Source organism: Eucalyptus grandis, chromosome 6 (assembly GCF_016545825.1).
Source record: "Eucalyptus grandis isolate ANBG69807.140 chromosome 6, ASM1654582v1, whole genome shotgun sequence".
NCBI lineage: Eukaryota > Viridiplantae > Streptophyta > Magnoliopsida > Myrtales > Myrtaceae > Eucalyptus > Eucalyptus grandis.
The window spans coordinates 6,285,596-6,355,265 of record NC_052617.1 but is presented as its reverse complement, the minus strand read 5'-3'; the positions used below and the strand labels follow the sequence as shown (position 1 = coordinate 6,355,265).

General features: G+C 42.4%; 8 protein-coding genes across 9 annotated transcripts in view; 3 read left to right on the top strand and 5 right to left on the bottom strand.

The window, feature by feature from the left end:
- Nucleotides 1–2,304, bottom strand: part of LOC104456658 (endoplasmin homolog) — a 5,911-nt gene extending 3,607 nt beyond the window's left edge. The window contains exons 1-7 of the mRNA XM_010071510.3: nt 2,140–2,304; nt 1,698–1,818; nt 1,430–1,583; nt 1,255–1,335; nt 987–1,098; nt 776–902; nt 554–692 (exon numbers count right to left, since the gene is read on the bottom strand). Coding sequence (XP_010069812.2) covers nt 554–692; nt 776–902; nt 987–1,098; nt 1,255–1,335; nt 1,430–1,583; nt 1,698–1,818; nt 2,140–2,206 — 801 coding nt within the window. The 5' untranslated portion in view covers nt 2,207–2,304. The remainder of the gene's footprint in view (nt 1–553; nt 693–775; nt 903–986; nt 1,099–1,254; nt 1,336–1,429; nt 1,584–1,697; nt 1,819–2,139) is intronic.
- A 5,839-nt stretch (nt 2,305–8,143) lies between these two features.
- LOC104456657 lies at nt 8,144–9,140 on the top strand. The gene has a single exon (XM_010071509.3). The coding sequence runs from the start codon at nt 8,485–8,487 to the stop codon at nt 8,833–8,835; it is 351 nt and encodes a 116-aa protein (XP_010069811.1). The 5' UTR covers nt 8,144–8,484; the 3' UTR covers nt 8,836–9,140.
- Nucleotides 9,141–11,917: 2,777 nt separating this feature from the next.
- On the top strand, nt 11,918–13,317 carry LOC104456656 (E3 ubiquitin-protein ligase CIP8). The gene has a single exon (XM_010071508.3). It carries the CDS (start codon nt 12,073–12,075, stop codon nt 13,171–13,173), a length of 1,101 nt encoding a protein of 366 aa, XP_010069810.2. The 5' UTR covers nt 11,918–12,072; the 3' UTR covers nt 13,174–13,317.
- Nucleotides 13,318–16,487: 3,170 nt separating this feature from the next.
- LOC104456655 lies at nt 16,488–22,885 on the bottom strand. Its single transcript, XM_010071507.3, is given in 4 exon segments — nt 16,488–18,313; nt 18,315–19,676; nt 21,904–21,989; nt 22,502–22,885. Coding segments are annotated over 2 exon segments (3,075 nt in total). The 5' UTR covers nt 19,564–19,676; nt 21,904–21,989; nt 22,502–22,885.
- A 3,001-nt stretch (nt 22,886–25,886) lies between these two features.
- LOC104416374 (kinesin-like protein KIN-6) lies at nt 25,887–36,521 on the bottom strand. 2 transcript variants are annotated; one of them, XM_039314764.1, is made up of 20 exons: nt 35,904–36,521; nt 35,412–35,611; nt 35,168–35,288; nt 34,961–35,055; nt 34,338–34,467; nt 34,122–34,187; nt 33,915–33,977; nt 33,679–33,729; nt 33,406–33,488; nt 33,205–33,319; nt 31,652–31,700; nt 30,835–30,983; nt 30,186–30,521; nt 29,767–29,841; nt 29,606–29,680; nt 29,423–29,519; nt 27,982–28,073; nt 26,950–27,083; nt 26,757–26,835; nt 25,887–26,415 (listed from the first exon to the last, which is right to left on the bottom strand). In XM_039314764.1, exons 1-20 carry the CDS (start codon nt 36,465–36,467, stop codon nt 26,329–26,331), a joined length of 2,661 nt encoding a protein of 886 aa, XP_039170698.1. In that variant the 5' UTR covers nt 36,468–36,521; the 3' UTR covers nt 25,887–26,328. The 2 variants fall into 2 exon arrangements, with proteins under 2 accessions (XP_039170698.1, XP_039170699.1); XM_039314765.1 differs by having other exon boundaries at nt 30,291–30,521.
- Nucleotides 36,522–38,719: 2,198 nt separating this feature from the next.
- LOC104416371 (receptor protein kinase CLAVATA1) lies at nt 38,720–42,337 on the top strand. Its single transcript, XM_010027772.3, has 2 exons — nt 38,720–41,545; nt 41,686–42,337. The coding sequence occupies exons 1-2, from the start codon at nt 38,965–38,967 to the stop codon at nt 42,072–42,074; spliced, it is 2,970 nt and encodes a 989-aa protein (XP_010026074.2). The 5' UTR covers nt 38,720–38,964; the 3' UTR covers nt 42,075–42,337.
- A 1,566-nt stretch (nt 42,338–43,903) lies between these two features.
- LOC104456653 (receptor protein kinase CLAVATA1) lies at nt 43,904–47,365 on the bottom strand. The gene is made up of 2 exons (XM_010071505.3): nt 44,616–47,365; nt 43,904–44,504 (listed from the first exon to the last, which is right to left on the bottom strand). The coding sequence occupies exons 1-2, from the start codon at nt 47,158–47,160 to the stop codon at nt 44,125–44,127; spliced, it is 2,925 nt and encodes a 974-aa protein (XP_010069807.2). The 5' UTR covers nt 47,161–47,365; the 3' UTR covers nt 43,904–44,124.
- Nucleotides 47,366–58,235: 10,870 nt separating this feature from the next.
- LOC104456652 (synaptotagmin-2) lies at nt 58,236–63,705 on the bottom strand. The gene is made up of 12 exons (XM_010071504.3): nt 63,041–63,705; nt 62,455–62,553; nt 62,231–62,281; nt 62,000–62,123; nt 61,174–61,292; nt 60,984–61,085; nt 60,785–60,859; nt 60,535–60,611; nt 60,168–60,414; nt 59,553–59,903; nt 59,012–59,143; nt 58,236–58,726 (listed from the first exon to the last, which is right to left on the bottom strand). Exons 1-12 carry the CDS (start codon nt 63,149–63,151, stop codon nt 58,595–58,597), a joined length of 1,620 nt encoding a protein of 539 aa, XP_010069806.1. The 5' UTR covers nt 63,152–63,705; the 3' UTR covers nt 58,236–58,594.
- Between the last annotated feature and the right edge of the window lie 5,965 nt (nt 63,706–69,670).

The following is a 69,670-nucleotide window of genomic DNA, read 5'->3' as shown; positions in this document are numbered from 1 at the left end:
CATTAGTGATAAATCCCAAACGCAACATTGAACACTCCTATTGGCAAGCTTAAGATACTCCATAACTTCAATGAGAAATATGAGCTAAGAACACTGTAAGAACTACAGGGGCAAGATAAGAACTGCATAGTGTATGATAACATGATAACCCACGAGGTTCTTTGGTTCTGCACTGACTTTATAATTCTGAAGAACAGAACTGTGCTTAAGGGTAGACAGTAATAACAAATCCACACAGACTGCCTATGCTGACAATAGAACCTCAGTGAAGGAACATTTACAACAAAAGAATAAGACAAAGGCATCACGGGCATTAAAAGAAAGACAATGGGCAAACCAAATAAAAAAAAAAAATAGTATAACCGACAAACACATCCTAGAATGCATCTTGTTCAAAAGAAAAGATGCATATCTCGTTACAATCCTATAAGTTATCAGTGCCGATTATTTAGAGAAGAATATATGAGGCAAGGGTTGCAGAATATCCCACAGTCCACAGTCCCTAAGAACAAATGGAACCTAGCTATGACCGTGGTTCGAATTAGAAATGCACCTTTAATTTGCTCTCTTCCAAGTACTCCCCAGCTTCCTCCCTTAGATGCAATCTAATCTCAGTTCCCCGTCCTAGCGGCTCATTCCATGTGTCTTCGGAAATTGCAAATGCCCCATCAGCCTTTGATTCCCACACGTACCTGAAACCCAGACAATAAGATAGCTACAGTCAACACAGCTGAAAGCAGAATATTTGATAATCCCAATAATGCAATCATCTTACTGTTTGTCGTCATTATTTTTGCTGATGACTTCGACATAGTCAGCAACGAGGTATACGGAGTAAAAACCAACACCAAATTGACCAATAAGGTTGAGATCTCCACTCGTCTGCATTTTCTCCACAAATGCTGCACGAAACATTAAAATTGGATGAACAGGAGTTCATTCAAGTAACTGGAGGAACCATCATGAGCTTGGAAATATCAAGGCACCTGAAGTTCCAGACTTTGCAATCGTTCCCAAATTCTTGATCAGATCCTCTTTTGTCATCCCGATACCTCTGTCGCGGAGGGTGACAATCCTCTTTTCTTTGTCTACTTTAATCTACAGAGACAAACAAACCCATCAGGCCAGTCACCAGTCAACCACCGTGCTATATACATTTTGAAATTACGAATTGACTAGAACGGCTAAGCAGCGAGCTCGACCAATCAATATGGGAACACAAAAATCCAGTTGGGAAAAGGGTTTCAAACCAACCTGGATCTCGAGCTTAGTATCATCGCCCTCTCCCAAAATGTCCTTGTCCGTCAGGGCAAGGAATCGTATCTTGTCCAGTGCCTGAATCAACAGAACCAAACCATGCTTCAGCCTCTTCCAAAGAGAGAGAAAGGCAGGAAATATTTAAAAACTGCTAAAAAAAAGATAAGCTTACATCAGAAGCATTGGAGATCAATTCCCTGAGGAAAATGTCCTTGTTGCTGTAGAGCGAGTTGACAAGGATGTCCATGAGCCGCGAAACCTCGGCTTGGAACTCAAACTTCTCCGCACTGTTGCGGAGCGATCTCTTCGAGATCGATTCCGACTCCCTGGACGCACATCGAAATTTCCAAAACTCTTAATACACACGCCCAAGGAGGACCGCAAAATCCTCACAGCGAAGCTAAGCACAAAGAAGGGAGCAAGTTTATCGGGTAAACGACCTCTTGACGACGTCGGAATCGGTGGACAGACCATTCGGAACGGCGCCGAGCTTCTCCTCGACCTTCGGGGGATCGACCAGCTCCTCCGAATCGCCCTCCGCATTCGCGCGCAGCTTCCTTCCTGCACCACGACAGATCCACCCACCATCAATACTTCTTCACTTCTCCAACACCGACGACTACATTCCTCGCCTCACTCCCAACGACGATTCGAAAAGAAGAAAAGAAGAAAAAAAGAAAAACCAAATCTCCCCGGACTAAATCGATCTCTTCCTCCTCGCGACTGCGCGAGAGTTCACCCCGAGACGAAACACGAGGACCTAGAAACCCTAGAAATCACGCCGGAAACCCTCGCCGGCGAGGCGCCGATCCAAACCGCCGTTGCCGCTCGCGCGGAGTACGGCGAGCTGGGACCTCGAAGCCTTAGGGTTTTTGTGTTTACCTTGATCCGGAAGCGCGCAGAGGAGGCACAGGACCAGCAGCACGGACGGGATCGTCCACTTCCCCATCGCGATTCCCCCTTCGCAAGATCTGCTCCTCCCTGCTTCCGACTTCCGAGCTCACTCCCGAGGCCGATGACGGTGATGATTGGAGCTTTCGCTTGACGTCGCTGCGAATATTTAGAGCCCTCGCGGTGGGGCCCCGCCCCGCTCACGCGAATTTCTCGTGCCTACGCAGGCGGGTCGCTCCGATTGGCTGGATTCGTCCAGCGTGGACGATCCGACGGACCGCAGCGGTTGCGCCGAAACGTGGCGGGTGGCTATTGGCTGCTCGGTTCGTCCTCGACGTGGAGAAACCGAGGAGGGCCCCACGCGGGGAGACCTGGGAGGTCAAAGTCGCCGATCGCGTATTGACCGATCTAATTGGCTGGTCGATGCCAGGGTGGCGGGATGAACGGCCCCGATGCGATGGCGGAACGTGGATGAAGGCGGGGTCGAGGTTCTGGATAGTTCTTCCGGGGCGTTTGTCTGCGGGGCGGAGCGTATCCGACACGGGGGTAAGAAGTCCGCGCACTTCGCCGTGCACAATAATTTTCTAGTTTGCGGGAATTTATTGGTCATTATCTTTAAGATAAATACTCGTGTAGTGATGATAGTGTAATATATAATAATATAATTCCACTTGACTGACGTGATGGAGTGGGTCCCAAGATAGAAAATATATGTATTAAAAATAAACCGAGACGCTCATTAATTGTTTCTATCTATTTGGTTAAAATTAATTGTTTCCATTCGTTAGCTGGAAAAATCTTTTTGTGTATCGGAATAACTATATTGTGAAGTATGAAAAGAGCTGCACATAAATCAGTATGATAATCCCCTTACAGGATCTCATGTATTTAGCGAGAATTCATTATTTTACTTAAATCAATTTCGACATAATTAAGATGATTTTATTCAGCTTTCCTCATAGAGAAGTCAATATGGCTCATCGTATTTATTAGATTTTCATAAATGATATAGATATTAAAAAAAAGGAACAAAAGGAAAATAAATTTTAAGTGATGATGAAAGTAATTAATAGATGTGAAATGCATGATGATTGGATGCTTGTGGAATCATGTTTTTACAAGTTAGAAGTTACTTACGTATTTAAAATTTTAAATTTCAATAGAAATACGAACATTAGAGAAAACGACAGTGATGAAAAAAATGAAAAATGAAGAAAAAGTTAAAAATCAGATAGATCTAGTACTACTAGAAAAATTTGTATCATTAGGGAATTAAAAAAATTAAAAAATGGGGAGTGGGTAGAACAATTTTAAGACCCGCTTTGCCCGTCTTCCACGGTCTCAACCCCTCTCCTTTCTCGTGACTGGGAAAAAAAAAACTCTTGACTTTTCGTCTTGCTTTATGGAAATCGGAGCAACGTGACCTTAATCATGGCCCACGACTTTACCTTGACTTGGAAGCGATAATCTCATCATAGATGTTGCTGAAAATGTTAAGATCGAGATTCCGCGCATAATCATGAATTTTGGCTATTAATCGTCTTTAATGATTCACACAACATCTCATATCATATTTGATTTATTTTTGTGCGTGTCATGAATTTGAATTTATCTACATTTAAAGCGTCTAAATGTTTAATTGGAGAAGTAAATATTTTATTTAGAATCATTAATAGCAGTTCCACAAAAGTATATGTTTGTGTACTTAAACCATGCAAAACTAAGGGAAATTTTCAAATAAGGATTTACGGTCGCCATCATTTTCTCAAAAGAGATGCAGTGAAGTTTGTCTTAAATAAAGATTAAAATGCCTTCATTTTCTCAAAAGATGGCGCTGGTGGAGTGCATGCAAATAAGAACCAAAGTGATCATTTAGTCTCAAAGAATGATCTCATTTGCCGCTAGTGAATAAATGCATCTTCGATACATATTCCAAAGCTTTGATTAATGATATTTTTGTTAATTTTTTTAAAAATTTTAGTTGTCTTGTTCTTTATTATTATTATTATTATTATTATTATTATTATTATGGGTCAATGGTGGCACTGTTCATCATATTTTTCGTCCTCTATTTGTCTTATTTTCAAAAACATCGGACTTGGGAAAGGTCAACGAGTGCTGGCCATTGGTGAGGGTTGGCAAGGGTTGGACACCCATCGGTCCTAAGAGTTTGAATCGGTCCAACCTAGACCAACCCCGTATATTATATTATATTATTTATAATTCTTTTATATATTCAAACCTAAATAAAATGTCTGTTATATTATGTTATATTGAGATGTTCTATCAATAGCACTAATAGTAATTTCAATTTAAAACTTTTGTTGAGTATTAATTATGTGTCGTTTGTTTTATTTTCCATGGTTTATATTAAGTATTTTGAATTTTTTATGGTTTAATTGTATTTTACTAATGAATTTCAGCTGCACTTTGCTTTTCAATTTGTGTCAAATGGTAGAAGTTTTGAAGAGTAGAGTAGGAGGGCTTTACGGTGATTTGCTAGTGGTGCAAGATCTTTTTTGGTTGAGTCGACCTACATGATCAAATGCGGAAAACTAACGAGGAATATTAAAGATGGCCTTTCCATCTTGCCCCCATATCTCGGAGCGGTTAGGGCCATCAAGCCCTCATTGGATGTGTAATTTGAATTTGCTTTTTCGGGGAGTGAGGGCTTACAAGCCCTGGGTCGGTCCGGTCCTTGGTCCCATTATCAATGGCCGATGAGGTGGACGGTTGGATGCCCATTGCGGCGGTGGGGCCCTCGGTGAGGGGCTTGAGGTCGACCCTCGCCATCTAATGGGGTGGCGGTTGCGGTGAGGGGCGAGCCTCTCATTGGTCCCACCTCCAGTGGCCGATGAGGTGGACTCCATCAACAACCTTGTCTTCTGCTAGGACTACGATTGGGATGCTCCGCGTCGCTTTCTTCATCCCTTCCTCCCACCATGCTCCTAGATCGACGACTTCTTCGGCTACCGTTTTGCCCTCGAGGACCTTATTGTAGGACCTCGATTTGGACGGCCCCCCTTCCCCATGGCCAGCGAGGGCTTGACGGCCCTTGCTCGCTGTCAATGATGGGTGTGGAGCCCTCGCTTGCTACCGGCGATGGGTGTTGAGCCCTCGCCAGCCCTTACCAAAGGCTGGTGTTCGCTGGCCTTTCCCTAAGTCTGGTGTTCTTGATCTAAGCAAGAAGAAATGAACAGGAGACAAAGAAGACGATGAATAGGGCAACCAAAAATGGAAAAAAAAAAGGATGAAAATAATGTAATCAAGCCACCGAAATATACATTGAAAATGCATCTATTCACCGGCCGGCGAGTGAGGTCCCTTTGAGATTAAATGACTACTTTAGGTCATTCTTTGAGACAAATTTCACTTCAGATCCTCTTTTAAGAAAAATAATGGCACTTTGGGTCCTTATTTGAAATAAACTTTACTTTAGGTCATCTTTTGAGAAAATGATGGCACTTTAGGTTCTCATTTGAAATTTTCCCCAAAACTAATTCTCCCTTATTCTCTTCAAACTTCTATCCAAAATTAAAGATTTTTGAATGGTAAGATAGAACCTCATCCTAATTATATGCTATGCACTCACCTTCATAAGGATTTTGTGTATAAGAAATTGAGGCTAGAAAGTCTTATGTTCGAAGTTTGAATGAAAGTTTAACTGGATGCTAAAAGTCAGCCTTGATAGAATAGAGCCTAAAAGAGGCACCGCAAGCAAACCGAATACTTGCATTTACAAAATTTTTATTATGAACATGGTGTGCCTCTTAGAATGCCTGCGCGCTAATATGTTTAAAACCTTAATTGTTTTGCCTCAACCTTTTCTAATTTTGTCGTTTTACTCCATTTATCATTTATTTGCTCTCTAGTATCGTAACCGTGGTGCCTAAAAAATCCACCGAGTTTTAACTGTGCCCTCTAATTCCACGGCCTCGTTGTCCTAAAATTGCTACTTGTTCCGACTCCACCATGATTATTTTAAAGAAGAATTATATATCTAAGCCTAATACCAATTTAATTCGCCTTTCGAAATGAAGGTCCGTATGACTTAGCCCACTTGCCAATTCAAGTCCAATTTCAACTCAAATCCATTCATCTAAATTGTGTTGTTTCGAATGAAAACAAATGATTTAGAAAACTATTGTCTAAAAAAATAATCACTTGAATCGCTTGCAAAATGAACAAATAAAAATGATTTTCATCGTCCATGAAATTGTTTCGATTCCTTTTCCATATCATTCACTTTTCGTGAAAAAAATGGAATTCTAGTCTCAATTCAAACGAGATATTATATACGGATTCCAAAGTACGTTAACATTATATACAAAAGATGGCAAAATTCCACCTCAAGGGAAGAAAGTAGAAACAAATTCAAGGCATGACACTTCGGGGAAACTTTCTTCATGTTAGTTATTTCCATGCCATGGTGCAAACGATTTCAACGGAAACAGACCATAGGATGCCATGCCTCTCGTAAGGACACGACGATGCACTCAAAGCATTTGTCCACTACCAAGTACGAACTTGAACCCAAAAATTAATATATAGAAAAGGCTCGCGTTATTTCCATTTATATATTTGGTTTCAGCCGAACTTATTTCTACAAAAAGGCAAACCTACCCTTTCGATGTCAATTGTTGTCGAAGCCAACCTAGTAATTAAATTGTGGGGTCTCTTTTTTCCTATTATAGAATCGGTTGTTCCCCAATACTACCATTTTAGCTCGACAAGAAATAAATAGATGTTAGGAAACTGGTTTTCTCAACTAAATCCTTCATAGGGAAAGATTGATGGAGACTTGAGACTCACCCTCATTTCATTAATTCCATTAGCTACAAATTATTTGCAAACTCATTTGTAGATTTTTTAACCCAAAATTCACATTTTTTCCCTTTCATCCAACGAGAAAAAGCCCATGAAAAATGCCGAAACATTTATATGGCATCCCATTCAGTGTCGCGACTTTTAGGTCCCTCGTTTAAGTCCATAACATGGGAATCCCATCACTTGAGGTAACATTAACCACTTAAATTTTCGAAACAACTGATTTATCATAACATTAAGTAGTCCTACATGACTTGTCGCAATAATCATCATTTAATAGGCAAATCAAACAAAAAGTCGGCTCATGTTAGGTCAATAAATGACTATTATGTGAGATCTTCAATAAGTACATTTCGTTACTATTGGCCAAATATCTATCCTATCATTTCTAATTACATCTAGACAACACCAACGTGCTACTAATAACTTTCACAAGAATTCGGTAAGCTTCTCCAGACTGTTTCCATCGAGTACTTCCTAGTCATGCTTTGTGGCATCATGGATTATTTAAATACTATGTATTCAATTTGATCCTCCAAAACTTCTTTTATTCCATTCTCACATCATTTCGGTTGCGCTCCTTCCCAAAACCGCATCCAAAACGGCAATTCTCGGTATCCAAATCCAAACCTACCAATTTTTCAAACCTCTCTACCTTTCTTTCACCCAATCATCTGTTTCCAAACAAAGGCACCTGCTGCCGTGGTAAAAATTTGCCGGTGATGGAGAATGTTGACATCCTTAGCAAGATCAAGAAAACGCACGCACCCCGATGTATGTCTGACATTCTAATTTAATTTCCAAAATCGTTTAATAGCCACTTTAAAAAAAAAGAAAAAGTAAAAAAGAAAAAGAGGACCGATTTGCTGTTTCCTAGGACTCCACCGACGGGAACTACCACTGCCGTGCTAAAGGCTGACACTTTTTTGACTCAGCCGAGCTGATACGGCGTCGTCTGGCCTGCGCTTCACGAGGAAAATGGGATTCGAGCACGCCGATCCGACAACGTAGAAAGAAAGGAAAGTCCTCCTGCGGCCACGTCAGCAGCGCTGCCGGCACCCCGAAGCATATCCGACACGTGGCGGCGTCCCGTTGGGCTGTCAAAAAAATTCGCCCCCCTAGCGGGTAGCGGGTGGCGGACAGCGAGCGAGTGGGGGCGTCCCTCTCCTCGTAAAGAAAAAACAAGAGAGAGAGAAGGGGCGAAGAAGATAAGCTCGAACTCCAGAGCCTCGCCCTCCCAAATTCACCTTCACCGCCTCCTCTCCGTCCCTCGCCAAACGCCGCCGTTTCGCGCCGAGCATCGGACTCCTCTCCCCTTCGCACGAAGCTCCCTAAAATCCCCGACTTTCCAAATCAAGAACCCGCAGCATTGAAAACCCTCTCGCCTCTTCTTGCTTCTTCTCCTCCGTCGTCTCCTTCAGTCGTCGATTCCCGAGGTCGCCGCCGCCGCCGCCCCGGAAGAGCCCCGGGAAGAGGAAGGGGGACGCGTGTTGGGAGCTGGAGGTTGACATGGCGGTGTCCGACGCGGTGGTGGGGAACCTGACGACGATCTACGTGGCGGTGATCGCGGCGATCAAGGCGTACGGGCTGGTGTCCGGCCGCAGCTTCGGCGGGGGGCTCGTGCTGGTGCTCTCCACGGCGGTGGTGGGGCTCATCCTCGTCGCCACGCTCACGTGGGACGTGTCCCAGAAGGCCGCCCACGCCATCGCCCGGGACGACGACCGCGCCCACGAGGTGTCCTGCAAGGGCGGCATCTGCTGGCACGGCGTCGCCGTCAAGTCCCCGGCCTCCCAGGTCCGGTTCCACCTCCCCCCGCAGCAGCCGCCGCAGCCGCCGCACCACGGCGCCGCCGCCCTGTGAATACGACATCGATTTCCACTTTTTCGAGCCCATTTTCTTCCTTATTTTTTTTTTTTTGTGTTTAGTTTACTGACTTTTGGCGAGAGATGTGAGGTTACGGTGTCCTCTGTAAGATGCGCGGTCTCTGTCTACTGTTGCTTGGTCTTCGTCGTGGTTCGTCGTTCGTCGAGTTTTGGTTTTTTCTCCTTGTCGAAAAATCAATATGGGTGTTCTCCTTTTTTTCCTTTGTAAAAACATCGAGGGAAAGCGCATTGTATACTTCTGTACGATAAATAAAGAAGGCAATACGAGTGGAATTTTACGTGGGTCTGATGTCTGAACGCCACCTACCGTTCGCCATCGATAGATATTTCGTTGGTGCCCTGTTCCTTTCGAGAAGGAAGAGAAGATCCGACGATTCCTTCTCCTCCTCCTCCTCCGAAACTCATTTTATATTATCATATCAAACCGCGCATGATGAGGAGCATCATCCCGAATTCCGAATCGGGGTCCCACCCGGAGCGAGCGCTCCACTGAGCATCCGGCAGCGAATTTCACCAGCCTCGGCTTCGCGCGGAGCCTTGATTGGAAGGTGGAAGTCGCATCAATCCCCCTCCTCCATCGATGCCGAAAGTCGGGGCGCTCCTCCATGACGCGTTCGGGCCGTCTTTTGGCGGCATTTAATTGGTTCCCCTGCGTTTAAGTTTGCTTTGATTTTCTGGGGGCGTGGGTGGGGTCTTGACGTTCGCGGTGGGGGAGCCACACCTTTCCTTCATTAATTGGACCGGCCCTGATTCGGACCGACCGTCTCATTAGTGTCCATTGACTACAAAGCTTGCGGTGAGTTTGGGTCTCGTGCTTGATGCAAACCCTTTCGGGTGTTCTAAGAGAGGAGAGGAAAACGACAGGTCTCGCCGTTTGAAAGGTTGCGCTCCGGTGGCTAGCTAAAGCTGTTGTGGCGGATTCTTAGCTCTTTTAGCAGATTAGGAAACGATTAGGTCATGCACATGTGATGTTGATTTGACATGTACTCGTCCATGAATCGTCCGATGATTAATGTAATGCCAAATTGAAAGACGTGTAAGTGATGATAAGATGATAAAAATATGAATTTTATGACGTCGTGTCGTCATATCAGAATTATACGTCTCTCTCAAGACATTTTAGAGGTCTTCTCTTTATTTCTTTTTTGGTATAATTGAGGCTAAAATCATCATTGGTTTGCTTTCTTTGTGGTAAGGATGAGCACAAAACACAATCTTGATTCAACAAAGGTCGTGATAAAATGGCTAGATGACTCTCCAAATCTGCCGCACATGCTGAATTTGAGTTATTTCCAACATTAGGGTTTGGTGTTGCAATACTTACTTCAATCACTGTCTTCATGTCTTGTCGAGATGTGAGGGAAAACACATTAAACCCTCCTCCAATTTCGCCACATCACCACTCTGCAATCCTCTATTCTAAGATATGTATCTTTGAATCTTTCGAGCAAAATCTCATTTTGAGAAAGACCAAATGACTCGCAAAACTAATCTCTTCAAAACCTTCCCAAAACTGTTTTAACTCCCAATTCACCTAACAAAACCTTTTAACCTCCTCCACCACCCACGGCCACCATCACCACCACACGCCGTGACCTACACAATCTTGTCATTGTCTCCTCGCCTTTGACCATTGTACCCCTCTCATCTCTCCTGTATCATCTCGTGCGCCACGCGTAACGTGATGTTGAACAACGGTGGCGAGGTCGTCGAGGTAGGGACCTCGATCCAAGGTCACAACAGCCATGAACATTTGCGAAGCCAAGGTCTTGATGGCCCCCCTAAGCCAATCGATGGCCCCTAGAAGCCTTGACAAGTTAGGGAGAGACACAAAAATCATTAAAAATAAGTCCAAAACCTATACTACATACACCAATGTAATCATAAGTGTTTTATTTTGCTAATTCAATTATAAATCTTCAATTTACTAATGTAGTTTTCTCAACTAATTTTGATCAAAATTGGTAGCGTGATATTGCCGCCTTATATAGCAAGGTCAAATAAAAATTTATATTTTTTTATTCTTTTTTTTTTCCATCGGCCCGCTACTACCCTTAACCTATTACCGGCCATTTGAGAAAATTAAGAAAGAAATGAAAAGAAAAATAAAAGTACATATAAATTTTAATTTTTAAAAATATTAAAAATCATACATGTCAATGTCATCTTTTTGTCAATTGTGTCATGTAAGATAATGGACGTTTGCATCTATATTAGTGATTTACAATTATTTGACATTTTCACCGGTTATGCTCTCGTTTATCTAGTTAGAAATTCATGTATTTATAGATATTAAACTATGTATTTTGTTTTACTTTTAATGCTAAGTACGACACCTTTCTATACTAAACGCTTCTAGTTTATTAAGAATACGTGATTAATTATACATTCAGAAGCTACATTTTTAGTCTTTGTAAAGTACTATTCTTTTTTATTTGTATATGGAATTCAAATGGCACTTGCCTGTTGGCTTGTCAAAATCAGCACACCGACAAGCACCTATGCTTTTCAAACGCCCGTTGATTGATTAAACGATTAAAAATTAGAATTAAAATTAATGCGTTTGCCAATACAATGCTTTTGTTCTGCTATTTAATAAATATTTATAGGTAATTATTAATAAAAACCCTTGTGTGCAGGCCCAAGCACATTTTTGACCGTGTTTAATAAGGAAAGAAATCGCTTTTTATTCCGTCGTGACTTGATTACCCTTGTTAAAAATAAAATTAGTGCTTTAAACAATTGAAATTTCTTTAACCGGACCCAAAATTCCAAGTAAATATATAAAAAAAAATTAATATGTTTGACGTAGGCCGTTCGCGTGGTTAATCAGACGATAATGATAAATCCCTAAAATTCATCCTCCGGCATTCGCTTTTGAGGGCGGCGGGTCCCACCATATCGGCTCTCAATCACTCCTGGCCAGAAAAACGAATCGTCGATCTCGGCCGTCCAATGGCCCGGAGATCGCGCCTTAGCTCCATCCGACGGAGGATGGCGCCGCGTAAACCATCGCCGCAGTACCACCCGATAAACTCTCGCCTTTTTTTTTTTTCCCTGATGAGCTCGACCTCATTATTCAAACTCTTCAGCAATCTCTCTCTCTCTCTCATCTCTTTCTCTCTCATCGCTACTCGTTTCCTCTGTGAGTCGCCGCCGCGCACGGCGTTCCTCTTCGGCGGTTCCGTCGCACGTCGATCGTCGCCGCGAAGACATGTCGGAGTCTCCATCTCAGGCGCAGGCACCGCCGCCGCCGCAGCCGGTGCTCTCCGCCGCCGCCGCCTCCGCCGCCGCCGCCTCCGCCACGGAGTACTGGTGCTTCCAATGCGAGAAGCGCGTCTCCGTCGAAACCCTAGCGGACCTCCCCGAAGTCGTCTGCGTCGAGTGCAAGGGCGGCTTCGTCGTCGACTCGATACCGGCCGCGCCGTCGGCGCAGCCCTCGCCGCCCGATCAGCTCGACGATCCCGCCCTCGGCTCCCAGTTCCTCCAGGTCCTGCGGCTGATCGCGCAGGCGGCGCGTGACGAGGACGTCCCCCCGCCGCCGCCCTCGAATCCGCCGTCGGACGACGATTTCCTCCGAATCGAGCTCGATGGGTGGGACAACGATGAGGAGGAGGATGAGGACGACGACGATGAGGAAGAGAACGAGGAGAACGGTAACCGCGAGGGGATCGAACGGGGCGAAGGGGAGAGGGAGGGGGATGATCAATCGGATGACGAGAACGGAGGAGAGAACAGAGATGAATATGATGAGGATGATGCGCGGAGGAGGCGGCGTGACGTGCTCAGGCTCCGGATCCGAGACTTTGCAACGCGAGCACGGAGCGGGCGCAACCGGATTCTCGATTGGGCAGAAATCTTGATGGGATTGGATGATAGTTCCATCGAACTGAGGCTCGAAGTGCCTGATTCAGACCGCTACATAGGCAATCCGGAGGATTACGTGGATGACGCTGGGTACCAGGCTTTGCTGCAGAATTTGGCGGAGAGCGACGGTGGAAGAAGAGGAGCCCCACCGGCTGCAAAATCAGCAGTTCTGGAGCTTCCGACTGTGGAGATCAGATCAAAGGACGAAACCGTGGTGTGTGCGATCTGTAAGGACATGGCGAGTGTGGGCGAGATGGTGAAGAAATTGCCCTGTGGTCATGGTTACCATGGGGATTGCATCGTGCCATGGTTGGGTGCGAGGAATACGTGTCCAGTCTGTCGGTTTGAGTTGCCGACTGATGATCCTGAGTATGAAGAGGAGAAGAAGAAAATGAATGTGAATGCAGGCGGGAGCTCGGGTTCTGTCGGAGACAATTCGGTGGAATAAGTTTCCCTTGATTTATTGTTGAATTTGCTTGTTTGGTGGATTAGAACAACAAATTTGAATGCTTTTTTTTTTCCTGCCCTGATAATGTAAATGATGTTTTACCTAGTTGTCTTGTTTGTGTTTATCTGCAATTTGCTTTTGTTATATGATTTAGGATGTGATTAGTCCAGCTGAGATAGGATCATAGGATGGTCTCTCTGACTTTGGGAGGATGAAGGACTGAACTAATTCTTGGCTGTATAGGGACTCTATTGTAGATAGAAATTAGAAGCAGCCGAGGCAGAGATGCCAGAGAAGAAACTGAACTTTGATAATGTGTTTTGGTCTAGACCATCGCTTTTGAAAAATATTGCGCGGAGAATGGGATTGGGTTTGAGGACTGCCTTGTCATTAAATGACTCGTGGGCTCTCCATCAGCTCTCAGGTGATGTGAATGTTAGTCAGTCTTCTTTTCGTGATAGTAGGATGTAGGAAGGTTAGTCAGTAGTCACTCTTCATTGTTCCATTGCTTTCCAATCTACTTGTGAAGGGTTGAATTTGGTTGTTCTTGATGGTTTGCTTCACATCATGGTGTTGGAATTCGCTTTTGTAGCAGTTTAGGAGCTTCTACTGTGCAGTAGTCTTCCTCGTATTTGCTGGAATGTCTCATTGGTTATGTTCATTCTGGAAACTGTCATGCGATGATGATTAGGTACTTCTAGATGCTTTACTTGTCATTCATACTCAAAGAAGCAGGTTTTTAGCTAGGTTAGTTGATTGTCAACCTTCTTTTAGATGAGCAGAATAGCCTTCTAGCCTAATATTCCTACTTATTTGTGCATCTCATATAGCATACTGTGATTGCCATTGATTTCTCGACAATTTGTGATTTTTGATATTGCTGAATCTTTCTGTGAGGCAAATATATTAAAGTGGGGTTGTTTTGTTTGTGAGATCTAATAAATCTTTCTATGAGGCAAATATATTAAAGTTGGGTTGATTTGTTTGGGAGATCTAATACGAATCACTTCTGCACCCACCCATTTCCAGAAGAATTACTTATAGTGAGTCCACCATCTTGATTTTTACTGTGATGATAGATCTCACTTTGTGTCAATTAATGCAATTGATGATTAGTCGAGCAGAATATGTCTGCCATTTCTCATAAGCATTTTTAAGAGGAGCATGATGGCATAACCAAAGCGGCTTTTTTTCACCTTTTTATAGGTGAGGTGCCTTCGCTACCTCTACTCTCATTTTTCATCTCTCTCATTGCTTTGCGTATAGGCATTCCTGAGTACTCATTGTTTCTTGATAGTTTTCTATCAATTCACATTTTCTGAAGCTTCTTTTTCTTTCCAGCGAATGTCAATTTGAGTTGCCTTTTCAATTCCAAACAGAAGTTGTTCAGTTTTCTACTCTCTACCTTTTACCTACTATTGGCATGAAGGATCTTCTATTATTCATGATGGGTACGGCGTCTTGGTCGGAGCTTGTGAAATATCATGCCGTATACCTTGTAATCTGGTAATGCACCAGGAATCTTATGGCTGACAGAAACGTATTTTGCAATTAATTTAGTCCAGAAGAGTAATTTTATATGGGTGGTGAGTTAGTTCGTTGGTCAGTGATCTGGTACCGAATTTGACTATTGACCTAGCAAATTCTGGATCACCAGAAGACCCAAGTTACCCCTCGAATGTTTGTTCTTAGGCGCTTACCAGCGGCAAAGAAGATTGAATTTGGAAAAGACGCGATACGAATATGTTATTGTCCCAAAGATTTTGGGGAGAACATGGTGGCTTTCTCGGACAAGTAATTCCGACAGTCTTTCCGCCATTTGAGTTAGCTGTCCATGGCTAATTTGTTTATTCGAGACCCTTCCCATCAAGGATTGTTGCAATTCCTTCCACGTAACTGAATGGAGATGCTTTTGATAGAAGAAAGATTGATGTAACTATCGATGCTTCCGTGGTTTGAAATGCCATTGAATAGATAAATTCGGACGGCTACATGGATTAGATCCATACGACAAAACTACATTCTTATAATTTTTTATTTGATGAGAAATATATGCGTATTGTAGTCAAAGCCCCGGCGGGTCCATAACCTAGTCAAGTGCTATCTATACCTAGAGTGATGTTCATGGCAGAAGTGATATTTCGTCACTAGTTGAATAAGAAGATTGCTATGATTATAATCTTGGGTTGAATATGAGCGTTCGCAATTGATGCAAGAAAGTACGGTAATCATACATCGATTCTTTGCGGGTTATCACACAATTTTTTTATCTCAAAGGTATTCTTGATGTACATATTATCCACCCTGGGGCAAATAGCCAGTTAGAGCCCTGATTCGACGATGTACATAGATCGGAAAGGTGGTATAGGATGACGTTGTGATTGGATCAGCCGAAGTGGCTTAACTAAATTTTAGTCATGCAAGATCGCTCACGCGGAATGCTTTTTCTACTAACTCGGATGTCTTTGCTTATTACGGTTTTGTTGGTTTGCAAGACTAGTGACGCGTGCCCTTATAACCTTTACGTTAAAGAGTAATTTTTCGCTTTTTTAAGAGGTCAAAGTAACAGAGCTTCAGCCCAGGTCTATTATGCAGTTGAAGCAGCTTGTCCGTAAATACAGGGTCTGAAAGTGGCGATGGCGTTTGATTCTGGAATCATGATACCGTGGATGAGAAGCGAATCGGGGTTACGAGCTGATTCTAGAGTTTTAAGTTTTTGGTTACTGTTCTATACTTTCTGAAAGACTAACACGCAAAGGAAGAAGTGCCAAACCTTCGCAACCGAGCATACGTCAGGGTTCACAGCCCTCCATCCCATTCAACAGCAAACGAGAAGCGAGAAATAACGGAGTTGATTACCTTCCCATCACAACCAATTTTAGCATTACACCTCGTGAACTCCAAAGCAAGTTAGCTCCCCACATTTTTTGCCCCAAGGAAACACAAAGGTGACAAGAAAAATTTGCTCAATATTTTCTTTTTGACAGACATGGGACCTGGGAGAGATACAACATCTATCTAACCAACACCTCCAGCGGCTGCCGAGGCCTTCTATAAGACACTAATAAAGTGAGAATATAAAGAAAACCCCAAAATTTAGGCTATTAAACTAAAATTCCCCCCCACCTAATAAAAATTAATCTCTCAAGAATCAGATTTCCTTCGCTATCTCCAGATTTTATTCAGTTTCAAACCCACTTCCCATGAGAGCCAAATTTGTTCCCCTATACTCATGATCCTCAGAAAGGAAGCACTCCCCTGTCCGTTTGGTTGGACATTCGGACCTGACCCGAAAAGCTCGGTTGGACTGACATTTATTTCCATGGAGGTTGCTGCTGCCGAAAACCAATCGGGTAAGATTCCCATCCACCCTCCGGTTCCTTCCTCTTGCCGCCCAGCCCGGAACTTGAAGACGGTTGCAAGCTAACCCTCAGATGTTCTTCCATTGATCTACCCTGATCTGGCACTAAAAACTGTCTTAAAACAGCTGGCTGCTCACGGTTAACTCCATCAATTGTGAATCCAGAATTCAGATCAAATTGTGCCCGAGAAGGGTCAAATTGTGCCCGAGAAGGGCCAGGACCATTGAGACCGAGGGGCGCAGAGGTCATCATGAACGGGGGCTGAGGGAAAGAGGAGAGAACAGGTGAAACAGATCCAATGGCTTGAGGCACAAATGGGTTCACACGTGGGTCCACCATGTACCCAGGCCGATACATGGTAGAAGAGAGAGAAACAGCAGGGCCTGTGTTTAGCCCGTTGTATGCCCATGGAGGTGGATAAGAGATTGTGGGACCCATCTCCCAAAAGCCTGCTCCTCTTGGCACGCCGGCATCTGCTGCAGACTCGAGACCCTTGCCATTTAGTAGGGACAAACTCTGAGGTACATGATCTTTCTTGTCGACCTCCACTTTTGCACCAAATAAAGAAATAACAGGTTCTGACTTGGGCTTCCCATAACTCGTCACATTCTGGGAAGATCTGCCACCGTAGGGACCTTGGTCAGAAAAATCATTGTGAAACAGTGGCCTGTCATTCAAATCAAAGTTCCTCATGGTTGATGAAGATGATGCAGGAGACGGGCTGCGTTGGCCATTTCTAAGGTTAAGTAGCTGACGCTCCCCCCTAAAATCCGATATTGATGGTTCACCATCATCACCAATGCGATTCAAATCTAGTTTGAACCTCTCTGATCTCTTGGAACTAACCTCCACTGAGGATTCTCCAGATCGAAGGCTTGACGAGACCGGGATTTGTATCCCCGGCATGAGATCAGCAGCTTTGTCATCTCCACCTTCTGCCACATTAAGATCAATATCTAAACATGTATGCCTCTGCTTGGAATCATGGGATTCCTCGCCGGGAACAGTTTTCTCGGCAACAGTACTTCTGCGAGGTGATGCTGGACGAAATGCACTCCTAGGAGAGTTTTTCCAACCAAGACTTCCTTCAAATTGCAAAGGAGCTGGAGGTAATCCAGCTGCGCTTGCTGCTGGTTTCGAAGCAGAAACAACAGAGACTGGCGTAGACACTGCATTTGCAGTGCAATCCACATCATCTGAGGAAACTTCTTGGTTCAGATCAAAGGCACACATGCCTTTCTCCATCTTATCTTCCGGTTCTTGCGTTGCTTCTGTTACTTGAGAGGACTCCATTTCATGCATAGAACCATCCTGTTCAGTATTCATGTTCTCTGGATTTATTAAACTTCCTTCTCCCTCAGAAGATGCATCAGAAGTGTCATTCTGTTCTCTTGCCCTCTCAACTGACGGGACAATGGCCAATACATCTTGTTTCGCATTGATAGGCTCAGGGCTGCCACGCTGCCGGATTCCAACTTCTGAATCTCTCTCTAAGTTCATTTCTCTCTCCACTTCCTGAGCAACTTGTCGAGCTACTTCTATCGCATCAACAATGCCATATTCAAGCTCAATTCTTGACCTCTTCCGTTCAGCCACGCTAGGACCCCTGACTTCCATTCCCAGCCTGTAAGAATTAGAAGCAGCTGCTACATTTTCACCATCATCGCTTGAATGTTCCTCATCTTCCTTAGCAGCTCCTCTGTCTTCCCTCCTCAAAAATGCAATGTCCAACACATCTGGTTTACCTGTGCTGCATTCAACAACAGATGACTTCTGCACATTAGCAGAGCTGCAAGCCACTATCTTCAACTGTCTTAAGCACCGTGTTGCATTGGCCTAAAATCCCCTTGTCATCCTTTTCATTCTTCACTTCAGACACAGTTCTCCTTGGACCTAGAGCGGCCTTTCCAACGCGGAAACTGTTGCTATTGATATCATCTCCTGCTGAAACTTTGGACCCAGCAACTTGAGCATTTGCAGTTGCAGTATCAAGATCTAAAGGAACAGCAGTAAGTTCAAATGCATTGAAAGGAGATTTTTCTGCCATTACCAATTTTTCATGAGAAAAATTAAGCTTGTCTTCCTGCTTTGCGATTTCATACAACCTGCCCGTATCAGGTTTTCTGATTCGCCCACCACTCTCTTCTTGTGGAACCGAATGACCAGAAATTTCAAGTGAGGGTGTCCCTTCAACTGGGCATGTAGAGGACTCTTTTACAACCTCATTTGTCTCAGGTATAGGGCCTGATGTGGGAGAAGATGCCAAAGGACCCACAGATCTATCCTTCACATCTGCATCTTTAGATATCTTCTGTGGAGATAGCTGACTGACATGAGTCTGAATCTGGTCATCCTCGACCTTTTGCCGTTGGAGACAGTTAGGACTTCTTGATGGAAAGTTTTCATGTCCAGCAGGTTCTGTAGCCAAATCTTCTGCATCACCTCTTTCATTGGAAAGTGCAACATTTACATCAGAGCATGCAGACTGACCACTCTCTCTCACAGGATTCCCAACTTCCTCAGTCCCATTGTCACATGACATAGCACTTCCAATATCCTGGCAACGATTATCACCATCCTCACTGTGCTTCCAGCTCTCAAAAAGCGCTCTTGCGCTGTCCTGAACCTTTTCACTACGGTGGCCAAGAAGATTCTTGATGGTAATCCAAATTCCAGAAGAAATTGACCTCCCAGTGTCTAGATCTAGCTTCTTAATTGCATGTAGCAGCACGGTCATTGACTCCTCCACAAGACTATCGCTAGAGTCATTTTCAAACTTTTCAGCATCCTTTAGCCATCTATCAATGAACGATACTCCATCTAACTGCACAAAGAGATCAAGACATTCTTTACTCTCCGTGGCAGCAATGGTACTTGCAACAGCAGCCCACTGCCTAATTGCATCACCAGCATTCTTCAGAACGTAATCCTTTTCTTTCTGCATAACACTGACCAGCTCCTCAACACGAGAGGGAACAGTCAATCCATCCCTCATCTCAGTCAGAGTGAAAAAATCTTCAAGTGTCATGGTGCCTTAAATACTGTACTTCATCCTACATAGATCCTTGTGCCATGTTGATACTTTGTCAAGTAGAAAAAGTTGCATTACTCTTTGGATGGCAAGAATGTTTCAAAGTTCCCCTACAGAATGTAACATTAAAATGCAGGTAAATACTAGAACTCACCATTTAAATAAAAAGGAGAAGACGCCAAAAGAACTTAAACTCAGAAATAACCATAGTTTGCAGCAAAGACAATGTTCAGTAGCAAGCAACATTTCCCACCCATTTAACGACAGACCAATCAAGTCAAGCCAAGTACAAAAGGCTTTCAAATAGATACCTAGAAGAAGAAGTAACTGACAAGCAAACTAGTTCTTTGGGAATCTTTCTTCAGAGTGAAAGAATGCCTCCCAAGTCATCATGACATGCAAGAATGTAATCACAGAACAATATTCAAAACTCAAGGAACCCTAAGGAATAACAAATGATCTGCACACAAGAATGTTGCATAGGTAAGTCTATCCAGTTGCAGCATCTCAGTCAAGCTGCCGTTGCTTCATACAAGATGCACTTCTACAACATAAAGTGCCCTTTGCTGTCACAGTCAAATTCGAAAAAACACCAAACCGCAAAACTAAATGGTGGAAAGGGGATTCCAAGAAAATAACTCCCTATTCTAACTTTAGGTTTCTTACAGAAATACCAGATCAAATCTGGTGACACTCATTTGAGTTACAGTTAAAATTGGCTTGGAGCAAGCCAAAAAAAAATTAGGCAAACTGTCATCCCCAAAAGTACAAGCATCAAACAGGTCATTGCAAAAGAAAAATGAGAAGAGGCAAAGAACATATCCTAAAACATTTAATAAGGCAAAGAGAAAGCACTTAGTTGGATGGTGAACTTCTAGCCACTTGATTCCCAGTTTGTTGCTAGATAAGTATGCAAAATGGCCATATGGTGAACTTCCATCAGTTTGACTAAATTGTGTGGACAGAGAATACAAACTAAAGCAAAGAAAAAATCCAGGTAATCACACCAAATCACGACGATAAATAAACAAGAACATTCAGCGACTCATCATGTAACATCTGATATTGGTGCTTAAGGAGTCCCACTTAATGCCTTGGCTTGTCAATTTGTCTTAATCTTCCCCACGGAGGACATTTATCAAGTAATTTAATTCCATTAGCAGCAGTAGCAAAGTAAAAAAGAAAAAACCCAGTAAAAGTAAAGCACGCAGCAACATCTACATTGTTTCTCCCAATTATATTTGTAATCCTAACAGGATAAGCACAGGAGCCATCGCTTAAGGCCTAAGAAAGCAATACCACAGAAATATGGGGCACGTAGATTGAAAAAGCTTAATACATCGTTGCAAAACAAGTTTCTATGAGGAAATCTTCACCAGCCCCCTTCTTTAACTGACTGTGCATAGTATAAGAACTACAACAAAATGACCTTGTGTCATTTTCTCTAAATAAAAAGCTATAGTTCTCTCATGGAATCACATGATCTAATTTGCTTATTCAGCATTTGAGCTATTAGCACGCCAATATAATAGAGAATGAAACTTGATCAAGTCACACCCATTTACAGCAGAAACGGAAAGCCATAACTCGTGGGAGTCAAATACTAACAGTGTGATAACTCCAGTAACAAATCCAACATTAAGAATTGTAACTTGAGAACCAATGTTAACACAGATATTCACTGGGCTTGTCATAGAATTTGACAAATTCTTCTAACTGCTTTAAGCACCGGACCTGCTTCACTATGGCAATCCTGTCCTATTGTTAGGCACAAAATAAGGCCAGACACTTGCTAGTGGCAATTTATAACCATCTCTAGTTTACTGTGCATCTATTCCATCTTTTTATAGAGAGAAAAACAGCAGAAGGAACTATAATATTCTTCACAGGGAACACCTACAGGCACATAAACTTAAGAAAACAATAGGAGACAAAAATGTTAACAGGTCTCGAGGAAGGGGGAAAAAATATCGATGAAGAAAAAGTATTGGAAAAAAAACTCCCATAATCGGCAGTTTGACAGGCCATCAGCAGCACAGTTTGCAGCTTTGATATCTCATATATGTAACCACACATGAAAAATGATGAAACATACCCATTAAATTCATCGACATACAGATGGCATGTACTACGTAAAATTCAAAAAACAGAAGGCCTATTCAGGACAAATACTGTGATCTGAAAGGACAAAAAAGCAAAGGGTACCCTCTACAAGAAACACATTGAACAGGCAACAAGTCTTATGAGGCCTAAAACGAGGCGGAAGACCCAAAAAAACTGTGTAATGATGGGGGAAAATACCAATACCGGAAGAACTACAGCAAGGATCAAACTTACCGGACACTGTGATCCAGCTGCTCAGCGCAAATGACTCCGAAAGCCGGCGGTTTCCAATCAAATTCCCCACTAATTACACTTCACACCTAAAAATTCAAGTAAAGGCACAAAATTCAATCCCCATAACGACAGTAAGAGCAAAAGATCGAGCAGTTCCCGTCCAAAATCCTAACCAATTCGGCACCGGCGGAAGCCCTCAAACCTCACGAAAATACGACAGACGAACACCCAACAGCTCATTCGACTCCGGCCCTAGACCGCGACGGCCGGACAGACCACAATCAAGAGCAACCCAATTACCCCCTAAAGCAGGAGATCAAACCCTAGCGCTCAAAACCACGAATGGCGAAGGCAACAAGGAATCCCCCCTATTCCGCGGGCCCAACCCATTAAAAAAAAAAAAAAAAATCAAACTTTACAGGGGAAATCACGACCAATTCCAATCCAGAATCAACCCCGCGATCGAATGCCGCGAGAAGCCGGACCGAAATTCACCGCCCGATTCCCGGAACCACCGCCGAAACCACCAAGAAAAAGAACCCCCCAAGCAGAAGAAGGAGAAGAAGAAGGCCCGATTTCGCGGTCGCGAGAACTTTACCTTCACAAGCATGGCGAAACCCTAGCTCAGCGCGCCAACCAACCCCCCCTCTTCTTTCTCTCTCTAGAATTTTCCGCTCCCAGTCGCGAAGCTCAAGAGACTCTCCTCTCCCCTCTTTCTCTCTCCTCTCCTTCTCCTCAGCTCCGTGGGGGCTGCAACACGCTTCAACGCCGCGTTCCCTCTCTCTCTCTCTCTCTATCTCTCTTTCTCTCTCTAGGCTGCTTCGCAAAAACCCACGGGGCGGTCGGGGGTCGGGGTCAGTCTTCCCTTCTTTGCTGCTGCAGCTGCTGCAGCTGCTGTCAAAAAAAGCCTCCTCCTTTTTTTTTTTTTTTTTTTTTGGGCCCGAACCAGGGAGGGGGGATGCGAGAGCTTTTCCGTTTCCTCTTCCCCCTTTCCCCCTTTTGCTTTGCTTTCCCCCTTTTTATTCCCCCATTTTGTTTTTCCTTTTTCACTTTTTAATTATAAAATTTACCCCCATTTTTCCTCCTCCTCTCCTTCTTCTCTCTCTTTCTTTTCGGGGGTGGGCTGGTTTGACGTTCCAGAACCGGGTCAATTGAACCCCCACCCCCCTTTAATTACCCTATTTATTTTAATTCTTTTCCCCGGTCCAATAGCAATTAGCGGCCGGGCCCGCCAGCCGCGCTGGCCGGGCGAGCTGGCGGCTCGGCTCGAGGCGCCAGCGGCTGCTCCCGTCAAACCGGTATCGTCAGTTGGAATATTATATTCCTCCCACTTTTACGTTATTCATTTTTATTTACTCATCTGTCCTTTTTTTTTTTTTTTGGGGTTTTGATTTTCGGTTTTTTTTTTTTTTTTAAATTTTCTTGTGGGCGGATTGGAAAGGGAGAGGAGAGGGGGGAAGGAAAAAAGGACGCATCGGAGATGGGGGTGGCAGGAGTTCGCCAAAGCCTCCAAAACTGTCAATTTCTATGAAAGTTGAGGAGGGCAAGGGCGCTTATCATTGTCGCTGTCATGTTGTGGCCCAACACCGTCACGTGGAATATCGCACGTGCGAGCCCCCCTCCCCCGACCTTTTCATTTCTCTTTCTTGCATGTGAAGGATAGGGATGCGTGAACCCACGGCCCCCGGTTCGGCCCTGATCTTCGCCGGTCCGGGTTGCGATGTTCTCGGTTTTGGGGTGGGTTTTGTTTGACCGGAAGGAGAAAATTTTGTGCATCGTTAGTGTTGGATCTTGCTTGGGGTCCGGGAGGCTCCGGTCTGTCGAAGTGGAAAGTAAAATTAGGTGGATCGACCCATCGATTGAGGGCATCGACAAGGTCGCCTAGCTTATATCCGTACCATTCGGTTCAACAGCGAGAGCGAATGGATGATTGAAACCTTTGTACATAGAAGAACAAATTATATAGATATGCAAGTTTCAATATGAGTATGGTATCCGTTTTTTGGTGGAGCCGCTTTTGAAATTAAGACCATGGTTTATAAGTTTGTGACCTTTTGATTATATTACACATATCATATGCTCTCTTTTTTTCTAGATATTTCATTAAGGAAAAAGATGTTGTATTTGTATAATATATATGTAGCAAATCTTACATAAAACGAAAATACAAAAAAAAAGTGCAGTTACGTAGTGGGTGAACTTGCATTTTGCCTTTGGCCCAAAAAAAAAAAAAAATTTGCATTTTGCCTCTCGAGTTTTGTGGATGTTGTAATTTGCTCCCCGAAGGTTCCATGTTACATTTTCAACGTGCCTTCTTCTTGTTGACTTAAGCCAAATCTGAATAACTCAAATTCATGGAACTTACCAAGTTACTCACCGAATTTCTAACTTTTGAAACATGAATCTGCAAAATGTTGACTTATACCAGGTTCCCTTGTACATCCCTTTACAAATTCTCGAGCATTTCCGCAAGAACAAAATAATTTTTTCACTTGATCTATATGCGTCTTCAACTTCTATTTGACAGTGATTTATGTGATGATGACATTATAAATTTAAAAAAAAAACACGTGGAAATAGTACCATTAATATTGACTAAAGGCAACCGTATTAATAATTGGACTATAAAAATGTAATTACTACACGCAATAAGTGGATTATATGAAAATCATACTTGTCCCCTATCAATTCAAGAACGATTTATCGTATCGATTAATCGATATCAAGAGTCGCTTTCTCACATCAGCATTCGTATCAAAGACCAAAATTTAGTCGCCACCACCCAACAACAAAGTTCAAGGTATCTTCTCCGATCCAATAAAGAAGTGCTTTCTGGGGCTCTCGAAAAGACAGCAAAAGTCTGATGTTGTTGGAATTACCTCAGCAAGGGTAAGCCGTGCATTCATCTACGGCCAAGCGTCCATAATATTCGATACCGATTGATCTCGATGTTCTTTTCTCTAATGGGTTTTTGCGAATCATCATCATTCGACTTTTCACTCGGCCTGGTGGGGGAGCAGCGAAATCCGGGAGGCGGGACCTCATCCCGCCTTTTTGATTATGTAGTAATAAAAAGATAAAAGACAGCATCTGGAAGAGCATTTCTATCGACACATGAACGAGCCCCCACCGAAAAAGACATGTCGAGTTTTTTAAATTTATCGTCGATTGGGTTGTCCGTGTCCCGAATGATGTACCTCATCAGCATCATCCTCATCTTGCGGACAATCTCGTCTCTGTTTCTATCTGCGTCACTTCCCTGGGCCGATTCCGCCAATGAGGCTCCACTCGAAACGTTCCCTGCCGGTCCGTCCTTTCTTGGTAGAAGGGGGGCACGCGGCATTGAATCAAATGAGAAATTCACAAAGTATGCCGGCATACCGGACAGATCGTTCGGTCACAATCGCTCTACACTTGACTATGATGGCACATCGAAATATCATTAATTTATGGATCGTGATATTTTTGTACTTAATTACTATGACGTGTCATAAGGTTGTACAATATACATAATTATTCCGTAAAAATGTTGGGTGGCTCACGACCTCAAGGCAAAGACGTGGTTAATGCTCTTTTCATTTTCTTTTCGGCCTTTTCATGAAATAAGATCCTAAAATGTCTCTAATGGTACTAGGAATAATGTCAAAAAGGAAACTCCTTTCATTTCTTTCCGGTCTAGTTGTTTGGGCCTGTGACAAGAAAGAACTTTACAGAGGAGTAACTTCAAATCCAAGAAAACTTTATCCTTTTATCAGGAGGCTGAAAACGGGGAGATGGTGGCAGTACTAGAAAAAGGAGCAAAGGACATCTCCACGCCTGCACACGAGCTCTCGCTACAAAGTTCATCCAGAACCCTAATTCCTCGCGCTCGAACAATGGCAGATGATGCCGAGGAGACAGCACAAAAGCTCCCACCTTGCTCAAAAGTCCAGCACCATGATCAGAACTTTTGTTTGGTCCCCTATATCAAATCTATTAGGGGATAATAATTGGAGTTTTCTACTCCAGAGTCCGTAAAATTTAGTGTTCAAGGGCTTTTTAGCCAATTTTTTTTACCAAAAAGATCCTCACTGAGTCAAACAAAAAGAAAACAAGAATTTGTCAAAACTCATCGTAGGTGTATATTATCATAACACTGAGTCGGTCAAGGTGTAGGCTGCATGTTTAAGTACATCTCCGACTTCGTATGTACGTCTATGACACTGCTCGTTCACGTCCCAATATGAGGCCAAATCTTCAGCCTATAATTGGGCATGTTCAAAAACACCGTCGATCTTGTCAAGAACAAAGGAGCATGATCTTGACAAATCATCCACAGTGAGATGACTTCACTTTCAAGCAAACATGGGTAAAATAAAGAAACGCCTCAACTGTACACATTGACGCAACCAGTTGCTAAGTGACTCCACTGCTTTATGCATGAGGTTACTTTTTCAGCAACCGTAGCAAAGTGGTGCTCCCGTGAGTTCTCTTTATTTCTTCTGCCGGTAGTTTCTTCTGTCCCCTGTTTCCCTGCCCATTAATGACAGAATTGAAGAAGTAAACAATGGGAAGTTCTTTCTCTCCGTTGTTGGTTATGTAATTCTTAAGCATTAATTCATCTTCCAGCAAAGTTAAGAGACATTTTCCATCTAAGGAGATAATGACTTCAATTTAAAAGCTGTCTGCACATATCCCGGCTAGGTGCTGGTCATGAAGTCAATAAATTCAATAAGCAAACAATATACTTCATCATCACTCCAGGTTGACAGACAGAAAACAGTCGGCGGTTGTATAAACTGAAGAAATCAGGGAGCTGGAGAAAATTTGTCAAACCAATTAACGAGCATTCCGAGTGCGCATAATGAACTTACCCTTGGTTTTTCCATCTCATCCTCTACATCTAAAGTGCTCATTTCTCTCAACAATATGGACGAAGCAGGCAATAGTCTCCTGGCAAGGAAAATTTATCAACAAGGGGAACGGGATAAGCAATTCAAAAGAGACTTGTGAAGTGTTGTCCTCAATAACACAATGAGAGATGGAAGATTAAATGTCACTCTTCACCTTTTTGGCTTCTCCAGACTTGGGCATTTGTAGGAAGATTTGAGCCCCGGTTCAGCTTCTACCGAACTGCCAAAGCTACATGCTTGTGTAGATTCTAAATCCTTGTCAACTGATGCCAGTTGATCACATGATTTCTACAGGAAAATATAAAGTTCCTCCTTTAGAATATCAACAAAAAATACTACCTCATGGGTAGTATGTTCTTCACAAATTTACATATAATATCAAAGAAATCTAGATTCATTTAAGAAGATTGCAGAAATATTGAAGATAACCCGAAAGAGCGAATAAGAAGAGGACATTTCACGGTGGAGAATAAAAGAAAAGATTCGATTGAGTTAATGAATGCCCACAACGACTAATAGCTGGAATTCTGAAAAGGTTAGTTTTTGTGCATTTGATTTTCTGATGATGTCTCAATGAATTTATCATATTCTGCTTTCAATGTCTTAAAATTCAAAAAGATAAACTTTCAGTTCGAAAACCAAAAGAATTAAGCATCTGGTTAAAAAGACATTTACTCAAGGGCCATGAATCAGTGACAATACAAATGTGTAAAAGAATGAAACTATCTGTATACAGATGCTTGAAATGTCAGACATAACTTAGAAATCCAATATGTTTAATCCCAAAGTGACATTCTCAGTAAGTCATTATGCATGAGGAAAACCACAATTGCCTATTCCATATTTAGATCCTATTACCTCTCATAATACAGCTAAGCAACATACAGAAAGGAAGAATCAAGCAAGGCACCATCTGAGATCGCCACACGCATTAAAGCAACCTTCACAACCTCCAAATGTTTATCTACGTAACCTAATAAAAACTTTAAGTATTTGTTCTGCATTTCAATTTAACAGATAAAAGCAAGATATTAAAAAGTCCCATAGGATCAACCTTGTATCCATGCTTAAAAAGTAAACCAAAGAACCTCAACAGATAAAGATGGACCATAAAAAAAGAATACTAACGTTACAAGAGCAAGGAAGGGCTAAATGGAATGTCATAGGATAAAAAAGTAATTAAAACCTCATCGTCTTCGCTGAGCAGCTGATCGAGCTCCACTGATGAACAGCTGTTTTTCCTGACCATAACAAGTGGCTGAGAATATAAATCTGCACCTGCAGGTTTAAATTTTATAGGCACATAGAAGCCATGAGATAAAACACTCAAAAAAGAAAGACCTCAGATATACTAGTCAAATTATCAGGGGACAAACACAGGAGTCTTCGCATTGCAGCTGCCAACGTCCAAAGATCAGTTGAACTGAATTCACAAGTGAAAACCCAGAACCGCAACAAAATTCACATCCTGATCTTTCTATAGGTCTTCTATGAGCAATTGGTTTGTACTTAAATATTGTGCATTAGAATTTTCCCATCTACCCGACCATTAATGTCCTGCTAAATTAACGAGCAAACCATAAATGTTGATGTGTTGGATGACTCGAGGATGATTAAAGAGGACATGGCATTGACTAAATAGATTTCATTGGCTGCCACTTTTCTTGCTCTTGTTTTTTCTTTTTTTTTGGAAACTGACATGAGACTTTCTTCCTTAAATGATCATATTTCATGGGTATATTGGTCTCATGATGAAGCCTAGTCAATTGGCAGACCCGTAGCTAACCAATGGTCTGACAGGTTACCAAATGCATGATGATAATGAAACCACCATTAATAACCATAGTAATATTGCAGTCAAAATCATGAACATGTAACCTGACAACAAAAAGAGATTGTAATAATTCTACATAAGTTCTATGTAGCGCAAAGACACCTAACATCATAGCTCCACATCCACATGGTATGGGTTTTTTGCATTGCTGTCCCTTCAGATAGGGTCGGTTTTGCACAAGCTTGTCTTTCCCCCAACAATTGTACAAGCAATAGTTCTTTGGTAAAATCTAAAGCAGACTCCAACTTTTCAATATCTACACTGAACTTTACTCAGTCAAATGGATCTTTCAAAATTGTGCATTTTCATTTAAGTACAGAAGAGGCCCTTGCATTTTCACCAAATTTTGGAGGATGTCCATGCACTTCTAAAAAGAACATTAAGGTGTCCAAGCAACTGTCTCACTATCCTACTTTTTAAAAGTGAATGGCATCCGCTAATTTCAACGTGCAGGGCTGTCCAAACAATTTACCCTTCTTGATTAAGGGATGTTCTAAGTGACTATCTTTGTTCCTAGTAACAAGACAATCCAGATGGTCTAATACCATGTTCCACTTTGGCTGGTCTTCTTTAAATAGGCTAGCTCAATCTTCAAGACATATAACAAGTCTAAATATATGTGGTCCAGACCTAGAAAAACAAAATAATTGTTTGTATGCACGTGTTTGGGTACGTAGCTACTATTCCTTGTCTAGCAACATGGCAACTCCTTGCAAACATATACAAACGCAATCTTTCTTATCAGCAATATAAACAGTGTTTGTAACATAGAATTCAAAAGTTGACATCAAACCTTTCGAATTGGCATCAGAAAGATCATCCACGAGTTTGAGACATTGTAAGTCCATAAAATATTTCCCTGCATTCTCATTCTCACCAAAACTTTCTTCCTGGCAAATCAAATATTGTGCCTCAATAAATATTACTGCCAGTGTAGAACGCCTATGCCTATCACTCACCAAGTTGGATATTTTACCAGAGAAAGCAGCTGACTGGACTTTGGAACAGAAGGTTGTGAAGCACCGACGGCATCAGAAGCAGGTACTGCCACCTGACCAGTCAGCAAAATGCCCAACCTGTCAAAAGTTTCTGAAGCCGAACCTACGAAAACTGAAACTACAAGATAAGCTGCCTTACTTTGACATCAGATTCTTGCAAACTGGCAACATTCTCAACTGCATCAGAAACTGTACCAAAGTTTTCTCCTTTTACCTTGGTCAAGCAAAAACAGAGGTGTGACAAGCTAAACTGGAGGGTAAGGGAGAAACATCATGAAACCATATTGCTTGCTACGCTAGTTTTGGCGAATAATAACGCATGGTCCTTAGAGTGATTCTTAATGAGCTACGAACTGGAATTGGAGTCAACTACACCACAACGCCTGATCTGATGATGTGAAAACTCCCTGAGACAATTCAATTGAGTAAAAGGAAACTATCCATTCATTCTTCTAGAGTCAACATGTTTAACAGTCTTGGGCAGGTGCAACTAAACTATGTTAAATACTACATAAATGTCATAAGCACCACATCAAAAGCAGATTTTCTTTTCCAAACCTTATTGAAATTGCCAGGTTTATGTCTGTCCACTTCCGCTGAGAGTGAATTCGAACATTTTAATGCAGAGTCTGAACTGACATTTAGAACCACTGATTCGCAAACCTCATCTGAGTCGACGGGTTTATGTCTGTCCACTTCTGTTGAGAGTGAATGTGAACCACTTACTGCAGAGGCTAAACCAACATTTAGAATCACTGAAGTGGCCTCTCTGACATTTTCCTTGGTGCATGTACAGTTGGCCCTCAGAGTTATTAGTTCCTTTTCCAGCTCACAGCACCTTGTCTTCTCCTTAACAAGATTTTCTTGGAGATTACAGATTTCACCATCTGCTACCTGATTATGGAAAAAGCAACTTATTGAGACATGGCAGCTCCACCATTATTGAGACCTAAAATGCATTGATAACCATATAAATATTTTGAGAGATTTTGTCAAAGAGTGCCCTCAGGACACTTCTTAAGTGACTAAATAAGGAAAAATCCATTTCAGTACACTAACTTCTCTTCTTATATGTACAATTAACGCATTGAAAATTGAATATTACTTTGTTGAGCATGCTTAACAGGTAAAGGCTCAATGAATGCCCCCTCTGGTTAACATGGTCCTGCTGAACAAGAAACGCTAAAGACAACTCACTATTAAGTACCTTCAGTTTATCATTATACTGCTTCAGAACTTTCCACATAGCTTTTGCAAAACCCTGCATGATACGATTATACCTGTCGCTCCCACTAGTTTGAATGGTATCCAAATTTTGGGATGTGGAGATATCAACGTCTGGTTTTACACTGGCATCTGTTTTAAGAAATGAATCCAGTTACAAATAAAATTTTACAAAATATTCAAAAAGGAAAGAGATAGTGTCACCAATGTCCCTCTACTTTTGTTGAAATCTAAATCCGTAACATTGTTTTTTAACTAAAAAGCATCCTGTACTTTTTAAAAAGTGCCACTGGTCGTTTCTCGGTTGGTCTAGTAATGGATTCTGCTGGCGTGGCATTAACACCATCAAAAAATTTCTGTCCTTGAATTTTTATTTTTATTTTTCCTTTTACCCAAATATTGACTCTCTCTTTGACCTGGACTTATTCTTCAAGTTCTTCAAACGCTACCAATTGCAATTCATAAATACCCACTCACAACCACCATCCATAACCATGGCTGCAGCTAAATCTCGAGCAGCCATGATGGCCTCGAGTTCGAGAAGCCATGGTGGCCACAAACTTTAAAGCTAGATCTGGCCACGGCATCTGCAAGCTTCAAGTTCAAACAGGCAGAGCTGTGAGCTTCGAAGCCCGATTTGGCCATGGCCACCGCAAACTCTGAGCTCAAATGACCATTGGCCACAAGCTTTGAGCTCAAGTGACCGTGGTGGCCACGAGCTTTTGAATTTTGAGCAAAAGTAGAGGGACCACTGATAACATTATCCTTAGAAGAAAAGGAGAACAAGTGTTAAAATCCACCTTCCGCAATTGATAGAGAAACCTTGCCGCTACTTTTTCTGTCTTCTACCTGAAAGTGCGATACATTAATAAAAAGATAATAATTTGGGGGGACTTACATATGTTGTCATCAACAATGTATAAAAATCAGCAAATGTAAAAATAAGATGAAAATTTTCTAGTAGTTTATTTACATAGAAGCATGTCCACATGAAGTTATGACAAAGAGCCCATAAAGAATCAGAAAAAGAAATCTATTTGAATAAATGTAAAAATGAGCTTGATGGACATATGAACTACATGATGATTTGAAAATAAATGTGGTTGCAATTCATGTCACAAACAGAAGACAATTTTCCCTGACATTGTTATAACTATGCTTTCTAGTGCAAAAAACATATAGGATAAATTTTCCCCTTGCAGTATTCACTTCAGCACCCTCAATATAGCAAAATCTTGTCCTTGCAGCTGCAGCAATTAAGTTAACCCCTCATCCTCTACACTGAGTGTTCAAATCACCATAAAAAGAGAGTGCCGAGATGATCACATATCACTGCTACTGTTGACTGAGTTGTTAAAATCTAAAAGTCAATGGGTTGGGAAAATAAATCACATGTTTAGTCACCAAAATTTACCCTATTCAAATCACTTAAGTCAAAATTCTTTGGTCTGACCACTCATCTAGAATGTCAAAATAATAACTCCCTCATGCTCTGTCAGAAAACTACACAGTCAGCAAGCGAGAATGCACTAGTGCTTACATGACTCTGAGTTGATGCTACTCATGTGTTTTATAGGAGCTTTTGTCTCCTCCTTCTCTTCCACTGTTGGTTTTGTTCACTCCATGCCAATAACAGATTAGCCAGTGATTGTCTTGGACCAGATTGACACAAATAAGTTGCTGGTCGTCACATCCTGGCACTACTGTATTCATGTTTTTCTTTTAAAAGGAAAAAAGGATGCCTGCACGCCAAAGACCTAATACGCTCGGCTTGCTGGTCCTCGAACATGTCCAAGGTTTTACTACATAGGTTTCTCTTTGGTGAGTGAGACAAACCACCAACTAAAAATCAATCCACCTAGTTTCAAATTACAATAGAATCTATAAACTCACAAAGGGTCCTAATCAGAAGCAGGGAACTTACTCCACATAAGCAGAAAAAAGAGCATGAAAGCTCCATTCTCTTATGTGAATCTACCATAATCAAAGTAAACAATTAAGCAGCAGTAAAATCATGACTCTGCAAATTCCATCAAACGCCAACACAAGTCTTTAACTTTTGTCAAATGGAGCATTGCCTTATCATGATGAGTTATCACACAAAAATTTCTTCAGGGAGTGTAATATTATGTTTGTTAGGAAACCTATAGGACCTCAAAAACATTTATGGAAGCATAGCAATGGGGTGCAGATGCAACATAAACCAAAAAATTCAGACACCTGAATCATGCATGTCAAACCAATGAAAAGAGAACAGTACCACAGAAACATCATGCCACCAATGTGGGGGAAAAATACTTAAACACTTGAATCATGCATGTCAAACCAAAAAAAAAAAAAAAAAGAACATTACCACAGAAACATCAATTGCACCATATTTCATTCTCTTGGGATCTTCAACTCTAGGCCCTGTCAGATAATGTCTTTTAGTACCAATTGGATTGGAAGATTCCTCCATTTTGTTAAACCTGAATATGCCAGCAGCACAACTATCAGATTATATTACACAAAAGATTCATAATTCAAATGAATAGCATTGTAGATAAAACCATACTTAATCTTTGTATAAGGTGAAGCCTGCCGCAGAAGATATGACGCATCAAGGTAGTCATCTTCTCCTGGTTTAACTGTCAATACCTGCAGTCACAACAAGCAAAAATCTTCATATTAACAATATGGAGATGATAAGATAACAATGCAGATTGCTAACATCTCGTCGATTCTTCAACAACCATGAAGGTTTCTTCTTGAACAAAGAAACAAGTTTGACCCTATGAAATCTAAAAACAATTGAAACCTCATAAGATTGATAGTGAACACTTCCTACCAATGTCATTCGCTTCTTGCCTTCCAGGTAATCTCGCAAGTATCTGGTCAACTGTAATACTAACTTACATTAGTAGTAATCCAAATTTTGCACCAAAAACATAAAGACTACACATGATTCTAAATTGCCTGTTAGATAAAATGTATAGGACCATGAGAAAAGGCATTCATCATGAACTATTGACACGCAAGTCTGTATATAAATTGTTATTGATAACAATATGAAAAGATTATTACCAAAGAATTCTGGTAATGCTTCTGCAACACTTTCTTTGGATTTTTTTGGTGCTCCAACAATGACTTCATAACCAAACAAAAAAAGGTCAATGTCATTACTGTATAAGTAAATGTAAGCACTATTAAAATCATTAATTTGATTATCTTGTAATGACAGCTCTAGGTATTTGTGGGAATATACTGATGAAATGGAGTCAAATAGCATACTCTCAAGCATAGACCAAAAACCATGGATGTGTTATTGATGAAATTACTTTCAAGTAATCTTGTCCCCTGCAAAATAATAAAAATAATTAAAAAAGAAAAAAATATGCAACCATCACATGAAGCTAATACTTCATCCATTATTCACATTCTAAAGATAAGCAGAGACTAGCTAGAGTATTTCTCATGTGTCTTACACACAAAAGGAAAACATAAAACCTGATTTCCAGTTCTCCTCTCTCTTTCAGCTCCAGCCAGGTCAGCAATTGTTATAATGGCGGCATTAGATTGATCTTCTCCATCTTGTTTTGTAGACACATTACGGATGTTAATCAGGCATTGAGATCGGCTACAAACATGAAAGAACTTCTGTGTGTAACAATTTTTGCTAACAAAGACTCAGAATGAAGTAACAAAAGCGCCACAGTTAACAGGTGAAGTATATGTTCAAGTTCACATTAGCAACTGTTTCATCACAAGAGAGGTAACAAAAGTCAATGCCCAAAACGGCTAGACCTAGTTCAATTAAACTAATATTGTTACAATAGTTGACAAATCTTGGACTGGCGGCATAGAAATTGCCAGTCAACTAACCAAATGAGGTTTTAATTTCTTTGAATATGTACAAGGTGCAGTAAAAGCATTTTTACCCTTTTAATAGCAAGTGTATGAGTAACATCATAATTCTTCACAAGCATAGTAAATAAACTGCAATAATAAAGGTTCACCGGTTGTAATGTTGCATAACACTTTGTACCTTATATGCAAAACTAAAAAAGTTAGTATCTTCACAGAAGACCCCAAATAGATCAACTTTGAAAGTGAGAGGTTTTTGCATTCACCTTGATTGACTGTTTGTGTTCGTCATGGCCGTGGCACGCTTCAACATTCCACGGGCTATTAAGGACTCTGCCTGTTCTAAGTCGGTAACCATGACCTGCATCAATTGATAAATCTAAATCATCCTATCTTATCAACAACACATACAAATTAAGCACGAAAGAAAAAATGCCAATTTACTAAAAGCATAAATAACTATCAACAATCACCTCCTGAAGACCTTTCAAAGTCCACTGTTGCATTGAAAGCTCAGAGCCATTAGACAAATCAAAGGCCTTTTCCCCTTTGCCTCGTTCTGAGCATATCTCAAACATTGAAAGTAAGAATGACCTGGAAAGATCCGGTGTTAGCTGGAATCAACAATCATCCTCTAGATGATCAACACCAAACTTTTCAAAAGAGTATTTTCAAAACTGCTGTATCACAACCCATGAGAAGATTTTCAGATTTTACCTCGGGGACTTAATGATTCCTCCCTTAGAATTCTCAAAAATCTGTCTCAGCAAAAGAGGCACCATGCCCGGGTCTCTGGGAGTCCCAAAAACTGTATGAGTCTTGCCAGAGCCACTAGGCCCCATGGCAGCCAACATCCCACTTTTACCCCTTAAAAAATCATCCACAAGAGGCTTCACCATGCTTTCATACACTTCATCCTACAGCAAGTCAAGAGATAATCCACAAAAGAGACTAATAAAACAGCAAAAAAAAAAAAAAAACCCAAATCACTAGTTAAAATTTCCCACATCCCAAATATCATCCAAAATTATTGCAATGCAGAGAGCAATGTAATGATCTGCTCTATCACGTTTGCTTCGACTACCTAGTCCATGAGCCATTGCCGAGAACAGGTTCAGTGTCATGAATTCAACTACCTAGCTCACTGGAGTGAAAGACAAATTCATATTTACTTCATGATTCTAGCAAACAATGAAATGAGAGCAGAACCTGCGTGGAATCGGACGAGAAGACCCGAGAGAAACCTCCGTAGACCTCGGATTTGATCCTCTTAGACTCCTGCAGAGCTACCGGAGGCGTCAAGGTCACCGACGTGCCATCATTCAAAGTGACACAGACCTCACTGCTCAGCTGCTGCTTCTTCCTCACGCTCTTCTCTCTCGCGTCCTTCTTCCTCGCCGGATTCACCGGCCACACGTTCCGAGCCCTAGCAATTGACTCGACCGTGTCGCGGTTCCTTCTGGATCCCTGAGCACTACCGACGCCGAGAGGTCTGATTCGAAGGTACACCTTGAGATTCTCCGACTCGGACTCCGAAGCGTCGCTAGAGAGGATCTCCTCCAGTCGAAACGAAGAGATGTCCGGTAGTTTCGGTTTCGGGGGTCGCGAGCCAGGCGATTTACGAGCGGCGGTCGTCGACGGCGTCGGCCTGGCTCGGCGGTGAGGGTTGCGGCGCACCGTGACCGTGTTCGGGCACGGCGGCGGGCTCTTCTCCGTCTCCTCCGCGGCATCCGCACCGGGCGACGGCGACGGCGGCGGCGGCGGCTCTTCCATTTTGGCCGGCGAGCGAGTGGCGACGGACTTCGATTTCAGGGAGATCGGTGGTGATCGGAGGGGTCGCGACAATTCGCGTTCGCGCTAAAAAGGTCATTTGTAATTTGAGCTGACGATTCGGGTCGAACAGATGAAATGGGCCAGCGATAGAAAAAAAAATGCAACTCGGCCCATTTTGTAGCCCATTATCAGCAGAAACATGATTCAACGAGCATATTGGGCCTGAATATCTTGGCCCATGTACTTTATCTTGAGAATCCTTACCCGCGAGAGCCACCGTGTAGCTTTCGGCCGGTAGATTCGGTCAATTTGGTCCGATGCCACGTCAGCTCGAAATAACGTACGTGCGTTTTCCGGAAAAAAAAAAAAAAAAAAAGTTTGTTGGCAACTCGTTGTCGGAGTCATGTCACTAATGTAAGTTGCGAGAGTTTCAAATGTCTTGACTTGAAAAAAAATCGAAGTGGGCGAGCAGTAAGAATTTTTTGGTTTAAGTAACAAGTAAAAAGTAAATGTCAGTTCATATACTTCTTTTCTCTATTTTACTAATTTTAAGTTGAAATCTGAACAAATGAAAAACTCGTGTAGAAGTTGTATAAAAGATCCCCGGTTGCTCGATGGAGTCAAAACGTCACCTCCTCTCCGGCCAGCTCTCGAACAGAGAATCAGTAGAGTTCGGCTAGGTTTCAAACTTCATTTTCGCATGCAAATCATCCACCCAACTTTCATAATATCTTCATATGAGCACGACCTGTATGAACATCAATTTACAAAATCCGCGTACCAAACAATGTGGCATATCGAAATCGGGCATTGATCATAGACTCGCTCCATGAAGGGAGCTCGAGGCAATGAAGCCAGGCGAAGGCTTGACCGCCGGCCGGGACTCAATCAAACAACTTGGCCCGGTCATTTGACGCATCAAACTTCGTGGAGTAGATCTTGATGTACCGGAGGAGCTCCCAGTTTCCCCATCATAGAAGCTAAAGCCGCTATGATCTTGACCTCTGCACCACCACCAGAGCTGCCATGAAAGAACAGAAGAGAAGCCGTACGAACAGAGCCTTTGAGGAGGAGGAGGAGGAGGAGGCCCACTTGACCTGGGGAATGGCGACGGAGGGTGGAAACAAAAGAAGAGTGGACTTCTGAGATCGCGGCCAAAAGCGGGGGTCAGGCCGGGGGCAGAGGACAAGCGGAGCCTTTGCCCTGGGGTCGACATTTTCATCCGGTCGACGATTGCGATTGGGTCGGTCCCACCCGGCTCGGATTCGGGCGGGCGGTTGTCTTCGTGCTTCTTTAACCTTTAGATTCACGGACCGATCGGTTAATCCTTTCGTATTGTGGAAATTTCGTAAATTCTGACTTATTTTAATGGTCGCGGTTCATCCGGTACATCGCATTATGTTCTGTCCCGCAGACGGAAGAAGCTCTTGTTTGGGAGTCAGAAGTCGTCTCCTGCGCCATCCCGTCTGACATCCTTGTTCGGTTTCTTCCCTTGGGAAAAGGACGAAGGGTCGACGGAGACAGGGGACCCGGTCGTGATTGTGCCAGATCATGCAACGACAACGGGCGTTAAATGTAATGCCAGAGAAACAGTGCTGTGGCTAGAGCCCGTTGAGCGTCCTTCCTCATCCCACAAGCCAAAAGGATAAAAAAAAGAAAAAATAAAGGAGGTGACATCGAGCGTTCAATATTTACTTGCAAATATCTACACGAGATTTTTTTTTCTTTTTTGAAAAAATTATGCAATGGGAGTGACTTAGGCCAAATTGACAATTCTTTCAAAATACTGTCCAAATACAATATGAATGCATTGAGAAAATCTTTAAATCAATATGATACGATTGATTTAAAGATAAAACATCGAGATATATATATTTTATCATGTTTTAATAGAAAATGTTTTGTGATCACGTGAACACACGATAGAAAATTGAGTGTGTTCGAGGTGACAGCAAATTGACCATCTATCCTAATATGAGCAGCGTTCATCATTGGCCCTGTAAAGCTCGTCTTACATCTCAAAACTTTTCGTAAGCTCCGAATCTAGATTGAGTCAGAGACGTAAACATGGTGGGCCTAATTCATCCAGTTTAATCTTGACGTGAAGTTGCGTTAGACCCGAGACTTGGGCAATTGTTTATTTTTTTGGACACCGTGACAAAAAAGTACGAAAGGAAAAGCTGATAATGAAGCATTCAAAGATCACATGAATCTTTGAATGAGGTAGAATCCATGGCCGAGGCCTAAGTTAATCAAAACTTCTCAGGATCTGTACAGGAAATATCTATATTAACTCCCGTAACCATGCAGCAGCATGCACGGGACTTTGCTTTTCCAAAACTCCAAGAGAGCCTTCCATTCTCACCTTTTTACAGGACACTAGCACTATCCATCCTCTGCTCTCTCTGCCATTAAAGCTTTTCTTTCTCTGCTCGTACTTCCAGGCGAAGCTCCATCAGACGTCCATCATCGAGCAACAGCGGAAGAGAAGAAGCTGATGATGACGAAGACGAACCCGCCCTGCAATGGCGTCTTCTTCTTCTTCCTTCTCTTCTTCTCAGCTTCCCTCGCACAGAGCGACCTGGACGTGCTCCTGAAGCTCAAAACCGCCATGGTCGGGCCTTCCTCCGCCGCCCTCGGCGACTGGATCGACTCCTCCTCCTCCTCGTCGCCGCCGCCCTTGCCGCATTGCTCCTTCACCGGAGTCGCGTGCGACGACGGCTCGCGGGTCGTCTCTCTTTACATCACCTCCGTCGGCCTCTCGGGTTACATCCCACCCGAAATCGGCCTTCTCCGTGACCTCGTCAACCTCACGCTCGCCGCCGACAACCTCACCGGGACCCTCCCGCCGGAGGTCGGCAACCTCACGTCACTCCGGTTCCTCAACCTCTCCGTCAACCTCCTCTCCGGGGTCTTCCCCGGCGAAGTCCTGCGGGCGATGACCCAGCTCGAAGAACTCGACTTGGGCAACAACAACTTCAGGGGGCCGCTGCCGCCGGAGGTGGCGGGGCTGAAGAAGCTGAAGCGGCTCGACCTCGGCGGCAATTACTTCACCGGCGAGATACCGGAGGTTTACTCAGAGATGGAGGACCTGGAATACCTGGGCCTGCAGGGCAACCAGCTGACCGGCAGAGTCCCGGCGAGCCTCGCGAAGCTGAAGAACCTCAGGGGGCTCTACCTGGGCTACTTCAACGCGTTCGACGGCGGGATTCCGGCGGAGTTCGGGTCTCTGAAAGAGCTCAGAATCCTCGACATGGCGAGCTGTGGCCTCTCCGGCGAGATTCCGGCGAGCCTGGGCGAGCTGAAGAAGCTGGACTCTCTGTTCCTCCACCTCAACAAGCTCGCGGGCTTTATCCCCCCCGAGCTCTCCAAGATGTCGAGCCTCATGTCCCTCGACCTCTCCAACAATTACCTCACCGGAGAGATTCCGGCGACCTTCGCCGAGCTCAAGAACCTGACTCTGCTCCACCTATTCGCGAACAACCTCTACGGCCAGATCCCCGAGGCCATTGGCGAGCTGCCGAACCTGGAGGTCCTCCAGGTTTGGAGCAACAACTTCACGTGGAAGCTGCCGGAGAGCCTAGGGAAGAACGGGAGGCTGATCTTGGTCGACGTCACGCAGAACCACTTCACCGGCACGATCCCTCGGGACTTGTGCCGGGGAGGGAGGCTCAAGACTCTGATCCTGACGAACAACTCGTTCTTTGGCCCCATCCCCGATGAAATCGGCGAGTGCAAGTCGCTGACCAAAGTCCGATTCGGCAAGAACTGTCTCAGCGGGACGATTCCCCGGGGGATCCTCAACTTGCCGCGAGCAGCTATAGTCGAGCTCAACGACAATCTCTTCTCCGGCGAGCTCCCGGCGGAGATGTCCGGCGAGAGCTTGGGGATCCTGTCGCTCTCGAACAACTGGATTTCCGGTAAGATCCCTCCGGCCATTGGCAACTTTGGCGGCTTGCATACTCTGTCCCTGGACGCGAACAGGTTCTTCGGTGAGATTCCCAGTGAGCTGTTCTTGCCAAAGTCCCTTCTCGCGGTGAACATCAGCGGGAACAACATGAGCGGCGAGATTCCTGGTTTGGTCGCTTGGTGCACTTCTCTGGAAGCCCTTGATTTGAGCAGGAACAATCTTGCCGGCGAGATTCCGGAAGGCTTGTCTCGCCTGAAAGTGTTGAGCGTCCTCAATCTGTCGAGCAACAGATTGACCGGCCCAATTCCTAGGGAAATTCACCTCATGACCAGTCTCAACACGCTCGATTTGTCCTTCAACGATCTCTCCGGCGAAGTCCCCCACGAGGGCCAGTTCCTCGTCTTCAAGAACTCCTCCTTCGCCGGAAACCCGAAACTCTGCTCGCCAGGCCGCTTCTCTTGCCCCTCGCGGTCAAGAGCCTCGCGCACTTCATTGAGGCTCGTGATCGCGGCAATTTCACTCGTGACTGCTTCACTGCTCGTAACTGTCATAGTCTGCGTCCTGAGGCGGAAGTGGCGGGGCTCGAGAGCCTGGAAGCTCACTGCCTTCCAGAAGCCCGGCTTCAAGGCCGAGGACGTGCTCAAGTGCCTGGGGGAGGAGAATGTCATTGGCAAAGGTGGCGCGGGGATTGTCTACCGCGGGTCGATGCCCAACGGGGCAGACATTGCCATCAAGCAGCTGGTGGGGCGGGGCGGCAGCGGGTGCAGCGACCACGGCTTCTCCGCAGAGATTCAGACCCTCGGTCGGATCCGGCACCGGAACATCGTGAGGCTCCTCGGATACCTCTCCAACAAGGACGCCAACCTGCTGCTGTACGAGTACATGCATAATGGGAGCCTAGGGGAATTGTTGCACAGTTCGAAAGGCGGCCACTTGCAGTGGGAGACACGGTACCGGATAGCAGTGGAGGCAGCGAAGGGGCTGTGCTACCTCCACCATGATTGCTCCCCGCTCATAATTCACCGGGACGTGAAGTCGAACAACATTCTGCTGGATTCGGACTTCGAGGCACATGTCGCGGATTTTGGGCTGGCCAAGTTCTTGCAGGATGCCGGCGCGTCGGAGTGCATGTCCGCGGTGGCCGGTTCCTACGGCTACATAGCCCCAGGTTTGGAGTAGTCAAAACTTGTGTTTGATGTATCCGTCTGCAGATTATGTTAATTTTCGGCTATAGACATTTAACAAAACATAGCTAACTCTATTAATTTATAGCTAAATGGAGAACTGCTTGCTATTGCTATGTCACAGAGTATGCCTATACGCTGAAGGTGGACGAGAAGAGTGACGTGTACAGCTTTGGAGTCGTGCTGTTGGAGCTGATAGCTGGGAGGAAGCCGGTGGGGGAGTTTGGTGACGGCATGGACATCGTGAGGTGGGTGAAGAAGACCATGTTGGACCTCCCACAGCCGCCGTTGGATGCATCGGACCTCCCACAGCCAGCGTCGGTGCTCGCTATGATCGACTGCAGGTTGAGCGGGTATCCGATGGCGAGCGTGATCCACCTCTTCAAGATTGCGCTCCAATGCGTCGAGGACGAGAGCTCCCAGAGGCCCACCATGAGAGAAGTCGTCCACATGCTGACGAACCCACCTCCGTCTGCCGCCATCCTCGCCGCTCCGGATCTCATCAAACTGTAGGGACTCCCTCTCTTTTCTCAATAAAATAAAGCTGATATGCTTTGCAAATGAACTTGGCCAGAAGAGGCTGCGTAAGTGGTCTTGAATGTGTGTTTCCTTCTGTGGTTGTTCAAGAAGTCTCTTGAAAAATTGGCTACTAGAAGCTCATCGATCCGATTCGGCGTTCCGCAAATGGTTGGTCCGTGCATTTCGAGTTGCAATAAGGAGGCAAACGTCAGCGGATGCCGGAATCCCTGAATCAGAGTGACTAGCCCCTGGCAAATTGAAACTTAATGTTAGCCTGATCTTAAGAGATTCTCCTGTTATGATTCATTGGATCAAGAATATCACTTACATCAACGCCTCTCGGGAAGAAATAGTGTGCGTGCATCTCTTTGGCGCTTAAACAAAAAGGAGACTCACGAAAAATGCTCTAACTAGTCTCTATTTAGGTGAGGTCAGATTCATATTTCCTTCTGATTCTAGCAAACAACGAAATGAGAGCGAACCCGGTGTGGAATCGGGTGAGAAGACCAGAGAGCAACCTCCTTAGACACTGGATTCGATTCTACCCGCGATTAAGATCTTGACGAGAATGGAAGCGGAAGCACAGATCGAGCCGTGCTCTCCGTTCACAGGACTTGCACGGCACCTCCTCATGCGTTTCTTCTTCCACTGTCATACCACGAACCGAAACAAAAATGGAGAACAAGCCCATTAATCGCTAGAATCCCACATTTCCATTCGCAGAAGAGCAAAGGAAAATTGAAGTCTCTCTCTAAGTTCCAAATCACATCAGATCATACCTTAGCTCTCGTGGTAACGGTTGACGAGCTCCTTCGCATATACGTGAACTCTGTCGCATTGGCTACTAGGTGGTACGATGGGCGCTGAGGATGCATGATGGCAGGTGAGGTAGGTAATGCCGAGGTTGCAACCTCAGCAACCCCCATCGAAGGTTGAAGGAGATCAGGGATGTGTGTGGATTAGCACTCCTAATCAAGAATACGTAGGGATGCACTCATATTTGAAGTTGGATTAGCACTTGGTAAAGATACAAAGAAAATGCAACTATAGTATCTTGATCATTACCTTCATTTTGGCCTTTGCAATAGCGCAGAGAGAGAGAGAGAGAGAGAGAGAGAGAGAAGCTGAACAGATCTTATGAGGCAGTGGAAGCTGAGAATTCTAAAGCTTAAATAGAGGCAAGATTTGAGAAGTTACATAGCCTAGTTGGTATAGTTGCTAGTGCAAGTTCCCATTGGGCCTGAATATCTTGGCCGATGTACGGTATCTTTACCCTTGCCCGTGTCCGTGAGACGAGGGATTAGTACATCTTACGGTATTGCTGTTCATCGGGACAACGTAATGCTCGAGAAGAAACACATCCCAACTTTTATGGGCACCGGCTGAGCGAGCCGAATGTAGTCCTACTCCCTCGCGTCAAGTTTCTAACCTTGTTGTCGAGAATACTTGCCCTCAAGAGCCTTTGTGAGTATTCGGTCGGTACGTTTGGTCAATTTAGCTGGATGCTGTATTAGTGCTCGAAACAATATACGTATTTTTGAGAAACAATTATTGACAAATCATTGTCAGTCATGTCCAGTGCTCTCCTAGTCTCGTATTTTGTTTAAGATATGATGCAAGCATGGCATTTCTCATTGCAAGAGGTGTTAACGTAAGTGATATTATTCTTACTCCGCGGATCGTAACGAGAGAAAACTCTTAAGATCAGGCTAACAAGAAATTTCAATTTGCCAGGGACTACTCACTCTGATTCGGGAGCGCTCCTACATTCACCGATGTTTGCCCCCTTATGCAATTCGAATGAGCTGACCGACCAATCGAGGAGTGCCGAATCGGATCGACGAGTTTATAGTAGCCAGTTTTTCGAGATACTTAACCTTTTTTACATTGAACCACCACAGAAGGGAGATACATTCACGACCACTTGCACAGACAAGTTTATTACACGATAATTTTACATTCACCCATACAAAGCCTCTTCTGGCCACGATCATTTGCAAAGCACTATAAGCTTTTATTTTACTGAGAAAAGAGAGGAGAGCCCCTACAGTTTGATGAGGTCCGGGGTGGCGCCGACGGCGAAGGTGGTGGCGGACAGAGGCGGGTTTGTCAGCATGTGGACGACTTCTCTCATGGTGGGCCTCTCGGAACTCTCCTCCTCGACGCACCGGCACGCGATCTTGAAGAGGTGGATCACGCTCGCGATGGGGTACCCGCCCAGCCTGCGGTCGATCACGGCCAGCACCAAGGCCGCGTCCGACGGCGGCTGCGGGAGGGGGTCCGACACGGTCTTCACCCACCTCACGATGTCCACGCCGTCGCCAAACTCCCCCACCGGCTTCCTCCCGGCTATCAGCTCCAGCAGCACGACCCCGAAGCTGTACACGTCGCTCTTCTCGTCCACTTTCAGCGTGTAGGCGTATTCTGCAACAACAGCAATAGCAAGCAGTTCTCGGGGATCTTAGTACTTAATCTGCAGACTGATATATCAGAGACAAGTAAGAGATAAAATGAAGCCAGAAACTACTCTCTGACCTGGGGCTATGTAGCCGTAGGAACCGGCCACGGACGACATGCACTCCGATGCGCCGGCGTCCTGCAAGAACTTGGCCAGCCCGAAATCAGCGACGTGCGCCTCGAAGTCCGAATCCAGCAGAATGTTGTTCGACTTCACGTCTCGATGAATTATCAGCGGCAAGCAATCGTGGTGGAGGTAGCACAGCCCCTTCGCGGCCTCCACGGCGATCCGATACCGCGTCTCCCACTGCAAGTGGCCGCCTTTCGAACCATGCAACAGCTCCCCTAAGCTCCCATTGGGCATGTACTCGTACAGCAACAGGTTGGTGTCCTTGTTGGAGAGGTATCCGAGGAGCCTCACGATGTTCCGGTGCCGGATCCGACCGAGGGTCTGAATCTCCGCGGAGAAGCCGTGGTCGCTGAGCCCGTTGCCGCCCCGTCCCGCCAGCTGCTTGATGGCGACGTCCGTCCCGTTGGGCATCGACCCGCGGTAGACGATCCCCGCGCCACCTTTGCCGATGATATTCTCCTCCTCCAGGCACTTGAGCACGTCCTCGGCCTTGAAGCCGAGCTTCTGGAAGGCAGTGAGCTTCCAGGCTCTCGAGCCCTGCCGCCTCCTCTTCAGGACCTGGTAGACCGTGACGGTGATGAGCAGCGCCGCGGTCACGAGTGAGATTGCCGTGATCACAACCCTCGAGGAAGTGCGCGAGGCACTTGACCGCGAAGGGCAAGAGAAGCGGCCTGGCGAGCAGAGTTTCTGGTTTCCGGCGAAGGAGGAGTTCTTGAAGACGAGGAACTGGCCTTCGTGGGGGACTTCGCCGGAGAGATCGTTGAAGGACAAATCGAGCGTATTGAGGCTGGTCATGATGCCAATTTCCTTTGGAACTGGACCGGTCAATCTGTTGCTCGACAGATTGAGGACGGCCAACACTTTCAGGCTAGACAAGCCGTTCGGAATCTCGCCAGCGAGATTGTTCCTGCTCAAATCAAGGGCTGCCAGAGAAGTGCACCCAGTGACCGAACCAGGAATCCTGCCGCTGATGCTGTTCCCGCTGATGTTCACCCTCAGTAGGAACCTCGGCGAGAAAAGCTCGCTGGGAATCTTGCCGGAGAACCTGTTCGCGTCCAGTAACAGAGTACGCAGGCCGCTGAAGTTGCCAATCGCCGGAGGGATCTCACCGGAAATCCGGTTGTTCGAGAGCGACAGGATGACCAAGTTCTCGCCGGACATCTGCGCCGGGAGCTCGCCGGAGAAGAGATTGTCGTTAAGCTCGATTATAGTTGCTTGCGGCAGGTTGAAGATCCCCCGAGGAATCGTCCCGTCGAGAAAGTTCTTGCCGACTCGGACTTTGGTCAGCGACTTGCACTCCCCGAATTCATCAGGGATGGGCCCAAAGAACGAGTTGTTGGTCAGGATCAGAGTCTTGAGCCTCCCTCCCCGGCACAATTCCCGAGGGATCGTGCCGGTGAAGTGGTTCTGCGTGACGTCGACGTATAGCAGCCTCCCGTTCCTCCCTAGGCCCGCTGGCAACATCATCGTGAAGTTGTTGCCCCAAACCTGGAGGGTCTCCAGGTTCGGAAGCTCGCCCACGAACTCGGGGATCTGGCCTTCCAGGTGGTTCGCGAACAGGTTGAGCAGAGTCAGGTTCTTGAGTTCGGCGAAGGTCGCCGGAATCACTCCAGTGAGGTAATTGTTGGAGAGGTCGAGGGACATGAGGCTCAACATCTTCGAGAGCTCGGGGGGGATAACGCCCATGAGGTTGTTCCACTGGAGGAACAGAGAGTCTAACTTCTTTAGCTCGCTCAGGCTCACCGGAATCTCGCCGGAGAGGCCGCAGCTCGCCAAGTCGAGGCGTCTGAGCTCTTTCATAGACCCGAACTCCGCCGGAATCTCGCCATCGTACGTGTTGAAGTAGCCCAGGTAGAGCCACTGGAGGTTCTTCAGCTTCGCGAGGCTCGCCGGGACTCTGCCGCTCAGCTGGTTCGCCTGCAGCCCCAGGTACTCCAGGCTCTCCATCTCCGAGTAAACCTCCGGTATCACGCCGAAGAAGTAATTGCCGGCGAGGTTGAGCCACTTCAGCTTCTTCAGCCCCACCACCTCCGGCGGCAGCTGGGCCGTGAAGTTGTTGTCGTACACGTCGAGGACTTCGAGCTCGGTCAGGTTGCCGAGCTCCGGCGGGAGGGTCCCCGAGAGGTTGCAGCTGGTGAGCGTGAGGTTGACGAGGTCGCGGAGGAGGCCGATTTCGCGGGGGACGCGGCCGAAGAGGCGGACGTCAGTGAGGTTGAGAGACACGACCCGGGAGCCGGCGTCGCACGTGACCCCGGTGAAGGAGCAATGCGGAAAGGGCGGCGGCGACGAGGAGGATGAGGAGGAGGAGGAGGGGCCGACCCAGTCGTGGAGGGCGGTCGAGTTGGGCGCGGCCAGGGCGGCCCTGAGCTGCCGGAGCACGTCGAGGTCGCTCTGCGCGAGGGAAGCCGAGACGAAGAGGAGGAGGCAGAAGGAGGAGGAGAACCAGAAGTAGGAAGCGGGCTTGCAGGGCGGTTTCGCCGCCGTCGCCGCCATCTTCTTCTCGTGCTCCGCCGCTGCTCGACGACGGACGAGCGCCGTGGTGCCGCCTGGGAGTTTCGTACGACGAAGAGGAGAGGCTAGAATCGAATAGGGACGAGGAACCGCCCTATTATTAATAGCAGGGAAGGGCGGAGGGCAGCGCAAGTGTCCGGTGAAAAGGCGAGAATCGAAGTCTCTCTTCGAGTCTTCGTGGCATGAATAAACTAATCCTGTGAAAGCAAAGTTGATCATGCATGATGCTGCATGGTTATGGGAATAAGAGAAATTTCGTGCATGGTTGCCGTGCAGTTTTGGTTAATCTAATGCGGTTTTTATAGTCAGTTTAGTTTTTAAGGTTCCTATTAGATTGAGCTCAATCCTATAAATCACATACATCATACAGAAATATCAACTCATCCAAGGATACATATGAATTGACATCGTATAATCTAAATTATAATTATGAGTCTTTCTTTCATTCTTTTATGTTGCGTTATTAAAAAATTGGTGTTTGATACAGTTGATTGGCCAAGTCCCAGTCAAGTCTAATGCAATTCCCAATCGAGATTAAATTTGATGAATCAGCACTGTTCTAATCACCTCACAAACTCAATCTCAATTTGGAAGTTACAAAGATTATTGAAATCAACAGCGAGCGATGGACTTTACCCATGATGGGGACGGCCAATTTGTGTTGTCTTGTCCAATTTATGGTGATTACCTTGGAAATCTCTTTGTTTCTAATGATTTCACATGATCAATGAGGTGAAAAATGTCTCAATGTTTTACCTTCTAATCAATTATATCATATTAATTTGATGATTTTCTTAATAAATTCACACCGTGTTTGAACGGTGTTCTCGTATCACATGAAGAATTGCCAAGTGAGTTTTAGTCGGTCTCTCAGTGCATATTAAAATATTCTCATGTAGATATTTTTACTCAATATGTGTGGGTGTGTATATATATATATATATACTCCCCTTCTCGTGGGATGAGGAAGCTCAATAGACATCAGCTACAGCACTCTTGCTTTGGCATTACATTGGACACCAATTGTCGTTGCACGACGTGCAAAAGCACGAGCGTGATCCCATCGATAGCCACCTTCGTCCTTTGCCTTGGGAAACCGAACAAGGATGTCGGATGGGATGGCGCACTAAATGGATTCAGACTCCATAACAATAGTTTCTATCTTTCAGACACATAAATTAGATGTGCGCCACTAACCGAACGAATCATAATCATTGACAATACGACTTCGATTGTAATTAATTCGCCCGTGAATTTTCCCTTTCAAAAGCCATGGGCCCCGCATGAAGACCGACGCTTGTCTGAATCCAAGCCCACCGTCGATCCAAAACAATCACGATCGCCGATCAGATGAGGTGTCTGCATCTGAGCCGTGAGATCCACCTGATCACCCGGGTTCACATGGACTCGGGTGCAGTCGAGTCCGGGCTCTGCGCAAAGGCTCGCCACGTCCTCTACCCCTCCGGGTCTGCTGACTTCCCGCTTTTGGCCGGGACCTGGAAAGTCCACTCGTCCTTTTTTGTTTGTTTCCATGCTCCGTCGCCACTCCCCAAAAGCGCTCTGCTCGTACGGTGCTCGACCTCCGTTCTTTCATGGCAGCTTTGGTGCAGTGGTGTAGATCCTAAGCGGCTTAGCTGGTCTGGGACCTGCTCCAGTACGCCAAGATCTACTTCATAAAGTTTCGACACGTTGAATTGACCCGGCCGAGTCGTTTCACCGAGTCGAGGTCGGCGGTCGCCTGGCTTCATTCCTTTAGCTCTCTTCGTGGAGTGCACCCCTATCGAAAGTATAACATGATCGATGCCCTTATTCGATATGACATGCTATTTGATACACCGATTTTGTAAATTAATGTTCCCATAGGTTGTGCTCCTGTCATGATACTGGGAAAGCTGGGCGGATGGTCCGTGGGAAAAAATGAAATTTAGAACTTGGTTGAATTCAGCCGACTCCTCGTTCGAGAACCAGCTGAAGAGGAGGTGAATTTTCGACTCCATTGAGCAATATGCAATTTTTTATCTTTTTATAAGAATTTTTCATTTTATTTAGATCTCAACTTAAAGTTTATAAAATAGAGAAAAGGAGTACATGGTTTGACTTGTACTTTTTACTTGATACTAGATTAAGGTTCTTGTTGTCGTTCTTTTCGAGTCCAAGGCATTTGAAATTTTTGCAACTACTTGATGCTGAAATCCTATGCTGACGTACAATCTTTATATACTTAGATGGTATCTTAATTTTTTTGGTGCAATCTTTTTTTTTTTTTTGCTTTTTATTAATCTAAAACTGATAAACCCACTAACATCAATGTCAACGTAATTTTTTAGTTCACCGAATTTGGAGGGCCACATACCGTACAAGACGTAAATTATAAATAAAAGGGCAATAATTAAATTCGATGCAAATATAGTATTCAATTTTACATCTCGATTGAACGCGTGTACTTTTAGGTTTATATATATAACTAAAAGGGCAATAAGTACATAAACTTTTACATTGATTTATTGATGTATAATATTTGGGGTTGTAAATACGTCAATTATAGAAAGTACCAACTAAAAATAAATAAATTGGAAGTTAGATAATGGCAATATAAATTTTGCTGTATAGTATACAGTAAGAAAATTGGAAAAAGAAAAGTTAGAATTTGTTAGGTTCTTCACAAATTTTGGAGCATGTGGATTTCCTTATTTAGTGTCATAACCCTCAAATGAGATTTTCTTTCAATCTTATGGCTACAATAAAAATCGAGATCATTTCTCTGTGTCCGTTATTTAGATAATATTTGGGTTATAATACTTAAAAAAGATGTCTAACCATAAACCAATGCATTAAAGCTTTGAATTTCTCTCTTATCTTTAATTCTAATGAATTCCAAATTACATGAACTTTAGATAGACTTACCTTCACTTTAACTTTTAATGAATAAATTTGCTTAAAGGATATAAGTCATATTTAATTTCAAAATAAAGACACAAAATTGAATTAAATGTCAATTTGCGTGTTTCAAATAAGTTAAATTTTAAATTTTCTTAGCTTAATAAACGAATGTTATTGTAATGTTAATACTTAGTGAATGTTAAATAAAAATTGATCATAAAAGGTACCTTGATCTGTTTTATGTAATACTGGTAAAAAAAAACTGTTTAATACTATTTTATATCAAATAGATAAATCGTGCACTTATTTACATGTCACAATAAGTTGCAATAATGAATATTATTCATTCAAGACATATTTCCCTCTCTAACTTAATTCTTAATTATCTGAATAATTTTTTCGGAGGAATAACAATTAACTATTTCTAATCATTTGGTCTCTTTCTACTGATTTTCAAACTTATAATCAAAGTCAAAAGAGAGAATTTGTGGTGAGCATAATTGCCATTTTATCTCTATATTCAATTTGTTCTTGTAATTTAAACTTAATATTATAAAAGTTTCGAGATAACAAATCAATAAGCCAATATTTATGGATTGAATGCGAGCCATGTGCCACTATTATACCATGTGCCTTGCCACATGATCATCATAAAAACAAAGTAAAGTGCCACATGAATACTCGTTTAGCTCCGGCCTCCGGTTTTGACTATGTATAATAGATTAGCAAATTGCAATCGTGCCAAACTTTCAGAGTCAAAGGAGTAGTTATATTTGCGTAGACAAGACGCACGACATAGATTTGACTCCCCTACTTCTAAGTGCACAAGGTCCCACGTTAAGCCACTTGTCTGAGCATATCCCCTTTCATCTCACTCGGATCATGAGATTAATTACATTTTATTTAAATTTTTACAGATTATCCACCTAAACAGGCTCCCTCGTCAAAAGAAAAACAGCATTTTCCTACACGAGTTTCGAAGAATCAGGAGGCGCAAACCGGCCTATTCTCGTATCTTTCTTTGATCTTAGACTTATCCAAATTACTCGAACTCGCGACTTATCTACCTTTATGAGCAATCGTCTCATTTTACAAGCGCCGAATCCCTTGAAATTATAGTTACTTGAACACACCACGAATATGCTTACAAGATCAGCATATCCTCCTCAATTGTCAAGTAGTTTGACCTTCTCTCCTTAAATCCCTCACCTTTCTTGTTTCTTTTCTTGAGATGCTTGCACACACCCACTTAGAGATTAATCCAACAAATCATAAATCATAAATTTGTTCATATTCAAATCGCCTCATTTCACGAATCGAATACGGCCATGCCAGAAGAGCTTTATGGGGGACCCTTTGATTCAACGGTTGGATGAACTAAAAAAGGGTGGTTCTCCATTAATACTGGCGAGTCGTTCCTCCTCGGGTTTCATTATTAGACAGAAATACGAGAGCCGTGCAAGTTGCGACAACCAAGACAAAGCATATATTCCAAGATAATTTTCCAGTGCCAGTCCACTGCCCACGAGAACAGATTCTATTCTCAGGTGATAGATAAACAAAAGAGGTAGTGGGAAACTCACCGTTCATGTGGTTGGTTTAACAGTGGAGAAGGTCAACTGTCTTTCGCATAGTCACGGATTCGATGTACACTATTTCTTTAACATCTCTCAATTTTAGGTCCATATTCGATTTTTTTTTTTTTTTAGTCACATACCTGCCTACGCATACCAAAATTGCCTCTAGTTTCTTCAACATTGTCAACATCAGAGCCAGTTAGAAGTTTATTATCATAATTTACATCTTCATCAACACATTCACGTTTGTATGGGGCAAAAATAGATAACCTCGAAGAAATTGATGGCGAGGTGTGGATATATATGGGACTAGAGTGAAAGTTTGAATTTTTTTAGACAAAAAAAAATCCGACGTAGAATTTGAATATTACTTAAAGTTGGGGGTTTTTTAGGTAATTAGCCCCATTGTAAATGTGTCTTTGAAATCCATTACTAGACAATAATAGATTCATGATGTTGATAGTCTTGAAGAAATCCGTGGCAATTTTTGGACTTGTGAGTAGATTTAGGATGAGAGTGAAAGTTCGAGATTTTTTTTTTTAGAAGAAAAATAGCTCAGGATAAAACTGGTATATGACCTAAAGTTGGGGTTATGTTTAGGTAATTAGCGACATTATAAACCGGTTTCTAAACAGTTCAAATCTAACTTGCATAATTTGTATGAGAGTCTTCTGGACACCTGGCATCTTTATGGGACTGTAGTAGCGGATTCACCAATCTAGAACCTTAGAATTAAGGGTGGTGCAAAGTAATTATGATTTCATTTGAACATTTGAATGAACATCGAACCTCATGACCCTACTCCGCCTTTCTTTTCTGTTAAAAAGAGGGAGTCGTGGGGAATCTTGATTAGGAGGAATGATTCGAAACATAGTGACTTCGAGAATAAAGATTTAGCTACTTTTAGTGGCAACTGAGCATGTGTGGATGGTTGAGTTTGCGGTATCTAAGAGGAGCCACGAGAATCCTTCCATCTATTTCAGTGTCTTAATCATTTTATGCCCATTAGTGGTGGCTCATTGCAGGCATACAGGTCAGATAAATATTCCTTTTTTTCTTTTTTATAGTTTAATTGTGGAAAATCCACACTCGGGGGACTAATGGGAGGAGGACAAGAAAAGGTAACCATATTCTTTGTGTTGCTCAAGTGGTGGAAAATGGAGGACATTGGCACGATAGAACCATTAATTAAATATCACTAGCTTTGGGTATTGAAAGGGAAAAAAAAAGTGCATGATACTTTTTCGACAAATTGATTTTGAGTACGCATTTGACTAGAGAAAAAGGTCACGACATAAAATAATTCAACTAGAAAAATGAAGTGTTTGTGGCTTAGATGATGAGAGAGTTTGCTTCACTTCTTACGATTTTGGAATCAAATCATGTTGTGGGAGATGATATCCCGAATGCTTGAGCCAATTTGCAAGAGTATGCTACTAACATTGCCCGGTGTAGTGGATTCGTTGAGGTGGTGTGAAAATTTGGTGTGCAAATCACCTGATCCTGAATAAGGAGAAGTACTATTCACTTAGTTCATCTTTTTACACTTAGAACTCAATAAGCTTAAACAAAATGTCTTGACCCTTAATAGAAGTTTTTTTTTTTCCTTTTGTTGTAAAACATTTTTCATACTCAAGTACCAGCTAATAGTTGGGTATTTGGTACTATATTATCTAAGGTTTTCTCTTTATGAAGAGCATCCATTCGAGAACAATATTTAATTCGAGAAATGTGAACTATAATTAAACTTTTCAGTGCACTCGATTTATTAAATGATTTGGGTAATCATATCGGGTATTTAATTAATACAATAATTGAGTATGAGCACATACTTTCTCTAGTTTAGTCATAGATATCTTGATTCTATATCCACTCCAGCTTTTCATAAGACCATATCTAGAATGTCAATGGATCCTCCAACACAATAATTGGACATTCTATATTTTTTTTCTTCGTACTTTCAAGCTTTTGTTAATCAAAGTCATTCTCATTCAATTTTTGTAATTAAATCCTTCTACTTTTAATTAAGTCTCATCATGTTGAGGTCTAATTACATGATTCAAGGAAGATTAATTTTCTAAAACCCAAGCGAGACTCTAATTAAAAGGTTCTTGGCTATACTTCGATATTGAAAAGAATTAAAAAAAAAGAAAGATCAATAAAAGATGGGATCCTAAGGAAATAATGAAGAATATTTAGGATTATTGCTTGTTTAATATTCGAAAAGGTGGTGAAAATTGAAAAGACGAGAGACATAGGACATAAAGGTTGACGTCATCGCTTTTTAGGGGTGTTTGTGACATTTCATGGGAAAGTAGGCGTGGAAGTATCCTTGACCATAGACAAATAAAAATATAGCAACTTGATTAGAAAAAGTATGAAAATATACGGGCGAAAAGTAGAAACCTGTTTATAAACCATTGGTCATTATAAAGATACCCACTAAAGCCCACAAAATGCATAGTCATTAGGCATTACTTGGTCAGTCGTATTTAGGGGAGATCATTTGAACGGAGCTCTTTGATCGGGTCGTTACTTGTCAGTTTAAAAAGGCCTAATCATTTCTGACTTGTGCTCAATTGATTTAGGTTGGCTTTATAACTATAGTCACTTGTAAAAGGTACCTTCATGACCTTAAGAGCGAAGGGGCTCATATGGGAAAAGTGTTAGAAAAATTATAAACCCGTGTATCAATTTAATCATAAATATTTTAGTTGTAATTTTTAGTCTTAAACTTTTTGACCTAATGTAAATTTAGTCATTCCAACTAATTCTGATGGGATATTGCTAACGTGAACGACGATCAAATTATATAATACGACCAACGCTGATGTGGATAAATTTTAGTGATATTTTAATATTTTATTGATTATTTCATTTTTCTTCCGGCTAATCATTGGACCTTACAAGCCATTGGCAAGGTTTGAGCCCTCGCTAGAGGCCACAATGTCATAGCCTTCGACCTCGCATCCTTTAGTGAGAGCTCAAGTCTTGCTAATGGTTGGGTGAGGCTTAACCTCGTGACCTATAGTGAGGGCTTAAGCCTTGCCATTGGCTTAGCAAGGTTAGGCCTTGCCCATGGTCGAAAGGCAAGCCTCACCATTGGCCGATAAGAAGGAAGAGAAGGAAAAAAAGAAAAGAAAAATTTTAAAAATATAAAAAATATAAAAATATAAAAATATTATTAAAAGTTGTTAATGTCACAGTCGGCCGTGCCATGCAAATTTAACTTGTGTTCATATTGGCAAAATCTAGCCAGAGTTAACCAAAAGGATTGAGTTGATATTAAGTCGAAAGTTTTGGACTAAATTAACATTAATAAAAAAATTATGATTAAATTAGCACTAACACGATATGTTAATGACTTTTTTTAACACTTTTCTTGTTGCGAAATGTATGATCAAGTCTAATCGCAATGAATCAATTGGAGTTAAAATAATTGTCACCCATTTTTCGGAAAGTTAACTTTCATTTCTACAAACTAACTAGAGCTTCAAGCTCGTTGAATATACGATAAACAAACTTATTCTCGAAGGTTAAGTAATACATAGTATTTTATTTTATTTTTGACATTGCACCTATACTTCTAGAAATCGACAGGGATAGAAGATATTTTATATTTTTGGCAAGAGAAAAACGAGTGGATAGGGAAGAGAGAGAATCCAATCTTCAAGATACAAATTGGGATCAAACATGCAATGATAAAAAATGATTAAGGTAAAGAATAAAATTTCAAGTCTTCAGTCGTCTTTCATCTTTAGTCAGAGTCAGTCAAAATAGAGTGTAATTTTTAATCATAAACATTTTAACTTACTATCAAAATAGAGCCTTTGAATCCGGTCGTTTTTTTTTTGTCAAACTTTGAATCCGGTCATTGCTTATCAATTAAAAAATACATAATTATTTCGCATCGCAAGTAATCTAACTTGGGCTTAATTCTTGGCTTTACAACTATAGTCACGTGTAAAAAGTACTTTGAGGACCTTAAGAGTGAAGGGGCTTATATGGGAAAAGTGTTACAAAAATTCTAAATTTATCTAACTTAATCATAAACTTTTGAATTGTAATTTTTAGTCATAAATCTTTTGATTTAGTGTCAATTCAGTCATTAAAACTTATTTTATTTGAATATTGCTAACGTGAATGACGACTAAATTATGTGACAAGATTGACGCTGATATGGATAACTTTTAATACTATTTTGTCGATCTTTTATTTTTTTTCCCCTTTTCCTTTCTTCTTCCTCCGGACCTCACAAGCTACTAACAAGGCTTTAGCTCTTGCCAAAGGCTGTAAAATCACAGCCTTCAATCTTGCGACCTTTGGTGAGAGCTCAAGCCTTGCTACCAAGGCGAGTCGACCCTATGAAATATGGTGAGGGCTCCAATCTCGCCAATGGCTAGGCAAGGCTCCACCTCATCAGAACTAGCAAGGTTAAGTCTCGCCCATGGTTAGTAGGTGAGCATCACCATTGGCCAATTGTTGAAGAAGGAAGGAAAGGAGAAAGAAAAAGAAGAGGAAAATTAAAATATATGAGAAATGAAAAAATATTATTAAAAGTTATTCACGTCAATACTAAATGTGTTACATAAGTCTAATTGATAGATTCATAATTTTTCTGACGCTTTTTCAATTACAAAATCCATGATCAAGTCTAATTGTGACAGATCAATTTGAGTTAAAATAATTGTCATCCATTTTTCTGGAAAGTTAACTTTCATTTCTACAAACTAACAAGAACCTCAGGCTCACCAAATGTACGATAAACAGAATTATCCTCGAATGTTTAGTAATACGTAGTCTTTTTTTTTTGGTGACATTACACCTATACTTCTAGAAATCTACCCGGCAAAAGATATTCCATATTTTTGGCAAGAGAAAAAAACGAGTGGACAGGAGAGAGAGAGAGAGAGGATAGAAAGTGGGATCAAACATGCAATGATCAGAAATGATCGTGGTAAAGAATAAAATTTCAATTCTTCAGTCGTCTTTCATCCTCAATCACAGTCAGTCAAAATAGAGTGTAGATTCGGCAAGGTGTCCCATCTGCCAGGAAGGACTTTCTTCAGAGGCCTAATCATTACAGCATGGAACCTCGAAAATGAACCCTCTTCTTATCTTTCTCTTTTGGGTAGGCCAGTTGGGTGAAAAGAAGATCATGAAAAATCTTCTCATATTGGGAATCTGGTAGATCATTCGAAAGTGAAAATGACACGTAGAGTTATTTAGTTTTGATTTAACGTGTAACGTTATTTTTAAAATTTCAATTTATTCAATATGATTCATAAATTATTAAGATATATCTAAGCGAGCTAAGTTTGAACGGTGGACAATAAAAAAATGTCACGTGTGAATTATTCAGGTAAAATATTAATCTCAAATCATGATATGACAACCTACCTAATCAACTAATGATAGATATGTTAGAGCCCTAATATATTTTTCCTTTTCATAAATGGATAAAAGATAGATATATTGACTTATTATTTCATAATAATCCATGTCATTGGATAATATGTGATTTATCGTTTGAACAAATAGAAGACTGCATTAAATATTTAGTAATAATTTCTAGACCACATTAAACAAATTGAAATTCCAAAAGCGACATCGCACATTGAATCAGAATTTATGAACAATTTATGTTATCTTCATTTATTACTAAAACATAAGGACTCAATACAATTTGCATGAAACTATTACAATCTCATAGAGAAAATTTTAGAGAGATTGGATATTGCGTCTTCAATCAAATATGTTGATCTCTAGTAATTACAAATGGAACAGTAATTTGTGTTTGATTATGTTTAAATTTCAAAATTTATAGAGATACGCAAAATCGTAATTAATCCAAGGTTTTTTATGTAATGATTTAAATTATACTTCGAATTAATTAATACGTCTGTATATAAGATATATTAGTAGCTTCTCTACTTATTATGTGACCTTCATTTTCTATGAAACGTAAATCCCTAAGTAAGTTGTTTTCTAACCATCTAATGAGTACGGCATCCGCCCAATTGGCAAAACGAATCTATCATAGACCTTGTAAATCTAAATGATCTGTATAATAATTCTTCTTATTATTGTTTGTTTTGGATTTGTGCAAAATTAATTGAAGATTTTCCAAAGGTGGAAATTTCCCACTAAATATAAATTAGTTAATAAACAAATAGAAAAAAATTAGTAAAAAACCACATGCGATGTAATGACGGGATTCCGAATTGGATATGTCAGAAACAAGATAGAAAATAAATTACTTTTCAGGAATTACTCTTCATAAATAACCTTTTTAAGTTTTTCAGAAAAGCCAAAGGGATGCTTTTTGACTTTTCAAAAGTGATTCCAATGGATAAAGGAAGATATCGTAAAAAGTTATTCCCTGTTTGTTCCTTTATCACACACATGGCTTGAGAATTAAGATGACTTCAGAGAATGGCAAAAGAATACTTGCTATTCCATCATCAGGACAGAGGCTCGAGTGAAGCATTTCCACCAGTACGATGGGCTTAAAGCTTCAAGTGAGGCCTCATACCATATAATTCAAAGCCCATGGCCTTAAGACAATCAGATGCAACCGAAAAGACAAATGGAAAACAGTATAAGAACACAAATCTCAGACTGAAACTTCACAGGAGCTGTGTGGTGAACAATGTATGAAAACCCAAAAGACAGATGAAACACACAGTATATCGTGTAGATAGTCCCTTAAGCTGAAAAATGCAAAATCTAAGTGCCAAGTGCAGTAGTTCGTACTGCAGCTAAAGGTCTCGCTCAGTGATTGCTGATGCTCATCATGAACATTAATCTTAGCTCGAGCTTATCATCGAAAACAGAAATGATATCAACAGTAAAAATCTTCAAACAGAGGGATTTATACAAATCATTCACACAGATTGACTAACAAGGAGTTAAAACGCTGGGAGGCACCCCCGAACGCTGCCAACCCAAGCAATGCCCTAAGTTGAAGTTCTCCACTGCAACTCAATTTGGATTTGTCCATTCTTGGAGTCGATGAGATTGTACTTCCCATTGATCCTCTTGTTGCTGACAACATCAGATAAGTAGATATCCGCATAGCCAAGCGATTCCTGATTTAATTAAGCAAAGAAAGACAAAGCGTCAGAAATTGGTTCTGATAAGTTCTGCAAGACATGTTGCAGAATCCACGGCCTATTTGGGAGAAACAGAATGCACATCCTCAACTTTGACATGTAAAATGACCTAAATTGAACCTCAGAATTGAAAAGAGAAAGCAATCCGCAGATTGGAGAGAGGAAAACCAACAACGTTTACTTGGTGAACACTGATGGGGATCCAACATTCCAAGAACCTACTATTTCCAAGTCGAGCCAATGGTGAAAGTAGGATTATACCTTCGGATGCAACAGGCCCATCCTTGAGGAGGTACTAATGACTTCCACATGAATTCTGTCATTGGTAGGTGGTTCCTCAAGCATAAACTGGAACTCTTCTTCCCATCTTGGATCTCTGTTCTTCTTTACATGCTACAGAAAATGAAAACAGCAATAAGCAAGTGCCAAAACCAAATTGATCCTGAAACGTTTCTGGAATCTTAGGTTCCAAAGGTCAAATGAGTAAACATTTACTGGAGCTGGCCAGTAAAACAGGAAAGCATGCAGGTATGGGCCTGACCAAGTGGTCGAATATTCCTATAGTGACAGCTCTTGCATTTTGAGTGATAAACAACCGAGCAACTCTGTCAGGATAAGATTAAGGACATCAAAGTGAAACCCACTCTACAACCACTCTATCCACTTTCAAACATAAAAGTGTGGCGCCATTTCAATGTTGTGATAAAATCTAAATGAGTGAATTCACACATAATGTAGCGTGAATCATTACTGTACTCCATTCTGAGAAGAAACAGTCTCATGCCTCATTACTGTTTCATACCTTTGTCTTTCTTTCCTCCCCTTTGAAAAGTAGACGGACATAAGGATTTGTGTGATGCTTTCCTTCGACATCTTGAGCCTCGTGTACAATAACTACAAGCAAACCGCCGCCAGCAGGTGTTCCTTCAGGAGCCTTGTCTACTGCATTTGAATCTTCGACATCATTGGGTATCTCATCGTCCTGGAAAGGCTTGTAAACCACTTCAACAACAATGTCCCCACGTGACTTCTCATTCTGGACATCATTGGGATCCATGTTCTTCAACAAATTAAGAGTCATAACTTTTGGCTCCTCCGGTGTAAGGTCCTTCAGTGGAATGACATTCATTCCCATCTTGTCATGTTTACCAACCTATGCAAACGACAGAGGCAGTTTAAGATCCCATTCAGTGTATGCAATAAACATATTTCAACCTATCGGCTTTCTAGAAAATGACCATCAGATATCAGACTGCTTGATATTTATGACATCAACTGGGGAAGTACTCAGCCAAAAGGAAAACAAAGCGAAGTCAGGCGCCCAGGGGGGAACAGCAATAGAATAACAGGCTCAATAGTGTAGAAAAATTTGAACTGACTAAATTAGATACCTACAATACCAGTGAGAAGAAATTACCTGTTCCCAGTCATAGACAATAAGCTCTAAGGCCTGAGATTCTGGGTCCTTGACCACCAAACTAAACTCCTCATTCCATTCAGGATTTAGATTGCTATGTTTCACTGTTGTCTTCTTTGTGGATAACTTGTCTTCAGTAAGCCTTAGCTTCACATAAGGGTCTGACTTACCCAGAAGGTCCTTCTTTTTAAGCTTCATTCCCTTCAGGACCTTTACATTAAGAATCCCAACTGGTTTCTTTGCAGCTCTGCAAGAGTAAACAAAAACCCATTTAGTTGGTCCAGTGATTGAATTAGCACCTTGATATTCATTAACGCATGGCAGCACAAATTGAAGGAAAGGACAGCTTGCAAAGAGGAAAACTTACTTAGAAGGATCCAGAATAGGTACTTCTAGGTACTTAGGCCAAAGGTACATATTTGCAACTTGATCCTTGATAAGTTCCTGAACACAAACATAAATATAATACTAAGAAGTCTTGTTACAATGTAATAGTTGGTAGGATTTTCCCAAACTTATCTAAATCAGCAGTTTACATGGTTATTGCCAACAATTGGTGAAGTTGAAGAATGGAGAAATCTATTCAAATCACCCCTATGAAAAGGTAAGGGCATTACCTGGACAAAGCTATAGAGGCCAGGAATGGCCATAGCATCTGCTCCAAGAAGCTTCAGGCCAAAATCTACATGTGGCTGCACAAAGAAACACTGAATAACTAGACAGCAAACGGGATTGGGATAGTCTTATCATAGGAAAACCCTTGTGAATGCAGCTCTAAACAAAAAAGAAGTCTAAACTGGAAACTATTCAACACACCTTTTCCATTAAAGACACAAATATCTTCGCAAAACAAGGAAAGGTCGGAACCAGAGGCTTCAGAGTGATGCGCGGAGAAGCAAACACTTGCAAATCAACCACCTAAAATGCACAGAAATTGAGAGATTGGAGAGACACAGAAACAGACAGAAGAAGGGTGGGGGATAGGTAACTAGCTATTTATCGATACCTGAACAGTTGCCCTCAACCCGAATGCCTTAGCAGCAACAATGATGTTAGGATTCCCGGCCCACTTCATCGACAGCTCCATTATTAACTCCTTCTCATCAGTAACATAGACTTTCATTCCTGGTGAACACAGAGTAAGATAGCATTAAAGACATGCCGTTTAAGAAGATGAATGACAGCTAAACAGGAATATCTTATCATTCAGCCCATAATTCACTGTGTAATGCTAGGTAAATAAAGAAGCTGTCAACATGAAACTGGACTGAGTGAAGCAGATTCTCCCAAACATTCTATCATTAGGCCATCACAAGCTTTAGTTCTAATTATTTACTCAATTGTCCAACTAATGCCCAGTCCAAGTCCATGAATTAAAGATAACTACTAACATGCATAGAGCTGTATCTCTCAGGAGAACAAATTAAAGATAACTGAAAACTCTATCATTCCCTAGAATTCAATGTATCGGGATTGAGTCAACAATTCTAAAGCTACCTATATCCACCAGAAATCTAGTGCGTGCATTGCTTTGTCTTTGAATCAAGTCCAGAGCACACGGGTCTTAGCATAACAAAGTCATTCATTAGTCAAAACCTAATATTTATCCACATTTAAGTATGAGCAGCCAAGCAAGTATGAACAGTACACAGATACCAAATTCAGTTTATTTCTTTTGCCAATGAAAGACAAGAAACACTGACAAACCAATCAGTCTTTCAGATTATGCTGCTTCCTATAAATAACATTTCATGCATGAAAAACATGAAGCAAGGAGTCCACATATTCACACTGGCCAATACGAGAGAGAGAGAGAGAGCGAAAGCTTCAACCATTGAAAGTAGGTGGCAAAGAACCCAATGTAAGCTCCTCAAACTCGACAGAATCAATCTTGTATTTCGGTATCTGCTCGGCAATAATCGGCTTTGCTATGGTCTTCACAGTCTTGCATATAGCCTACGAACAAAACACATGCTTCCTCAGAAGTAGAATAACGATCTAAAGCAGTATAACTGCGAATTACAAATCAAAACTGAAAAAGTAACTTTGTCAAGTGAGAATACCTTATCTAGATAGGGCCACATGGTGAGGAGAAATTTGTTGAGCCAGTCAACCTGTTACACAACAAAACACAAGAAAGCAGTCATCTAGGAGCTCCTGAAAGGCTGAATAACAGCATTTGAAACCGTAATCGTGGCCGCAATAGCAGCAAGGAGCAACATAATCAGAATTTTCACAAGCAACAGCAATAAACTTGAAGCTTGAGGCCGCATCGAAAAGAACATACACGGTCGTAGTCTGGATTTTTCACCCACAAAGGTATCTCCGAGAGCAGACGCTGCAAGGATTTCGTATCTTGCTCGACTAGAGGACGCACCACGGGGTCCTGAAGAGATCAAACAATCAGAGAGAATTAAGACTATGCTCCCCATTATTTTTTCTAAACAGTGACGACACTTTTTCCTTATAGTCAATTGATTTTCACAATTTCCATGGTTGGCCAAAAGCAAATGTATGCTAAAGGGAGATTAACTAGCTTTTTGATACTAGCTCACACATGACCCGAGCTAAACCTAAAGATTGACCGCAGCCCAATATTACACTATTAAACATCTGTAAACAGAATAATCCTACCCATCAAACCAAAAAAAAAAAAAAAAAAAAGAATCCAGAAAGCCGCACTCTCTCGATAACCACAAAAAGGTAAGATCTTTTTAACCATTTTTTATGCGTCAACAATTAAAAAAACAAACTTGTAAACAAACGGAATCAGCTAGTACCAGCAGCAATTTCCAGGGAAGCAAGCGGCCAAAAAGGCGAAACAGCAATGACAGGGGAACGAGGACATAAAAAGAACGGGAAAAAACACAGACCTTGACATCGGTGGGCTGGAAGTAGATGAACATGTAGTAGCCGACCACGAGCCCGATCGAAGTTCCCACCCCAAACCCGCAGAAACCAAGAACCGTACTCACGATCCCCATCCTCACGACAAAACACCCGGAAACCTCAAACTCCGGCACTGACCCACCTCTCTCCGTCGCCTTCCGCGATCACCCAGAAGATCAGAACCCCAAAAGAATGGAACTTTTCCCAATTGCTCCACAAAATTGCACGAGATCGTCGCGCGGAAACCGGAAGGCGATCCGCTGGAGGGGTAATAACTCAGGGGCCGGTCGAATGGATCAAGAGGGTGCCGCAATTACGCCATTTCATTTCCTACCCCGGAAGGACCCGCATTAAAGGAGGCAATTAATCCCGCGGCCGCAGACAGAGGCACAGGAGTGTGCGTGGTGTGCGTGTGAAGTGCGAGTGTCGGTAACGGTCATTCGCTTTGCAGGGGAAGGGGGCGCTACGGACGAGGGCGGCTCTGATTCGTCAAAGCGTTCAGGGGGGGAATTTTAACGGCCACACACAGAGGTAGAGAGAGAGAGAGAGAGAGAGAGAGAAAGAGGAGAAGAGGAGGAGAGAGAAAGCTTGTGCTGTTTTTGCAACAGTTCGCGTAAACAGGCGGAACGACAGCGACGCCTCGCGACGATAACGTTGGAGAAGGAGGTGGAGGAGGAGGGGAGGGATCGTGTAAAAAGTCAATTTTCCCGATTTATTATTATTAAATTATCGAAAAGCTATTTGATTAGTTTTGTTTTGTTTTGTTTTGTTTTTGTTTACTTGGATAATGGGATTTTCATCTGGATCTGGACTTTCCGTTTTGGCTTCGTGCCGACGCCGGGGTCGAGGCTTTTCTCCCTCTCTTTTTGTCGTTTTGTGACATCTCCATCCATGCCCCCCATTGCCGACATCTTTATTATTAGGAAATTGTTAGGTTCTTAGTGCTGGGGGCCATCAACACGGAGCCGACGCGGAGCCATCGAATTGGGAATAGGTGGACTGAATTGACCGGTTTTGGACAATTTTCGAGAGTCTCGGTTCAATTTTCGATTTCATAAGATTAGAATGGGAAAATGTCACAAATGATTCCTACGTTTTACTTAATATATAATTTCGTTCTTGAACTTTCGATCGGCTCAATTTGATTTATGAATTATTGATAAATATCCGATCTGGGCTGAATTTTCAATCTGTCAGTTGATTTGTTTTGAACTATTGATAAATGTCCAATTTAATCTTTCATTACTGTTTTTCCTCTTTTTTTTTTTTTTTTTTGCTTCTTCTCTTTTCCTCGCCGCCGGCTGGCCTAAGCGTTCAATAAGGGTCACCCTCACGGCGTTAGGCGAGGGCCGCCCTCGCCGGCGTCCGGCGAGGACGATCCTCGCTTGCAACCCCCGCCAAACGCCGGCTTCCCTTCGCCGAAGCTAGCGGAGGGAAGAGAGGAGAAGCAAAAAAAAAGGAAAAACAGTAATAAAGAATTAGATCGGACATTTATCAATAGTTTATGAACTAAATTGAGCTGATCGAAAGTTTAAGAACTAGATCGGACATTTATCAATAGTTCAAGGATGAAATTGCACATTAAGTAAATGTATATGAACCATTTGAGATATTTTCCCAATTAGAACTAAGATTTTTGATCCCGTCCTTGATTCTAAAAGAAAATTAGATCGGTTGAACTGTCAAGATTGGACCGATAAGTTTATTTGTTTTTTTCTCCTCTCTTCCCACGTGTCTCACTCTCCACTTCCCCTCTCCTCACTCCTCTCATCCTGGTCCCGATATGGCGTCAAGACAATTTCTTTGGCAATTTCTTATCCCTAGCTTCCATCAGTAAAGCTCAATAGCCTCAATCTTGTCTGTTGCCTCCCCTCAAAGAAAACTCAAAGTTGAGCTTTGCCTCGCGACTCCTCTAATTCAAGGGCTTCTCTGCTTCTTTTTTTTCTTTCCCAAATTGTCCATAAGTATTCATAGCAATCAAATTGAAATGGATAGTTTAATCTCAAATATTGAAATTTTATTTGTCATCCTTAGCGAAGCTCAATTATGATAATGCCTTGGACATGACCAAGTATTCACTAGATGGGCTCTTATGTTCTTATGCCTGTCAATTATTTGTAAATCAACCAGTTCCACTAAATCATCTAGAAATTAGACCGGATTGGTCGGTCCAATCTCAAGACCAATTGGTCCGATCCCCAATTCCAGAAACTGGGAATTAGTCATTTTGGTTCGGTTCCTGGTTCTTGACTATGATTGAATTGGACCAAGAACCGATTATTTCTACTTAATGCTCATTAAAAATTAGCAATATATGAAAAATATCAATGTCTTTTTCTTTTTTTTAAGTATGTCGCTCTTTTAGAGTCAATTCTTTCTTATTTTTTAGAATTTGTTGATACATGTGTATTTAGCTAGTGTTACCAATGCACTTATTAATTATTATCGATGGTGTTATAGTTTTTAATATATATATATATATATATATTTTCCTTGTAATTTTGATAATTAAATAATTTAAAACTCGAATATGTTTTTATTTTTTACGAAACACACTAATAGCTTTCCCTATATCGTATCTATCATCGTAATTAGGAAATTACTATAATTGATGGGTGCAACATGATATAATTCCGTCCCTAATGAAAGTTTTATATCACGAGTTTTTCCTTATAATCTCTAGATCACCTCGTAGACTAATTTTCCAAATAAATTTTGTATCTATAGCATTATTCTTTCTGAAATCATGAACTGCTACTGGGAGGCGTGGATGCAAAATTACCAAATTTCTGTTCGGTTTCTACGTCTCGAGAAAAAGTTTTCTTTGGTATGAACAAATTGGGCGATTTGACTACCCTTTGAACAATGAATTTGGTGCATCCGACCTTTCTAATTATCCCAAAAAGGAATCGATTCTATTCTATTTCTAGTGAATAAAAAAATAAAAGCGAAGCGAATCAGACAATTTCGGGAAAATCAAGAGATCCCCATTTTCCCCTTATATTATCATCTCTCTGGCCCCCCTCAAGTAATGCTCATTGGGCTCTTTAATCATCAAGATCAATGCCGTCCGCAGGCCGCACATCCATTGGTCGAAAATCGATCTCGTGGGCCCACATAGTACACGATTCATTTATTTATTTCATGTGATCATGCAAAATCATGTGGCCCTGAAATCATTTTAGAAAAGTCGATGAAGGCCACCTTTAGCAAGCTCAAAAGGAATCGGAGTATCTTCTAGTCAAACTTAACCGTCTTCTTCCCAAAAGCAGATAGAAATATCTCTTTCTCAATGCTCTATTTAAACAGCAAAATCCCCACCACACTCCCCTCGGAATCTTTCTGATTTAGGAGATTATTAAACGCGATTGGTAAAAGAAAACTGCTTAGTCCAAATTGATTGATTCCGAGACAGACTTGTTTTTTGTTCAATCTTTTCGCAACCGATGTAAATTATAGCCGGTGAGCGAACCGGCCCGTTAGTGATCTTTGAGGAGTAGGTCCACTCGACTCACGGACGAATAGTCCTTGAGTTCTTTGGGATTTCGATTTCAAATGAAGTTCATCATGGCAACTTGGTATAAATGGTTGTCCAACTACTCACTCCCTCTCACAGATCATTTAATATCAATAAATATCAAATCACAATAAATAATTGTACTATTATCCGTGATCTAATCTTATCCATGAATCACATTTTGGATTGAATAATTGCGATTTGATATTTATTGAATAGAAGGATACAATGAATAACAATTGATGAATACAAAAATCGTTTGAGGTGCTCATCACTAGTTGTTCAGTGATAAAAGGACTGTACTATTACAAACGATCCATGTCGTGAGGAAATTGCCAATTGACTTGTGCTTGGGGCATTTGTTAGAGAATTCTTCACTTCTAGCATATAGGTAGGACTGTGGCAGCTGACTTGTGCACCTACGCACGAATTGAACGGTCACGGTTCATATCGGGCATTTCATAGCAATGTGTCGGGTCTTTGCAACGAAGCGACCGGAACTTAACCTTACGAGTTGCCATTCTTGACCCCTCAAAATCAATCTAATTTGGCGGATGGGGATGAGTTTTAGGGGGGGCAACAGGGCTTCAGAGCCGTCCCTTTCAAATGCCAAGCGATGGTGCTTTCAGAGACAAAGTAAACCCCACCACCATTTCTCTCGACCATCTAACATGTGTTTTCACCCTAAGCATCTGAAACACGACGCCCCGTGTCTTTAGTAACATCGAAATTTCACGTCAACTATCAGGAGAATATAATCGATATTATTTATATTGCGATCGCACGCATATCTCGTTCCTCTGGAACGTGCCGCGATTCCGTGTCGTTTTCTAATGGAACGTCGAGATCGAGAAAACAAAATACGCCCCTGAAGAACATGGATTGCTCTTGCCTCGGTTGGGTCGGACTAAACTACGTTTCGATTCATCGAACTGGATCGACCGCGTACGAGGAACCTGGACTCGTTCGTGGTCACTGTCCGATAAGAACATCATGACCCAAAAAGGCCTTGAAAGACGAGGTGGATTCTGTCACGATGAGGCCTGAAGGATGCGTCCTCAGTTAGGCCCAACTGAGCAGAAAACCTATCGAGTTGTTTGAAAGTTATGCCAATCGGTTAATGACATTCTAGTCAGACACTCACCAAGTGAGTGGCATGTAATGTTCTTCTGAAACAAAATAAAAGTGCAAAAACCTTAACACCAATCATTTTTTAGAATTTAGAAGGAATAATGACACAAATAGTTATTGAACTCTGATTTAATATGTAATATGGTCCGTGAACTTTTTATTTATTTAATATAATCTCTGAACTTTAACCCAATATATAATGTAATCCCTGAACTTTCAATTTGCTTAATATGATCCCTATATTTTATGTCATTGTTCAAGCTAGTAGTTAGACTATATAAAAATATTCAATATTGTCCTTGAAGTTGAATTAATGGAAAGATAAAATTGAACATTTACATATAGTTTAGGAACTATATTAAACATATTTCAAAAGTTCAGAAACTACACCGAGCAAATTAAAGGTTCAGGGATCGCATCGAACGTCAAGTTAAAGTTCATGAACTATATCAAATAAATCAAAAGTTTAAAAATCACATTGCACATTAAGTCAAACTTCAAAGACTCCTTATATCATTTTTTTTTCCAATTTAGATAGAATGATCGTGAATTTTTTCAAAGTTCAAATTTGAATTGAGGTTTTTGCACTTTTAGTTTTGTTTCAGAAGAACATTACATGCCACTCACTCGGTGAGTGTTCTAACTAGATACTGCAACAGAAAGATAGTGAATTTGTTGTTATCAAAGACAAAATAATGAATTTACAGGGAAAAAAAAAATTAAACGCTTCGAATTGGCTAAGCTTCGATGAGTTCGACATCTCCTATTTTGCATCGAGCTGTACAAGTTCATGCTACAACTGTTGCATTGTGGGTATCGTAGAGGCTCACCCAATGCGACCAACGGAGTGTTGACGTACATCGGCACGAGATTTCTCGAGCGGAGTTCAGAGAATCTATCGATAGTAAAATAATACGTCATCAATGCACGAGATTACTATATGCGGGATGTGATATTATTCGTCCGCGAATTTCGCACAGGCAAAGTGGACAGATCATCGCTAGCCACACAAACACCTGGCGGAGCGCCAGAGGGAAGCTCCATATCCCCGCGCGCACGACGAGATCTCTCCGATCGCATCAAGAGGATCAGAACGAAGAAGGAAACGATGATAATAATAATAATAAGTAAAGAAGCAGAAACCCTAAAAAGCCACCATTAGTGTCTGCCCGACCATGGACCATCGACCATCGACCATCTTTTGAGGAACCGACCATTCCACTTCTTTATTGCATCGCCCATGTTCATCGTGCACCCTCTTTAATCTTTATGTCGTTGCAATGCAACAGAAGCGATAGCCCTTCCTTTCTTCAACAGCTAATCTGCGTTTTTTTTCTTCTTTTGCCTCGCCTTTTTCTCTCTCTCTTTCATGTGGTGATGGTGATGATGCCGCGACCCCTCCAAAAAAAAAGATGCTATCGACCGAACCCCTCGTGACGAAATCGACCCATTAAACAAGGGGGAACCCTCGATTATCTTTCCAAGTCCAGAGCATCGAAATCTGCGTTTCACAATCCATCTGTCATGCACCCTGAAAACTACCATACGTGCGCTTGCGTGTCGGGATTCTCTGCAATTAATTACGTGGTTGATAATGGAAACTAGTTTATTGCGAGGAGGAAGATGGAAAGCGGGGACCTTTCAACGAATGGTCGGCGCTCGAACGTGCGAGTGGTTATCAGTCGTAAGTCACGTCACCACCAAGAATTGAATTTTCTTTTTTCGTTCGCAATCTGTTGGCGTACCTATACGGGAATAGAGTAGACGGTATTAAGGGAACCCTTGATACTCGTGCAAAGACAGACACGAGAAAGGACTTTGAATCAAAAGACTTAACAATGCATAATGAGAAAACGATTTAGCATGTTCATGTATAGTATAATAAATGCTTAGCATTTGACGATGTATTTATCTTGTGAAAATGAATGATTTTAGAAGATATTTTTCGAAGAATAATCACTTATAT

What these genes read in the sequence shown, in the direction of transcription:
- LOC104456657 (XM_010071509.3), top strand. Translation starts at nt 8,485, where the DNA reads ATGGCGGTGTCCGACGCGGTGGTGGGGAACCTGACGACGATCTACGTG.
- LOC104456656 (XM_010071508.3), top strand. Translation starts at nt 12,073, where the DNA reads ATGTCGGAGTCTCCATCTCAGGCGCAGGCACCGCCGCCGCCGCAGCCG.
- LOC104416374 (XM_039314764.1), bottom strand. Translation starts at nt 36,467, where the DNA reads ATGGAAGAGCCGCCGCCGCCGCCGTCGCCGTCGCCCGGTGCGGATGCC. An exon ending in CTTTGAAAGGTCTTCAGGAG is followed by an intron (nt 35,056 to 35,167) that starts GTGATTGTTGAT and finishes CAATTGATGCAG; the next exon opens with GTCATGGTTACCGACTTAGA. An exon ending in AGTCTGGAGAAGCCAAAAAG is followed by an intron (nt 26,836 to 26,949) that starts GTGAAGAGTGAC and finishes TTTCCTTGCCAG; the next exon opens with GAGACTATTGCCTGCTTCGT.
- LOC104416371 (XM_010027772.3), top strand. Translation starts at nt 38,965, where the DNA reads ATGATGACGAAGACGAACCCGCCCTGCAATGGCGTCTTCTTCTTCTTC. An exon ending in CTACGGCTACATAGCCCCAG is followed by an intron (nt 41,546 to 41,685) that starts GTTTGGAGTAGT and finishes GCTATGTCACAG; the next exon opens with AGTATGCCTATACGCTGAAG.
- LOC104456653 (XM_010071505.3), bottom strand. Translation starts at nt 47,160, where the DNA reads ATGGCGGCGACGGCGGCGAAACCGCCCTGCAAGCCCGCTTCCTACTTC. An exon ending in CTACGGCTACATAGCCCCAG is followed by an intron (nt 44,505 to 44,615) that starts GTCAGAGAGTAG and finishes CTGTTGTTGCAG; the next exon opens with AATACGCCTACACGCTGAAA.
- LOC104456652 (XM_010071504.3), bottom strand. Translation starts at nt 63,151, where the DNA reads ATGGGGATCGTGAGTACGGTTCTTGGTTTCTGCGGGTTTGGGGTGGGA. An exon ending in TTGTGTCTTTAATGGAAAAG is followed by an intron (nt 60,860 to 60,983) that starts GTGTGTTGAATA and finishes TTCTTTGTGCAG; the next exon opens with CCACATGTAGATTTTGGCCT. An exon ending in GGGAGGAAAGAAAGACAAAG is followed by an intron (nt 59,144 to 59,552) that starts GTATGAAACAGT and finishes CATTTTCTGTAG; the next exon opens with CATGTAAAGAAGAACAGAGA.